At 40.2% G+C, this 72,089-nt stretch overlaps 2 protein-coding genes across 3 annotated transcripts in view; one reads left to right on the top strand and one right to left on the bottom strand.

The window, feature by feature from the left end:
• The window catches only part of SNX3 (sorting nexin 3), an 18,494-nt gene extending 14,888 nt beyond the window's left edge, over positions 1–3,606 (top strand). Inside the window, exons 3-5 of one of the 2 annotated variants that reach the window (XM_069973620.1) lie at positions 1,599–1,723; positions 2,294–2,428; positions 2,531–3,606. In XM_069973620.1, the coding sequence (XP_069829721.1) occupies positions 1,599–1,723; positions 2,294–2,399 (231 nt within the window). In that variant the 3' untranslated portion in view covers positions 2,400–2,428; positions 2,531–3,606. Of the gene's footprint in view, positions 1–1,598; positions 1,724–2,293 lie in introns of both variants that reach the window. The other variant, XM_069973619.1, reaches the window with a different exon arrangement.
• An 8,792-nt stretch (positions 3,607–12,398) lies between these two features.
• NR2E1 (nuclear receptor subfamily 2 group E member 1) lies at positions 12,399–46,836 on the bottom strand. The gene is made up of 10 exons (XM_069974187.1): positions 46,759–46,836; positions 44,942–45,062; positions 36,944–37,089; positions 28,434–28,521; positions 27,766–28,001; positions 24,506–24,652; positions 21,861–21,957; positions 21,341–21,490; positions 18,399–18,504; positions 12,399–12,619 (listed from the first exon to the last, which is right to left on the bottom strand). The coding sequence occupies exons 1-10, from the start codon at positions 46,834–46,836 to the stop codon at positions 12,457–12,459; spliced, it is 1,332 nt and encodes a 443-aa protein (XP_069830288.1). The 3' UTR covers positions 12,399–12,456.
• Positions 46,837–72,089: the final 25,253 nt, after the last annotated feature.

Genomic DNA, 72,089 nt, shown 5'->3' with positions numbered 1-72,089 from the left:
TTTCAGAATCTTCATATGAATTTTATAAATGTTACTGATGAATATAGTTTATGTTCTATCAATCTAAGGCCCTTATTTATTTAAGCCCCCAAAAAATCTTTCTCACATACATTTTGTTTTCTCCATATATCAGTAGTAAAGCACTGGCCCTATTAGATAAAGGTGATCGGGGAGATGTTGTCACTTTTTGGTAGTTTGCTTCTGAGCTGTAAGAGTCCATTGTGTGGGGGGAGATCTGTGCTGTTCTCTTCCTGGATGCTAGATGATTGTAAATGAGCAGCAGTGTAATATGAAGGTACCCTGTGTAATATGGAGAAGCCATAAGTAGTGTAGCTGTAAACTCTGTCCTCAATGTGGCGTGTTTTCCTTCAGTGTGCTATGGCTGCAGTAGGCCGTGTGTTTTCCTTCAGTGTGCTATGGCTGCAGTAGGCCGTGTGTTTTCCTTCAGTGTGCTATGGCTGCAGTAGGCCGTGTGTTTTCCTTCAGTGTGCTATGGCTGCAGTAGGCCGTGTGTTTTTCTTCAGTGTGCTATGGCTGCAGTAGGCCGTGTGTTTTCCTTCAGTGTGCTATGGCTGCAGTAGGCCGTGTGTTTTCCTTCAGTGTGCTATGGCTGAAGCAGGCCGTGTGTTTTCCTTCAGTGTGCTATGGCTGCAGCAGGCCGTGTGTTTTCCTTCAGTGTGCTATGGCTGCAGCAGGCCGTGTGTTTTCCTTCAGTGTGCTATGGCTGCAGCAGGCCGTGGGTTTTCCTTCAGTGTGCTATGGCTGCAGCAGGCCGTGTGTTTTCCTTCAGTGTGCTATGGCTGCAGCAGGCCGTGTGTTTTCCTTCAGTGTGCTATGGCTGCAGCAGGCCGTGTGTTTTCCTTCAGTGTGCTATGGCTGCAGCAGGCCGTGTGTTTTCCTTCAGTGTGCTATGGCTGCAGCAGGCCGTGTGTTTTCCTTCAGTGTGCTATGGCTGCAGCAGGCCGTGTGTTTTCCTTCAGTGTGCTATGGCTGCAGCAGGCCATGTGTTTTCCTTCAGTGTGCTATGGCTGCAGCAGGCTGCGTGTGTTTGAGAGAGAAAGAGGCTGAAATCTAAGGATGTATTCTGGGCAACAGTGAAATGCAGCGGGGACAGGGGGTGATGGGATCATAATAAAGAAGTCCTATTCACATGTCTGCATGCGCCTGCAGCCATTCATTGAGTGAGGCGGGGCACAGCTGCATTCACTGACTGGCTGAGCAGGTGGTTCCTGTCGGGCTGTGATGATTCAGGAGTATGGATGCTGACATAGTAATGGAAACCCATCAAATAAAATTTTGGCCCCAAGAAGAACCATTTGCTGCTGAGTTGAGGACATTTTGACTACTTGACACGTTTTCCTGTGTGTAACTGGATGCTTGTTGTCTCTGACACCTTATGTGGACTGTGTGTGTGTGTATAAAATATAAATATATATATCTTATAATTTATTACAACCTTTCCATCCAGTCGGCTTATACTTAACAGACAGATTAATGACACTAAACCGCAACAACTTGTCAAGATTCACAGGACCTTGCGATACTTCCCTTATCGTTGATTTCTTTCTTTTTTTTTTTTTTTTTCCCCCCCCCTTCAGGTTGTGGTGCCCCCTCTACCTGGCAAAGCTCTTTTGCGACAGCTTCCATTCAGAGGAGATGAAGGAATCTTTGATGACTCTTTCATAGAGGAAAGAAAGCTAGGGCTCGAACAATTTATAAACAAGTAAGTGTGATCCTGTGCGTCTCAAGTGCCAGGAAATGATTCTGTAACGGATAAAAAGACTGTATTGCAGGGGGCACAGTTTAATCCCTGTGCTGAATGAGTTAAAAACAAATCCTCCTTATTGCTGACCTTCTATTTGTTGTATATAGTTAATGTATGCAGATTGCCTGTGAAATTGATGGCGCTGAAACAAATAGTTACAAGCTATACCATAGCTTTCCCTGGTTTAACCATATGCCCTGTTGCTGGAACAATGCCGCTTACAGAGCCTAGGTAATCATTTGCATTGATTGCAGATTGTAGTCTTCTCTTTAGTTGTGAAATGTGCCCAGTGTACCTAATCACATTATTCTTTACATCACTGCTGATTTCATACCAAGCACCATAATATTTTTTTTCACATAATACATGTGATTTTAGGTGTAAAGCCTGCAGAGAAGAGTTGCCCTTGAAATGTTAGAAGTCATCATAGGGATAAAAAGCCATACCTTGTAATCGCTGCTGTATGCCTCATTGACAACTTTTTTTTTTTCTTTTTTTTTTTTTTTTTTTTCTTCTTTTCACTTGCAGAGTTGCCGGCCACCCCTTGGCCCAGAATGAACGCTGCCTTCATATGTTTTTACAAGATGAAATTATAGACCGAAATTACACACCGTCCAAAATAAGACATGCTTGACAACTGGAAGCGAGAGAGATCCTCTGACTGTAAAACATTATTTTATTATACTGTTGGCATGTTACAATCTGCTGTAATAAATGTAACATATTAACCTCTGTATTACTTTACAATGTTACTTTTAATTTCAGCTCTGGAATCGGGTGCAATTTGCCACTAAAGTATACGATTACACACACTAAACCTCAAGGCGCTTGGACAGGAATCCCTCATGTCAGTTGTAATGTCTAAATACAATTTTTTTTTTCTTTTTTTTTTTTTTTTTTTTTTGTGTGTGCTCTAAACCAAATTTAAACAATGCCGTGTTTTACAGCATGTGTTTATAGCACTACAAGAAAGAGTCAGACTGTGACAAGAGGCACGCGTTCATAAAGGCTATGGGTATTGTCAAAGGAGTCATCGTCATGGAATTGTATTCAGTTGTGCTTTAGGTCTTCCAAGAAAAAGGTCCATTTCTGTGGACTATACAGCTTGCCTGACATGAGCCTCTCGCACTAAGAAATGTGAAAGTCCTTATTCTCTTCGATCGTCTAGCGTCGGGGAAACTTACAGCATCTTTGGCAGTCATTTCTCCTGTCCTTTGTGGGTAACGTCTTATAGTTCTCTCATTCTTCTCTTCTAGTGTTTGTTGTTGGTGTTTAGCGTGATCTGGTTTGTCATTTTATTAAGTCATCATATCATACAATTTCTGCCTTTTGCGAGCCGAGGACTTGGAGGAAGTAGCGTTTGTGTTGAGGACCAAGATCACTTTCCATTCATTGCTGATTTGATTGTAATGGATGCTCACTCACTCTAGTTGCCTTTCTTTTTTTTTATCATGAAAGCTGCCTCCACCTTGGCAGCGATGCTTATTATGGGATTAGGGGCACTTTTGTTTTTTAACTGGAAAAAAACAATAATCTATCAGCCGCTATATCTCTCCACACGTTATGTATCATATGTACCTATAAAGAATTAGTTTGGCAGCTAACTAGCACTAACAAAGACTCACTAGAATGTTTCTGCTACATATTATCATGTGCCACTGTGCTGAAACTTGCTATTGTATTCTGTATACCTTTAAATGTGTAATCTTTTACACGCTGATCCTTTTTAAAGCTTGCAAAAAGACTTTATAATAAACGTTACGAAGACATTACTTTATACAAGTATTAAACATCTTTATATGACTTGTCTAAATTTTTGAAATAAACATATGAAAATAAAATCTTTTATTTACATTTTTTTTTTTTCACCTGTGTATTTAGGCAAAAAGTTTGCTTACATATTTTAATTTGCTAGTTATTTCCTGACTCTATTTGTCAAGTTTGGAAGGTGGTGTTTCACTAGATTTCAATAGTTCTACAGATATTCTGTTTTTGTTATATTTTTCTTATTTTTACAGCATATCCAACGCTAAGGCTGCATTCAGACGTTCGTTCTGTGTTCTGCACGCGGAAGTGGGATGCCTGTGACAGAGTCCCCGTCCCCACCCCTGCTGGCTGGCTGCTTCCTTGCAATGTGGCGCATATGCACACAGTTCCCCCTCTCCCTGCATCTGATCACAGATGCTGCCCAGGTGGGGGTGGGGGTGGGGCCTCCGTTACAGGCATTCCACGTTCGTGTTCCGTACGAAACGTGTGAATGCAGCCTAAAGCTTTACATGCACAGAACTAACCAAAGCTAACCATTTACATCAGGTATATGTTGGCTGACTGGGAACAGCTAATTTGTATGGCGGCTTCCAGACTTTACTCTGAACGCAAATGTCAGGCTGATAAGTTGGAATTCAGCTTGCTGATTTGTTCACCGTTAAATATGGTTCACTGGAGAAGTCTAGAAACACCTAACCCATTCACCCCCATCCCCCACACTGAATGTGCTTGGCTGATTGGGCATATATGTATGAGTATAGGGCAGGGAGACAATATCTAAAGTGTAGGGCCAGCTTAAAAGGAATATATTGCCTAGATTTTTTTCTTTTACTGATTAGAGACAGATAATTAAAGGGGAACTTCAGGTAGAGGTTAAAAAAAAAAACTTCTGCAGAAGCATAAAACATTACTTACCCATCTATCCCAGTTTTGAAACTACCAAAAATCCATTTGTTTTGGGGGGGTTTGTTCTGTATTGTGTTTCTGTACTTCCTGGTTGAGCAGTTTCCAGAATACTGTACTGGTTCCAGAATGCAATGCTTTCCCTCAGCTGTTCATTACAGTCCCCCACCCTGCTTATTCCCCGCCCAAAGCTGTTGCAGAACATCTAGGCTGTGTTCACACATTGCAGGTTCATTGTGTTACTGAATTATTTGCAGTGGTCCCACAGACACAGCACACAGTTACAACCTGTAACACCACACAGCACGCTGTATTCTCTACCAAGAACGCCGATATTGGAATAAAGTAAAGAATTTTTTAAATTTATTTTTATGTTCTCTTCATTTCAACACACATATGATTAAGCATCTTTTATCTTTGAAGTTGAGCCCCACAATAAGGAGTTTATCCAATATTATCTTACATGGTATATACTGTTTATGCCTTGTTTTTTTTTCCTCCAGGTGCGATTGGCAGTGCCGACTGATCCTCTCTGCCGTTTACCATAATTTACTTGTGTTACTGCATCATTTTTGTGAATACGCTGCAGTACTGCAATGAAACTCCCAACATGTGTGAACATAGCCCTAATTTTACTGCAGACTTTTGCACAATCAGTACAATTATTGCGGCAGCTGCTTCTGGCTGGTCAGACATGGTGAATCACTCAGGGGATCGGGGGATCCAGCCAAGCCTACTGTGACATCACACCCTTCCCCCTGTCTGCATCATCAGCCTGGGCTCAGCAGACACACACGATATGACACAGAGGCATGGAATATTTGTCTCCTAAGGGGGAGAGCAGAGGGAACAGGAGAAAATGTGAATTGGCACAGAGGCCATTGTTCTTCACTTCCTGGGTTTCTGTCAGCTACCAGTGTGGCAGAACCGCACAGATATGGTAATACATTGTATAGACACATCTATATAACTTTAAGGTTAAATTCACACGGGCGGATCAGCCGGGAGTCTCACGCACGAAATCCGCAGCTAATCCGCAATACATATATTATTCTTATTTCGTGCGGATCCGCCTGTGTGAATTTACCCTTAGTGTTCTTTTAATAGAAAACAAGTTTTTCTTATGTGGAGTTCCCCTTTAACATTTTCTTGTTTGTTTTTTTTGTCTAATCTGTTTCTATTTTCCAATTTATATTTGTTCTTTCCTCATTATTATAAGGGCAGCTATCTTGCCTTAGCTGTTTTTACCAGCATTTAGAGATATGCTTAAAGAGAATCTGTCACAAGCTTTATGTTGCCTTCAATGAGGGCAGCATAAACTAATGACAAAAATGGCAAACAGGGCTTTTGCTGTGCCACTCCACTTTCTTCCAGAGACAGCCCCACCCTTCTCTCAAGTGTGAGTGGGTTTTTCCTACTCAGTTTCATTGAAGTGAATGAAGCTTGATTGCAAACCCCACCTAAACTGGAGTGGTGCCGTCTCTGGAAGAAAGTGTCTGTGTTTTTCTAACACTGGTAACCCCTTTAAATGGGAAGAAAGAAGCTATTTGCCATATGGAGATAAAGGTATAAATACTGCTAGAGATGTATTACATGATAAGGAACCTAGACTCGTTACAGCAGCGGAAAGGTCTAGGGCCAAGTCACTTCCTTCCATATACAAAGGTGACCAAATTTCTTTTGTCCTGTCTTAACAATTGGTCTAAGGTAGTGATGGCTAACCTTGACACTCCAGCTGTTGCAAAAATACAATTCCCATCATACCTGGGCAGCCAAAGCCATATCTTTGGTTGTTTAGGTATGATGGGAATTGTAGTTTTGCAACAGCTGGAGTGTCAAGGTTAGCCATCACTGGCCTAAGGATATTTCCCCTAATATTCTTGATGGTATGTGGTGAGTAGGCTGTTGGTCATTTGCTTTCCTTCTTCTATCAGGATCTTAAAAAACCCTGGCCTCCACTCCTTTGTATGAATACTGGGAGAGCAGATGGAGCTCACTCAGGGCCGGTCTTCGGGTAAATGGCGCACTTTGCGAAACCTTTTTTGCCGTCCCGCAGCGCCTGCACTCTCTTCTCTCCTGCCTGTCCCTGAAATGTGACCTCAGCAGCAGCTTGGAGAAGAGAGAAGAGAGTGTAGACCCTACGAACTGGACATAGGAGCTTAGGGGGAAGGTAGCTGAGCTGTATGTGAGGCTGGTTTTGAAACGGACAAAGCGTCTCTGAAGCCATCTGACACTGTTAGCGGCCACTAACAGATCTACTGACAGTGTCAGATGGATTCAGTCGCAGTCCCAGAGCGGCCCCCCCAGCTGGCCAGGAGTGAAGCGCCCTGTGGAGGGAATTATTACAGAAGAAGTAATGACATCTGGCAGCAAAAAAAAAAAAATTTAAAAAAGAAAACAGCACAAAAGACAAGACATAAAAAAGACTGACTGAGCAGCAATCCTTATAGTCCCTAAAGCAGTTTCCAACTGAGGTGCTGTGAGAATTCGCCAGGGGTGCCGCTCCATTCTAATGGGCTTATTCCCTAGTTATGCCTAGTAGGATGCCCACTCTCTGTAATGTTCACCCCAGCCACTAATGCAGATCCAGTAAGGGGTGAGCGAGTTGAACATCAATTTAAAGTGTCACTGTCGTGAAATTTTTTTTTGCAGAAATCAATAGTCCAGGCGATTTTAAGAAACTTTGTAATTGGGTTTATTATCCGAAAAATGCATTTTTATCATGAAAAAGCAGTTTGAAGCTCTCCCCCCTGTCTTCATTGTTCTCCTATGGAGAGAGCTAAAGAAAAGACCAAAACAGGACAACAAAGAGTTAATCTACAAATCCCTCACCCGTTATCTGTTCTGACCATCACCAGTGACCTGTCTGAGCTCGGATTACAGCTGTCACCCAGCTCCGTGCCTGTAATCCTCTGTTATCTGCTTTCTGCTGCCGGCTAACTCCCTCCTTCCTCCTCCCCCCTCCCCTCTCCCTAGAGCAGACAGGGTACGACTCCTGCAACAAGTCACAATTTTCAGATTTTTCAGAGTGGATGAAAAAGAGGAAGGAGGGGGGGGACCTGGGAAAAGGCTTTTTACATGCAGATAATGGCAGATTTGGCTAATAAACCCAATTACAAAGTTTCTTAAAATCGCCTGGACTATTGATTTCTGCAAAAAAAAAAATACGACAGTGACTCTTTAAACAGATTGGAGTAACGGGAGCGGTCAGCATTCTGCTCCAACATAGAAGATAGCGGCGGTCTGCTGGGGCAGCTCCTATTACATGTAGCAACGGCAGCAGATAGTTGCTTTTAGCATCGGTGGTCTTTCAACATGTTAAAAGACAGCGATCAGCCGACATGCATGATATGGACTGATCACTGTCTTTTAACATGTTGCCTTTTAACATTACATGAAGTGATTATCGGCCGATAATCGCTTTGTGTAATAGGGCTTTTAGGTAAGTATTATGTTTGTTTCTTTTTCTTGAGGCACAGCAGGGGACTTTAATACTATATGGGGGTGCACAGAAGGCAGCATTATTACTATATAGGGGCAAAGCAGAGGCATTATTACTATATTGGAGGGTGCACAGCTGGGACCATAATTTCTATATGAGGGTGAACAGCAGGGGGGCATTATTTCTATATGTAGGTAAACAGCAGGGGGCATTATTACTCTGGGGGGCACAGCAGGGGATCCTACATACAGTGGGCAAAGCATTTGCCTACTTACTGTGCACAACACCAAACAGAATTACTACTGTTTGGGACCTTATTGGGGGGGGGGGGGCTTAAGTTGTTTGTCTGACAAGCTTTGAAGTAATGAATTATAGCTGGAAGAAATCATCATGGTAGTCTGGGCCAGATTGAGAAGCAAATGGAAAGATGTCACCTGTGAATAACGGAATGTGAGCTATATAGGTATCATGCATCCCATCTTTTTCTCCATATTTTGTAGAGTATTATTTGGCAGGGGCTCCCCAAGGTGGAAACACTGCCCTAGAGACTAATCTGATTTTGCTTTTAAATCACATTCGATTTATCACTTTACGTTATTTTCCCATATAAACAGAAAACTACAGCTATGACAACACAGTACAAAGGATTTCACATACAGACAGCATAAATTACTCAAATTCAATATATTTTATTCTCTGTAAAGAAATGAGTACAACTTTAAGCTCACAGTTAAAGGACACTGTACAAGAACCATATTACTTTTCTATGATAGTTGAAGTGCTGATATTTCTTAGTGCTAGACCCTAATCACACACCATAAACCTAACATAAAAGCAACTATTATACTGTATCTAAAGGCAGCGCTCTCCTACATGGTGGGGAAATCCAAATGGTACAGATAACTTATACAATTTCCTTTTCCTTTAATGGCTACGGATATGTAACAATTGTGTCATAAATAATTATTTCTCATTTGTTCAGTAATAAAATGTTCATATGTCCATGGGAATATGACCTCACATGCTAGCGACTAGTTACATTGCATTGGACACGTCAGCTGTTTGGCCTCCCCCATTGTTTGCTAGTATTATAGTATATAGGACGTCTTATTAGATCTGACACAACTATTAGGAGCTTAGACCAACACAGTGATGGAAGTGAAAAACACATAGCTACAGATCAGATTGTCCTTTAAATATCAGTCGGCACTTCAGATGACTCCATACTGGAAAACGTAGCTCCATTGTCATGAATAACACCAGTGTACGCTATTGGCTCTCTTTAAAGTGTAACTGGGATTTCATAAAACTTTTGAAATGTCAAAGAAATATGTCAATTTTTTTTAAAAGGTGAGGGGGGGGGGAGGTCTGGTGCCCCCAATTGTTAAAACTGGTCGGAAGAAGCATACGGCTGAGCTGTTTCACCCCGTTCTTTCACATTCACTGGAAACGGACTCTATAGAAGTTTTATAGAGCTATTTTTTTTAGTGAGTGCAAGACAGTACATTTATACAGTGTCGAGCCATGCACTTCCTCCCACTGGTTCTAACAATCGTGGAGGATCTCAGCAACTGGAACCCCACCAAAGTTGTGCACTTCACCATTTACTAGTAAATATAGCGTAAAAAATTAAATGACTTCAGGTTGTATTATTTATTAGCTACAGATCCTGGGCTATCGACTGTATAAGGCTATGTTCCTGCAAAGATATTCCTGTCATTTTTTCGAGCCCAAAAAAGTGAATGGTCATTTTTTTTTTTCAGCCCTTTTTTTCTTTTAGCTAGTTTTTCAGTCTGTTTTTTAATTCCTTTTTTTTATTTTAGTAATCTTCTGGCTCAAAAAATGGCCGAAAATATTGTGTGTGAACATAGCCTTACAGTACATAAATGCTTACTATACTGCAGACTTCACAGCTGAAATCTCCTAGCAGTATACAAATAGCTTTACTGTCAGTTCATATATTGAGAAGGGTCCTCTTTACACTAGGAGGTGTTTAGTAATTTAACATAAAAGAAAAACTAAATTATAGGAGCTTGGGAATAAGAAAACATTAAGACAACAAAATGTTCTTAAACTGATGCCAGAAAGTTATACAGATTTGTAAATTACTTCTACTTAAAAGTTGTCCAGTACTTATCAGCTGCTGTATGTCCTGCAGGAAGTGGTGTATTCTTTCCAGTCTGACACAGTGCTCTCTGCTGCCACCTCTGTCTGACAGGAACTGTTTAGAGCAGGAGCAAATCCCCATGGAAAACCTCTCCAGCTCTGCACAGTTCCTGACATGGACAGTGGTGGCAGCAGAGAGCACTGTGTCAGACTGGAAAGAATACACCACTTCCTGCAAGACATACAGCAGCTGATAAGTACTGGACAACTTTTAAAAAGAAGTAATTTACAAAACTGTATAACTTTCAGGCATCAGCTGATTTAAAATACATTTTTCCCCTCTGGAGTACCACTTTAAAGGGGTTATCAAGGATCAGGAAAAAACACCACCACACTTGTCCTCAGGTTGTGTGTGGTATTACAATTTGGCTCCATTCACTTTAATGGAAGTGAGCTTTAAAACCACACCCAGACTGAGGACAAGAGTAGTGCTGTTTCTGAAAGAAAGCTGCCATGTTTGTCTAAGACTGGAAAACCCCTTTAAAGTGAATCTGTCAGATACAATTCACTCTCCAAAGTGCTGAAACTGTTAGATATCTGTCAGGTCAAGGAGGCACATAATACCTTTCATATATCCGTCTGTGTTTTCAGAATGTAGAAAGAAAAGTGTCAGAGAGGCTCTCTCAAGTTCCTGATCTTCTAAGGGCCATAACACCTTCTCCCATGCATCATCCCTGACCCTGCTCAGCTTGTTACTAACTGTCAATCAAGCAAGCAGAATCAGGTATAGGAGCGGTAGATAGGAGAAATTCCAGCTTAGAGCAACCAATCACAGCTCAGCTTTTATTTTGCCAGAGCAAATTAATATTTAAAAGCTGAACTGTGATTAGATGTGATGGGCAACACAAAGAATTTTACTGAAAAACTCCCCCTTTATGTTTATTTATAATTTTGTTAATGGTGCCCACAGGTGAACATAGGGCGAGATTTATCCAGCAGTCTTATAGTGGGAATGTTCTTTGTTGCCCATAGCAATCAATCAGCTTTCACATATACTGGTCCTGGTAAGTCTAGGTTCACACTTTATGCTGTCCATTTAACGGAAACATTTTAAAATGTTTAACGTACAGAAATATGTATACGGTAAAAAAAAATATTTTTTTAACAATATAGGTCAATGGAAAACGGGTTCTGATGGAGGGCATACTGCATCCCTTTTTACCATCTGTTTTTTTAAAATAAAACAGATACTTAAGGCCCCGTTCACACTACAAAATTGGCGCTAAGATTCCGTGTGGAAACCCCCCACATGGACTCGGCCCCAAATCCTGCCTTTAAAGGGGTACTCCAGCGGGGGGAGCACTTTTGTGCTGGGATCGGGGAGGAGGTGGCCGAGGGAAAGGTCGTCCACTCACCTCCCCGGTTCCAGCGGCGGAGGTCCGCTCAGCCACTCAGTGAAGGAGGCGGGATCTGAGCTGACTTGAAACGGATCCCGCCTCCTTCGCTGAGTGGCTGAGCGGACCTCAGTCACGTCTCAGGCCCGTGTCAGAACCCCGGAAGCGGCCGGGAACCAGGCACCGGAGCGCCGCGATGCACAAAAGTGCCCCCCCGCTGGAGTACCCATTTAATGTATTTGAATGGTAGGGGCTCAATTCAAGTCAATTCTTTGAGCAGAAAGGCGTGGAGGGCAGAGGCGCGCAAGCCCTCCTGTTTAAAAAGATTGAAGGTAGGATTCTGTAGTGTGAATGGGGCCTTAAATGGCAAAATCATAGTGTGAACCTAGCTTTATGGTGCGTTCACACCTACAGGATCTGCAGCTGATTTTCTGCAGCAGATTTCATTTAAATAACTGAACACAGCATCAAATCTGCTGCAGATCCTGTAGGTGTGAACGCACCCTTAAAAAAATATTGGTTTCTATGGGCAGCAAAGAACATTCCTACTAAAACACTGCTTGATAAATCTCCCCATACACTTTATTTTTATAGCATTCAGTCTTGATAGAATCACAATCTTGTTCAATTTACAGGCCAAACAGTACAGTATTGGAGATTATTGGGAGTCCAGATTGAATGTGTCCAGTGATTGTGATGATTTAGTCCAACATAATGTAGGTGACGTATACATGTATTGTAACACATCCATCAATCCTATTAAACTTGTCCTTACAAATGATTGTGGTAGGGCTGCCTTCCCATTGGTTCCCGTGGATTCTGGATTTCACTATGGAAGGTCAAATATCCTTATGTACATTTTGAGTTACCAGGGCCTTGGCGGGTACTTGTGGGTCATCCCCTGGATTTATAGGCAAAACACTGACTACATCATGTAGCAGATTATAGGTTCACAGCATGCACATCAATATGATGGCTATTTTTGACAAAAAGTTCTGCACAATGATTGTGTCCTTTATCATTAGTAATGCATCTGCCTGTAGCCAGCCTTCTGTGTAAGTGTAGGTTGATCTTCCAGGTTAGATATCACTGGATTTATACATATCTGATAGAAGCCGTGTGATAGGAACATTGCCAATAGTTTTCTTGAAAAAAACTTCTTCTATTGTCGATGGGCTTATAGACCGTAAAGCTGGTAGAAGCAGCAGAAGTTTCCCGAACCGACAGGGCTGTGTAGGGTATCTGTGAAATACATATATGAGAACTGATTAACTGGTTGAAAAAAATATATATTATAGGTATACTTCATATACATGTTAATAACTGGAATTGGAAAATACCATTTTGTCTTAAAGAAATGTTCTTCACATGTAAAGATATCCTGACTCTGATGAAACTAAAGGCCCTATTACACCAAGTGATTACCAACAGCATTTGGCAGATTATTGGCCGTTACAGCCGATAATCACTTGGTGCAATAGTTCCTGTAAAAATCAGCCGACATGCATGATGTCAGCTGATCCACGCTTTTCAACGTGTTGAAGAGAATTAAAACGATAGCGATGGCCTTCTGAAGCGGTGGTAGCAGACCGCTGCTATCTCCTATGGCTCTCCGGATGATCTAAAGATTGTGCCCCAACCAACTCCCCCCCCCCCCCCCCCCCCCCCCTCCACTGCTCTTACCAACTCGCTGTCAGCTTGTGTAATAGCACCGGTAGCGAGCGAGGAACAAGGAGCAAGTGGGCGCTGATCTTACAGGTCGGCGCTCGCTCGCTCCTCACCATCGGCCCGTGTAATAGAGCCTTAAGAACGGACCTTGACTAGTGTTGAGTGAACACTTAAATTCACGTTACTTGAGTTGAGCATTTTGCAATGCCTGAGTGCCCGATTTGAGTATCAAACCCCCATTGATTAATGGGATACTTTTGACCAGGTGCGGAGGGTGCCCGGTTAACTTATTAAATTTTTTCATTCTAATTGTGATATATTTTGCCCCTTAAAGAGATATTTAAATGAAATATACAAAAAGTTGAACAAAAAAATGTAATAGGTTTCTGCAAGATACATTAACACTCCAGCAGTATGCTGAACAATGAAGAAATGGATACAGCCAGACTACCTAGGGCTGCTTCTTCAGCCACCGGTGAACAAATTGCGCACCATTAGCTTTGACCCAGAGTGTCCACAGTGTCATTTTCTGATATTACCGTATTTTTCACTTTGTAAGACGCATTTTTTTCCTCTCAAAGTGGGAGGAAAAAGTAAGTGCATCTTATAAAGTGAAGGTGAGTTCCAGCACGGGAGAGAAAGGTGTGTGTGTGTGTGGGGGGGGGGGGGCGGTCGCGCGTTATGCTCGCCGCTGTCTCTCCCCTGTCTGTGTCTGCCTGTTGCCTGGTGGAGGGGTGGACTCTGTGCTGACGGCTCCGGGTGAGCGCTACTGCATAGGACGGGGCGGCTATGGACCGGACCTGAGCGCTTGGGGACTATGAGGACAGATGCAGCTGGAAAGACGGACGTCCAATGCACACAATGTATTGAATAACGGACGATTTCACCGCGGACGTCAGAATAATGTTCATGGCAATTATTTTCGGACATCTTTTGCAAACAGCGGACTTTATTAGTTCACACACAGTTTTTCTTTTGTCACCGTTCTTTCTCCATTTTTACAATTAAATTTACTTTTCAATTAAGCCACACCCAAAGGCCAATTAGTAACCAAAACTAGAATAATGTACCAACACCCGTCATTGCACTAAGGGGAGGCCAGACAGCTAAATGACGTTCGGTATTTTAGACTCAATTTTAAATGGAGCTGAAAAAAACGTTGTGTGAACATGGCCTTGTAGAGTATAGTTTACTTTTTGTATCTTCACACGCAGCTTTTTTGTTGCATTTTTCTGGCTTCCAAAAAAACACCAGAAAAACCGACAACGATGCTCTCAGAGTTTTTTTTTCTTCCGGCTTTTGTAGTTTTTTCTGGTGTTGTTGATTTAAGGTGTGAATTTTTATTTTATTTCACTTTTCTATTCCATTAAACTCTATGGGAGTGAAATGGCACAGTTGCAGAGAAAACACCACACCGTCACCATGCTGCCTTTTGGAAAAACTGCCACACAGCAAAAAAAAAATTCTATTGAATCACATCAAACTAAAATCTTAAGTCCAAAGCACTCCTATTAGACCATGCTACTCAAAAAAGAAAAAAGAAGAGGGGTGCAAAGTTACCAGCTCCATGTCCCAGCAGCCACAACAGTCCAATCCATGCAATGTAACAGCATCCCAGGAGGTGGTGTAAAAATACCAATAGTCTTTATTCAACCATGGCACAAAACAGTTACAAGCAACGTTTCAAACATGAAAATCCAACTGACGGAGATAGATGTGCCGTTACATAATAATGGAATCAGGTCCAGTGGTCAGAAAAACTATAAAGTTATCACCGGCGTACAGGGACCACTTAGGGACTAACTAATACTTAACTTTTAATAATTAATTAAAAAACATGGTCCACACAAACAAACATAAACACCCAATAGTGTACTCCATATACAGTGTAGTTTCCTGAAGGGCACTAGGAAATAAGGAAGTTGTTAGTCCCACACATACAGGGGGTACTGATAGATTAGGACTGTAGGCCGGATACTATGAAAAAGGAGATAGAGTTAGAGACGGAAGGAGGGAAAAGAAGAGGGGTAATGGTGTACCCTGCTCTAAACTCAGATAACCTCTTGCCCTGCCTTTTGGGGAACCCACCTCCTTAATAGGGTGGCCCCAACCACGATGACAGTCCCTCTCCTATTACACGTGCCCAGGAGGAAACAAAGAGGAAAAAACAGAAGACAGAAAAGAGTGCATAAACGTGCCAACTCAAACCACCTAAAAAGAAATATAACAGCAAGAGATATATTTATATACAGGTACAGCACATATTTCATAAACTGTACTTGTTCCGACGCATTTCAACCGTCCCAATTGTGGATGGATTCATCAGGGAACACACATAGCACTCCAGAGGATGTGCTTAAACAGATTCCTGCTGTAAAGATGTCCTCTCATCACAAAGAATTCTTGTGGACCTCTTTCAAAATGGTAAAGCACAATAGTACAATAAATCGCTCATAATAGGTGCGGTGACAAAGATCAGGTAGACCACCCCAGATAAATAGATATTCAACTTGATAAAGCAGACTAGTTATACTTAGCTAAGCAGATGCTGGGTAGAGTAGTAGTGCCGATAGACATGATGGTTACCACGAGGATCCATGATCCCCCCACGAAGCAATGTTTCAACCAACAGAAACGGATAAGCTTGAAGAAAACCTGTCAGTTGAAACGTTGCTTGTAACTTTGTTTTGTACCATGGAGGAGTAAAGACTATTGGTATTTTTACACCACCTCCTGGGATGCTTCTACATTGCATGGATTGAACATTTGGCCGTGGGTGTTTTTGCTCGTACGCCATTACTTTTTTGTTTTTACTTTTTTTCCATTTTTGTGAAAATTTAAGGCTGTGTGAAACCAATCTTAAAGTAAGTATAATGTTTTTAGACCAACTCAGCTGTTTTCCATAGGAGACTTTGCAACAAAATCCAATTGAATTGGTCCAGATTTGCTGCTGCAGTTTTCCCTGCATTTTCTGCAAATTTTCGGAATTCTTCAGAATTTTTCTGCAGCAGATTTGGAATGTGTAAATGTATCATTATTTAAAAATAATGTGCAAGGGTACACCTTAAAGCGTAACTGTCATGTTTTTTTTTATTGCAGAAATCAGTAGTATAAGCGATTTTAAGAAACTCTGTAATAGGTTTCATCAGCCAAAAAAGCCTCCTTCTGTACTCAAGAAGCAATCTCCCAGCCTCCCCCCCTAATATCTTATCTGTGCATTATCAGGCAAACACGTCTTCATTACAGAGAAGCCAGTGAAGACGGGTTCTGCTCTCTCCATTGTAAGCCTATGAAGGGGGAGGGGCTGAGGGAGATGAGGGAGCAGGAAGAGGTGACATGAAGGTCAGCTGTTTGTAGACTCTCTGGGCACCTAAACCGCTAAATTCAGGTGTCAGAAAGGTCAGTGCTTATCTATGAACTTACTGAGAGAAGATTGCAGGGTGTTGTTTTGTGCAGAAATCCTCCGTGCTCAGTCACTCCTAACAGCCCCTCCCCTCTCCATAGCCACATAATGGACACAGAAATCCTGCTTCATTTGATGTGAGGGGGGAGGCTGGGAGATTGCTTTTTCAGTACAGAAGGAAACTCTTTTAGTACATAAAACCTATTACAGAGTTTCTTAAAATCGCTTGTACTGTTGATATTTAATGTTTTCAGAAAAATGACCCTGAAATGACAGTTACGCTTTAAAGCATGCCTTTCTATTAAAAAGAGTTACTTACTTTTCAGTAAAAGTGTGGATCATGTTCGCTGAGCAGACTGGCCCATATTGATGGTACACAGCCTGGGCTTTCTGTCTACCTTTGACCTGCATATAGCATATACTCAGTGGCGGTCTTTGGCACCAAGCACACCAAGCGATCACTTGGGGCCCCCAACATCCAGGGGGGCCCCCACGCCCCGCTCTTGTGCTCAAGACCACTGGACAGGGCTGCTGCCCCGCTCGCTGCTGCCATTTGAACTGTAACTATGAGCACTCGTAATGAGCGCTCATAGTTACATGCAGCAGCACTGACAGGGCAGGAGACATTGGCTCCCTTCCTGTCAGTCACTCTTGTGGCCGCAGGAAGGGTTTTCCCTGCGGTCACAAGTGGCAGCTTTGTCCTTGGGGTGCCGGCGCTCCAGTGACATCACTGGAGCAGCGGCGCCAGCACAAGGGGAGTGCGGTCTCTTGTGATCGCAGGGAAAACCCTTCCTGCGGCCACAAGAGTGAAGAGAAGAGGAGACGCCCGGACCCAGGTGAGTATAAGTGTTTGTTTTATTGTGTTATATACTGTATGGGAGGGGGAGCACACAGGGGTCTGTTTAACTAGGGGTCTATATAAATGGGGGGAGCACACAGGGGGGCTATATAACAGGGGGAGCACACAGGGGGGCTATAGACTACTGGGGCTTCACAAAGGGGTCTACATACTATTGGGGGCAGCACACAGGGGGTCTATATACAACTTGGGGCAGCAGAATGGGGTCTATATACAACTTGGAGAGCACACAGGGGTCTATATCCAAGTGGGGGAGCACACGGGGGCTATATACTACTGGTGGGGCACACAGGGGGTCTATATACTACTGGGGGAACATACAGGGGGTCTATATACTACTTGTCAGGCACACAGGTGGTCTATATATAACTGGGGGAGCACACAGGGGTCTGTATACTACTGGGGCAGCACACAAGGGGTCTATTTAATACTGGTGGGGCACACAGGGGGTCTATATACTACTGGGGGAACCACACAAGGGGTTTATATACTACTGGAGGAGCACACAGGGGTCTATATCCAAGTGGGGGGGGAACACAGGAGGTCTGTATCCAAGTGGGGGAGCACACAGGGGGGCTAAATACCCCTGAGGGAGCACACAGGGGGTCTATATACTAGTGGGGGAGCACACAGGGGGTCTATATACAACTGGGGCAGCACACAGGAGGTCTATATACTTCTGGGGGAGCACACGGGGGGGCTATATATAACTGGGGGAACACACAGGGGTCTATATACTACTGGGGGAAGCAAACAAGGGGTATATACTATTGGGGGAAGGACACAAGGGGTATATACTACTGGGGACAACACACAGCGGTCTATTGTTTTGGAACGCGTGTCGAGGGGGGGCCCCAGACACAACTTCGCTTGGGGCCCCAGAAATGCCAAGACCGCCCCTGCATATACTAAGCCCTGCCTCCATTTTCTGCATTCTGTATTGATCAAGCTGTTGCTAGATATGGATTTCCATTAAGAATAGGCAGTGGACAGCCGATTGCAGGGAAGGAAAACACCAAGTAGTGTTTTTTTTCTTCGTTTTTGACATAATGGGAAATAGTTTGAACTGACTGTGAATATTATTTAGTCACCTGGTATGTATGTAACTGTTGAGCGTGAGCTGAGCTTCATCTTGCAACGCTGCAATGGCTGCTGCATTCCGGAAACTTCTCAGTTCAGAGCCACTATGTGTAGGGACTGAAAGAAAAAAAAATCTATTATTATAAAATGGTAAAAAAACCTTAATACTATATTGTTACTATAACAAGTTATTTAAATTTATATTCATACAGTTATCACAAGGTCATGACATCATTTTATGCATTAAAGGGGAAGTATGGCAGAGGGTAAAAAATTACGGTCAGGGGTTGGGGGGGAAATAAAAAAGACACTGATTTTCTCCCAGGTTCCGGGTATGTCACGACCCAAGTTCTACATCACAGACTGGTGGGATTTAGCCCGTTCATCCAATCAGTGACTGCAACGGTGTCCCGCCCCAGGCACTAACTGGCTGAGCTGGGCATCCATCAGCCGGGACGTGACAGCCAGTGGGGAGCTCAGAAGACAAGCGGTGGGGTGCAGGAGCGGGTCGCGGCTCTGCACGGGCATCGGGACAGGTGACGATAACTTATTTTTTATTTTCCACCCACCCCCTGCCTGTAATGATTTTTTACTTCCCTGCCGGACTTCTCCTTTAAGCTACTATGCACCTTGAAAGTTTTACTAGATGTATGGACACTATGCAAACCTAATGTATTAGGCCTAGTGCGGGTCTGAGAGGTAATGTGTGAAACAGACATTCTCTCTTTTAAACAGGTCTTAAAGGGGTATTTCCATCCTATTGCGTTTTCTCTTCTCCCAAGAACAGGGACATGGTCCTTAGAATGAGCGATGAGTGATATGGGGCACAGTGGCCCCATAGAGAATAAATGGAGTAATGGCCATGGCATTCATTCTGTAGTCAGCTATATTCCTGTTCTCAGGGTCAATGGGGATTGCAGTGGTCAAACCCCAACAGATCAAATTGTTATCCCGTGTTCTGTGGATAGGGGAAAATATAATGGGGCAGGAAGACCCTTTTAGGGCCAGTTTCAGGCAACTATAATACACTGGCTTCAACACCTGCACCTCCATACAGTTTTACTGAATTAAACTGACATCACCTTAGGGTTCTATGGGGAGCTGCATTTGGTTTGGCACAACCTTCATTGTGGGGATTTGGGATTTGTAGGTAAAAACTGTGGGGGATATTTGTCAAACCGGTGTAAAGTAGAATTGTCTTAGTTGCGCCCAGCAACCAATCACCTTCCACCTTTCATTTGTCAAAGAATCTATAAGGAATGAAAGGTGGAATCTGATTGGTTGCTAGGGGCAATTAAGACAAATCTACTTTACACCAGTTTGATGAGTCTCCTCCTGTATGTCCATATAGTACTCTTGACCTTTCTTTTTTATTTGTGTAGATTATGTTAAGGTAAAAATGTAATTTTAAGCTACTGAATCCTGATAAACAATCTATAATGTGGCCCTCCAGACAGGCAAGGAATACATTATCTTTCGCATGGCAGAGGGGCCTTTGGTTCCCTAGGTCCTAGGTGTAGATATAACCTTGCCTATGTCAAATGTTTTGAATATATCATTGGTTTCCATTTTGAAAGTGGAACTTGGATGCAGCCCTAAGGCTGGCAGGAAAACATGGATACAACCTATGACTCTATAGGATGACATGCAACTTCTGCAGCCACGGGGAATCAAATACTGAGTGCTTGGGAACGTTGCAGAACCGGATTGATTTGACAGGTCCCCTCAACACTACCTGTCATCATAAAAATACTATTCAATCTACTGGAATGATGCTATATAGCAGGAGGAGCCGAGTAGAATGTCTAGTTTCATGTTCTCTTTAACTTTAAAACAATATAAAATAAAATTTATGGCTTATAAATTGCAAACCATATGTAAGCAACATCTAGTTTGTACCTACATTATCCAGCATATAACTAATTCTATAAAATTAACATTATACTTTAGGCTATGTTCACACAACGTCAAAAATAGAAAAAAAGGAGTCCTTTTTTTTATATATAAAAAAACGCCTGTTATTGCCACGATTTAACTGACTGCAATGGCAACGCTTTGAAGTCAATGGGAAGACGCACGTCCATTGCACACAATGCATTAAATAACGTGCGTTTTTACCGCGGATGTCAAAATAATGAACATGATCATTATTTTCGGACGTCTTTTGCCAACAGCGGACGTTTTTTATTAGTATTTCACACACAGTTTTTCTTTTGTCACCGTTTTTTCTCAGTTTTTACTATTAAATTCAATGGACTTTTCAATTAAGCCGCACCCAAAGGGCAATTAGTAACCAAACTAGACTAATGTACAAAGACCAGTCATTGCAATAAGGGGAGGCCAGACAGCTAAATGACGTCCGTTATTTTAGACTCAAAATAACAGACGTCTTTTTAAACGGAGCTGAAAAACGTGTGAACATAACCTTTCTCCGTTTTTACTATTAAATTCAATAGACTTTTTAATTAAGCCACAGCCAGAGGCCAATTAGTAATCCCAAACTAAAATAATGTACAAACACCAGTCATTGCACTAAGGGGAGGCCAGACAGCTAAATGACGTTCATTATTTTAGACTGTAAATAATGGACGGCATTTTTAAATGGAGCTGAAAAAACATTGGGGGTGATTTATCAAACATGGTGTAAAGTAAAACTGGCTCAGTTGCCCCTAGCAACCAATCAAATTCCACCTTTCATTCCTCAGACTCTTTGGAAAATGAAAGGTGGAATCTGATTGGTTGCTAGGGGCAACAGAGCCAGTTTCACTTTACACCATGTTTGATAAATCTCCCCCATTGTGTGAACATAGCCTTAAACATATGGCTTCCATATCACTCGAGTATTGAGTATAAAAAGTTGGGAATAGGATACATTACAAATAATTAATGGTGCTATTGTAGGTTGTACTTTTAGGCATCTTGTGCCGTCATATTCAAACCATTAGCCACCTACCTGCCTTAAAAGTGACAATGCATTTGAGACAAGCAAACTCAGTGGCGTCTAGCCGCAGCTGTCGAAATCTCGCCACCACTTCCTGCAACGCCTGGATTTCGGCTATGATTTTATTCAACTTCTGGGAATCGGTGTTATCGTTGTTCATTCCTGAAACCGAAACATATCGAAATATATATATATAGTTATCAATTTCTAATCCCCGGCGAATCTCTTCTTCCCACTTAACACGTATCTGTCAGCCTGCTAGAAACTATTTCCGTGTCGATTTTTATGAAAATGATAATAAAGTACTCCTTTAGGATGATAACAAACACAGTGATTAGCATTTCAATGATGATACAAGCAGTTATGAATACAACAAGACAACATTATTTGCATTTAAATATAGATTTATAAATGACAGGTATGGTCTATTGTTCGTAGGGGATTTGTTATTCTTCACATGTTGTTCATACTCCCGGCAATGTATTTTAATGTTAATTTCCACAACAAAGTCATTAAATTGAGCAGTCCTTACCAGATACAGCCAGTAGCGTGCTTGCATCAACCGGGATGGCCCATTGTGCTATTCCCAGAACAAATAGCTCTCTCCACGCATCTTCCAGGAGCATCAGCTGCCACACAATATGTGAATGATAGGTTTAGAAGTACATCAGCCACGCATACCGCTCTTATTTCAGGATCCCTTCGCTAAAGAACTCTTTATAGCTGAATATTTTACCTCAATTATGTTTTTGTTAATAATACTAAGAATACACTACGCTGCGGAGAGATCAGACAAGACTAAAGCTATAAGAGTTCCCCTCCAAACTAAACTGCCTCTAAAGTACAACATTTTTTTTTTTTATTCAATCATGATGGAAAGGAAAACACTGACTATATAGAGCTTTTTTACATGGGATAATATGTAAAGTGTTAAAATATTAAAAGTACGGGATTGGGGGGTTGTAATATTTAGGAAATAACTAAATAGATAAAAAGGAAATTTAAAAAAAATTTAATTAAAAATACATTTTTACCAGTAAATACAGTAAAGTTGCAGAGATGGTGTATCAATAAAACGTCATGGAGCTCCAAGGGCTATGTTCCCAAAATCGAAATAAAAGCAAAATGGCTATATATGCATCTCTGTGTTATGTTATGTTGCAGTGGAAAGATTTACCCTTCTTCCCTCTATGGCTATGCTCCCACATTTTTCTCTTTTTCTTTTTTTTAGGCAAAATAACGTCTGTTGTTTGATAATGACGGCTGACAATGATCATTATTGTAATATAACGTCTGTTATTTTCAAAACAATGGTCGCTATGTTTGAATTAAAAACATTGTAGGAACATTTTTACTTTTACTTATTTAGGCAATGTTCCCACATAGTATTTCCAACAGTCTTTTTTCAACAGTTTACCTAAAAGAAAAAAAAAACTAATGTGCGTTGTAAAGAATATTTATAAACCTGGACTTAGACAGCTGATCCTGCTCCCACAATGTCTTTTTTTGGCCACTTGAGTCTAAATAACATCCATTATTTCATATCGATGACTATTATTGTAGAAACCACAACCATCTTTATAAAATAACGGCCATCATTTGGACTCAAAAAGGAAAAAAAAAACATTATGGGTGCATAGCCTTAAAGTGAATGTACTGATGGTAAGTTCTACACATGGATAGAACGGCGCTAAGGCGTGGAAACCGTTGCCGCGGTCCTTTTTTTGAACCGCTGGCCAGTTCCTGTGTATGGCGCCGTTCCATTCACAGTACCGGGCCGGGGGTGAAGCACTGGAGGTGGGCCAGCCCTCCCTCAGTGGGAGGAAACCACCCACCTCCATTGATTCTAAGGTTCATTGTCCGTTAAGTCCAGGTTCACACATATTGTTAACAATTATTATTATTACTTTTTTTTAAGGTAATCTGTAATAAACTGTAAACAAGTAATAGAAAGGAGAAGGATATTTTTTTCCTCTGCAACATAATGTTTGAATCTGGCCTGTGAGCAGAGATGCATGTAACGCCATTTTGCTTTTCTTTTGATTTAAGTCACCCTGAAGTTTTATGCTTCATTGTAATTCACATTTGGGGATTTATTATAATTTTTTTTTTTTATTTAAATTAATTTTTGTTTTCTTTAGGTCAACGTGTATCCTAGAGAAATATATCTAGAGCAAAGCACAGTTAACAAATGCTGCTTACACGAGTGATGAAAATGATTATTTCTATGATAATAAGCTAAATATCCTAGCCATAGGGTATATTTACACTCGCTATAGCTACATGTTTTTATTGGTTTTCTGCATTCAATAAACCTTTTGTTATACGATTCTAATTTAGCTTAATATGTGCGAATAAGGCTGGGTTCACACTGCGTTTTTGCAATCCGTTTAACCCCCTCCCGCCGCTGCACTGTTAATTAATGTTGCTGCAGCCTATGCCCGATGCTGCAGCGACGTTAACTAATGCTGTAGGATGACACAGGCACAGGAGCTACACCTGTGTCATCAGTGGCGGGTCCCAGCTAACAGTGATAGCCGGGGACCCGCCGCAACTCTCAGCAACGAAGCCGCGCTCCGGTGCTGAGAGTTAACCCTATAGATACTGCGGTCAGCACGACCGCAGCATTTATAGGGCTCCAGAGAGAGAATTCTCCCTCTACAGAGGGAGAATTCTCTCTCTGGTGTCCATCGGGCTCTGCAAAGTAATCGCAGACCCCCGATGGCAGCCATGGAAACCAGAAGCCTCCGGCTTCCGGTTTCCTGGCTACGGAAGCTATGGGGGGGGCCGGAAGGGAAGGCTGGGCACGCGCCCGTAGACTCTGCCCCTTCCACTCTCTCCCCTGTCGCTGATACAAGATAGTAACAGTGGCAGGGGACAGCGGAGAGGGGGCAGACATAGGGGACATCAGCTTATGGGATCATTATGATCCCATAAGCTGATGCCAAATCATGACCTGGGCATTGAGGCATCAATGGCCCCAGGTCGTGAAAAGGTTAATGTATACATTTTATTAAAACCACGTTTTTGCGTAAGTTAAAAGTAACCATTTTAATACGAATACGTTAGACGAACTGCAAAAACGCAGTGTGAACCCAGCCTCATGGTGAAAATATATAAATAAATAAGGAAAATAATACACAAATAAAGAGCAAATAAGATTAAATTGGCTCTTACCTGATCTTGTAAAGACAATGTGGAAAAAGCAGGCACACTCTTTGCCCATTTAATGCTCATGAACAGAAGCCGAGCTGCAGATTCACATACTGATTCTGTGGCCACTTCATAGAGGTACAGGGGAGCTCCATTTACTTCATGAGGATACTAGAAAAAATTGGATTGTTTTTAGCCTGATTATATATTGATAGCATTGCTTGGCATAACAACTTAAAAAATAAATAAATAAATAATAAAAAAAAAATATATATATATATATATATATATATATATATATATATATTATATTATATATATATGAAAAAATACAAAAACTTCAGACCAACTGTATGTAGGGTGGTTTACTGTAGTTGACTTGAATTGAAAATAACAGTTCCTACTAGTTCCTACATTTGTCAGATATATTGGGGGAATTTACTATTCCTCCAATCCTAACACCTCATTTTTGTTCTCTAAAGGGCCAAAGTTTGTAGGGCCAAAGTTTGGAGGCTTATATCTGGGGCACAAGCAACATATCAGAGGTGTAAATGACTTTGCATTTTGCACGTAGACTGCTGTTTACTGACCAATGTGCACTAAGATAGATTACAAAAATGCATATAACACAAAAATACATATATACATATAAATACATATAAATGACATAAAGAATTGCCTTGCACAATGCAGTTGGCACATTGGACACTCAGCAAACAGTAGTAAATTCTCCCCATTATGTATCAGAAGCGGATATCTGTAACCAGTGTTGACCCCGTAAATTGCTAACACCCCTCAATAGGTGCAGAGGATATACAGTTACAGTAAATATATCTATTGTTGGCAATCATACTTCTCAGATAACTAAGAAAATTAAGCATTAAACACTAATGTGACTTATGTTAATAGGATGGCAAGTGTCCACTAGACAGGAAAGTGTCCTGGCTTCTTGGCAATAAGTCAAGTTATATATAGTTATATAATAAATTATTGCTTGCCTTGGATTACAAACATAATTCGTTTCGGGACCATGCTTGTAATCCAAATCACTCTTAAACCAAAGCAAATTTTCCCATAAGAAATCATTGAAATCCAGACAATTGGTTCCACACCCCAAAAATAGTGATTTTATTCTGAATGACATGTAACACTAATGAAACAAACATTGAGAAACAGGTGAATATGTGATAAGTTACTGTACAGTATAGCAATCAGCATGTGGAGTATAGTGTGTAGTAAGGGCATAATAATGAAAAAACAGCAGCAGTTTGTAGATACAGGATGGAACTGCAGATCCCCAAAATGAGAAGCAGGGCTGTCAGACCGCTGTCAGAGGTCTGTGTGGTCACATGACAGGAATGGGGAAGTGGGTGTGTTTAGCATGGAACAATCAGGAAGTGAGAATCACAGAGCTGTGCAGGAGGACAGTGACGGAGACTTTTCTGTACAGCAGTGTGTATAGCTGAGTGTAAGTGCAGGCACATTATAGCAGCAGTGTGAATGGCTGAGTGTGAGTGCAGGTACATTATAGCAGGCATGGAGAGGATGGAAAACACAAGCACTGACAGAGACTGCAGGTAGCATGAAGACATTGCCTCCGCAGTCCTGTCCCCTGATGCAAGCCCCAGCCTGAAGTGGATCTGCTATGATTTAGAAGGTGAGGGAGACTTCCTGGGTCAGAGTACAGAGCTGTAGACCCCGCTATGCAGGCCATGCCCCTCCCCCACTCCCCCTTCCACCCAGTACAGGGAGCTCTTAAACCAAAGTAATGCTCTTAAACCAAGTTACAATTTTGAAAAACGGTGAGCTCTTCTTGCAAAACGCTCTCAATCCAAGTTACTCTTAAATGAAGGTACCACTGTATATATCATGTCAGTGCCTGACTGTCAAGATGTCAACATGAACCATCTGGACAGCAGCCATGGGCGATCAGACAGGTGAGTATGATTTTCTTTTGATGTTCTATGTGAAACATAGATTGTTGGCAGAAAAAGACCACTGGGTCCATCTAGTCGGCCCTTTTAGTATTTCCTTTCTTTTATCTTAGGATAGATCTATGTTTATCCCAGGCAGGTTTACATTCTGTTATTGTAGATTTACCAACCACATCTGCTGGGTGTTCCAAGCATCTACTACTCTTTCAGTAAAGTAATATTTTTTCACTTTGCTTCTAAACTTTTCCCCAAGCAACCTCAGATTATATCACCTTGTTCTTGTTAGTGAGACTGACTTCTGATGGGACCTAAATTACAGTACCATGTAGCATCTACATTGCCAATGAATGGAGCCACCTGCTTTCAGCCCTGTTCATTTTGTGTATGTTGGAGCAATGGCTTTGCTGAACAGCTGATCATAGGGGGAAGGGGGACAGGGTGTGTTTCAGCACCTGAGGGTAGGAACATATTATTTGACACCTTTTTCTATAGATTTTGTCCAAAATAGTATGGCATGGAAAAAGTGAATCAAGAAGTGTGAATTGGCAAAGTCTAAATTGTTATTGTCACTTTAGTGCAAAGAGCCAAGTCTAGCATTAGAAGGGCACTGCAGAAAAAAAATTCAAATCAACAGGGGCCAGAAATTTCAAATTTATAGCTATTAAAAATGTCAAGTCTTCCAGTACTTATCAGCTGCTGTATGTCCCGCAGTAAGTGGTGTATTCTTTCTAGTCTTGAGAGCACAAGGTTTTCTATGGGGATTTGAAGCTACTGCTCTGGACAGTTCCTGACATGAACAGAGGTGGCAGCAGAGAGCACTGTGTCAGCGTGGAAAGAATACACCACTTCCTGCAGGACATACAGCAGCTGATAAGTACTGGAAGGCTGGAGATTTTTTTTTTATTGAATTAAATTGTAAATCTTGATTTGAAAGATTTATTTTTTCCGCTGGAGTACCCCTTTATGGTGTCTGATGCCAACAAAACATGAACGCTGCCAGAGAACAGTATGTTACCAAAGTGCACTTTACATATTCCGCAGTGATAACTGTTAAAAGATTTCAATACACCTGACTGAAACATAAAATCATAAAAGAAAGCCTGATAGCAGCAGGGTCACCATGTGGTTACACTACAAAAGTATCACGCATATTCTAAAAAAGACGCGGTATGAGGATATCATTATATATTAAAATCCAAGTCACTGAAAAAAAAACAACAAAAGTAATTCTACAAAATTTACTAGAAATAGAAAAAGTTTACGCTATTGGGAATCACAATAAAGGTTTGGATATACTGAGCACAATAACAAACGTGGAGGTGTAACAGAATTCTATGATATAAAGCTTACCTTTGGGGTTGGTTGAGCCAGTCCGATTAAGGTCTGCCTTTCGGGGGTGGTTGATACAGCCGCTAACTCTAGGTTATGAGGCTCCAGTTGACTAACAGTGGTAAAAAAGGTAGGTGTCGGCAAAGCTGCCGATGGGAAGTGAGGAGTGGTTCCATTGACGTCCTTATGTCCTCTGAAATACAGAGCCACTTGCTTCCTTATGGTGGACGTTCTTGGTCCTCTTTCATGTTGAACAGCTGAAATTGAATCCGGTAATCATTTTAGTACTAATCAAACTCATTTGGTAAATTGATGCAAAGAGCGGGCTCTTAGATACTTCAGTTCATTAAAAGGTTAAAATCATGAAAATCTTCCCTCATACTGTGTCCTTGAGAGAACATTTCTTCCTTATGATTTCCTTTTTTTCTAAATAACGACATTAATCTATATTTCACCAGAGCTATGTCAATCATTTTAATGTAGGCTTCTCTTCTTAAGCATAATGCTTTTGATTTTGCTTATGTAAAAAGATACCAGTGACTGTCTCGCTGATTGCTAAGAAAATCTTATAATTGGATTTTTTTTTTCTTTTTGTAATATGAGCGACAATAGATGATTGTATATTTAGGCCAGAAATGATCACGTTTCCTATTAATGGGAACCAGACATTTAGCGAGGATTTTAATTACCATCTTTATTCATGTTGACTTCCAAACACTTCTTCAGGCGACATGCTCGACATTGATTTCTATGTGTCTTGTCCACTGGACACCCGCCCTGTATGGAAAAAAAAAAGATTATGTTTTTGTATTGTGGAATACTGCAGCTTTTCACAGCTTTGACAAACGCATAGGTTAACATTTCGGTCATGATATGTGTATAGCCTTTATGCCCAGAATAATTTTTTACACAATTAGATATTATTAAATCCGGGTAAAGAAATGTAACCTCTTAGTACCCTCCATCTAAGGGAATCTGTAAAGTTTGATAAGAAACTAAGGGCTTGTTACCACATCCTGTATTTTAAGGAAGAGAAAGCCCTGTATTGGAGCGTTTCCCTGCCCGGCATGATATTGATACAGTGGGGAAACTGTCGCACGGCTCTATCACTACAGTGAAATAGAGAATCAAACAGTTTCCCTGCTCCCGGCATGATGTATCAATATCATGCCGGGAGTGGGGAAACTGTTGAGCGGCTCTATCATTACAGTGAAATGGAGATTCAAACAGTTTCCCCACTCCTGGCATGATATCGATACATCATGGCCGGCAAGGAAACACTCTACTACATCACTTACCCACCTCTACTACATCACTTACTCACCTGTAGCATCTGTAAAATAAAGGATATTGAGCCCTAAGTGGGTACTATAATTATTCCTGCTCTAAGGTAAAAGACTGGCCATAGGCTGTATCCATTTTTCCCAAGACTCCCTAGGGCAGAATCCAACTTCTTCAGCCACCGATAGTCAAATGCGAAAGGTTGCACTCCAGTATGCTAAAGTTGCACTCATCTCTAACACTTATGATAAAACCTTTTACCCTGGAGCAGGAATAATTGCAGTACCAACTTAGTTTTTCACCAAGCTTTGCAGGTTGCCTTAAATGGGAAGTGAGGATGGTACAGTATACATACCCTAGGGGGTTCAAACAGTAGCTCTGGGATAAAAAAAAAAAAAAAAAAAACATTGGGAGAAAAAAATCAAAGACCAGAAATGTATCTAGAAAATCCCAAAAGTATCCAGAAATCTTGGTCCCCATGGAGTAATGTGCCTTTTACATTAGCCGATTTGATTTCTTTACATGGCACAAGAAATCAAGAGGAGAGGCTGCACAAATGATCTATGTATCTGTGCTATCAGTTTGCAGATCACACAGCAGTACATACTTACCTAGTTTGCTGCTGCTATGATCCGAAGATGCAGCGACTGGTTGGGAGAGCGGAAGAAGAGGATGCCGGATCACAGTAGCAGCGCACTAGGTAAGTATGTATTACTGCATGATTTGCAAACTGACATCACGGATAGATCTAAATCCCTGCTGTCAGTTTCCATTTATCATTATCAGCCTCTTATTTCCTGTTTACACAGGAAGATTTGCGGCCAAAAAACTTTCAAGCATGTTTCCCCCATTTCTTGCAACGCTGCTGGTCGATAATTATTGTCCCGGGTAAAAGGCCTTTCATCACATCAGCTGTTACAACCTGCATAAGGAAGCCCACTCTCCTCCTTTGCTGTCCAGCCTTCTGCTGCCTCTGCTGTGCGAGAGAGGACTAATCTGGGGTCTATATACCGGGGGTAGGGGGTGGTTCTTGCCTCGAGTCTGTATGCAGTTTTTGGGGTTCATTATAAGGAAGGATCCAGACTTGAATATCTATGTCTATCCCTTTCCAATTCTCATGGGGGTTATTTGTACTTTTTCCTCCTTTGACTTGAAGTGTATGGGCACACTAAGGAATTCTTACAGATAACTTGCAGCGGATTCCACCGCTTTTCCCTGCGAGCTCCCACTTTACTCTCTACCCGTCCCATAGGCTCCATTCTATGGTCAAGCAGATTCCGCCAACCAACCAAAGAATGGAGCCGTTCATTACTAAAAGGAGAAGTCTGGCCAAAGGCTATTTCAAAGTATGTTATTGCCCAACAAAAGATATACAAATACCAATACACACTTATTACGAGAAATGCACATATAGGGGGAGATTTATCAAACATGGTGTAAAGTGAAACTGGCTCAGTTGCCCCTAGCAACCAGATTCCACCTTTCATTTTCCAAAGAGTCTGTGAGGAATGAAAGGTGGAATGTGATTGGTTGCTAGGGGCAACTGAGCCAGTTTCACTTTACACCATGTTTGATAAATCTCTCCCATTGACTGTTTTATAATCCACATTACAGACTATTTTTTCAGGCTATGTTCCCACAACATATTTTTTTGGGGCCATTATGTCATAATAACTCTTGCCTGCTGTGGGTCTCGATCGCGCCTTGCTTTATTTATTACGTTTATAGCCTATTGCTTGTCCATATGAGGTTCCAGATGGGATTCTATTATTTATTGGGTGTATTTCACCCGTTGAGTGGCTCATGCACATATTATCTTTGGAATCCTACTGATCCAGACAGATATTTATGGGAGTGTCTTAGCACATTTATTTAATTCACGTTTTTTGTTTTTTGCCTTTATTGGGCAATCTTATGTTGTGGTTACACGTGTAGGTACATTGGTTATGGTAGGATTATGCTTAAATTTTCACTTGTTTATCATACGTCGTTTAATATGTAAAAATTGAGGTGGTACACATTTCTTTATGTTTTCACTTAATAATAATAATACTTTAACAAAAATATTTTCTAATTTTTATATTTTATATTTCATTCTTTATTTTCTTTTTATTTAATCATTTATTTTCTTCCTTTTTTATATAATAAAAAATAGTACAATAATACAAAAATAAAAATATATAATTTTTTTTTTTGGGTTGAGTTTTTGATATTACACATTTTACTGTCCACATGATCGGACGTTTACTTGATCATGTCACCTTCTCTTATAATTATGTAATTGGTTATAATCATACCGGATTTAGTTATTAACATGATTTTAACATTTAAATTATTTGTGTTTAAGAGTAACTGCTATATTTATGGATTGGTTTAATTATGTGATATGGTGTGGGTCCTCTTCCAGCGGCGGTGTTTTATCACGTGATTGGGCTGGGCAATATGCGTTCCAGCGGCCATGATCCATCACGTGATTGGGTGGGATCTTGTGAGTCAGACATGGTGCGTTCCAGCGGCCATGTTGTCTAATGTTCACATGATCTTGTATGCGCCGGCCAGTAGACCTTTTTTCATCACATGACCGCATTGATTTTAATCATGTGATTGATATCATCTGTTGAGCCCTGTTATAGCGGGACTGCATTGTAATCATGTTTAAGATCATATACGTGTATCTTAATTAGACATGTGTGAACTACGCCTAGGTCTGGATTAAGTTCCATCTAGGCACTATGCACACGGGCTTCTGTGTGTGTCACGTGATGATGTGCGTTCCAGCAGCCATGTTCTTGTAAGCACACGATTATTAGCATGGCATTTCCGCTTCCTTTAGCGTGTTTTTGCGCGCGGTCTGACGGCCGTCGGGGCTCACAGCAGGTATTCATTAATTTACTTCTACACATGTATAAATATCTGACACAACAATGTGTTCCTATGCTTACTCCTGATGAAGTTATGGGGACATAACGGAACACGTGAGGTATAGGTGTTTGTATACCAGGGTGGACTAATTATACATATTGATTGTTGACTGTTTAATAATTGGGTTAACATATATTGTATTTATCTTTTCATTTCATTATATATATATCATTTTTCTTGCTTTATACTATGGCTTAATTTTGAATAACAATATATGGTTTTCCTTGGTTATGTTTTGGTTATTAGGTCCATTAGTCCTTCCAATATTGTGTGACCTGGTATTACTCTTGTAGCCCAGAATATTGTGAGGGCACATACGGTTTTTGTATGGCGCTTGTATTTTGTTGCCATTCTTTTAATTGATTTTAACAGTTTTTTTTTTTGTTGTGTGAATTTTGTACAAATAAAGTATTTTTCTATTGCTATCTCTATTTCTGGTTGTGTGACTTTATATAGCTGTGTCGCTGTTCTCTTCTTTGGTTTATCAATGTCATAATAACTGTCATTATTGAACAAATGTCAGATCATTATGAAATAACAGCCGTTATTTGGTCTCAAATGGCCAAAAAAAGACGTTGTGGGAGCATAGCCTTACAGAAGGGGTACTAATACTAAGCACGATTCTTCATGCACATTGGCGAATTATGGTTTCATGCGACTTTTAATTTGTACGGAACCGTAACACGGCTCTTATACACCTTGGGGACACCATATTTTACACTATATTGGAACATTTCTGTAATATGGCATTGAAAGGAGCACTTTATGGCTGTTACCGAAACATCCTTTTAAATAGCGGCCATTATTTGGCTTTAAGTGGCCAATAAAGGCATTGTGGGGACATAGATTATTGCAGCAAACAAGGGGCCTCAACTGGCTACCGTACAGCAATGTGCACAATTTTTAAGTTGTTCTTTTCTAATCATAAGTAATGATAGCTATATATTAATGACATATATATATATATATCTGACTTACTACTTAAAGTGTCACTGTCGTGAATTTTTTTTTTGCAGAAATCAATAGTCCAGGCAATTTTAAGAAACTTTGTAATTAGGTTTATTAGCCAAAAAATGCATTTTTATCATGAAAAGGCAGTTTGAAGCTCTCCCCCCTGTCTTCATTGTTCTCCTATGGAGAGAGCTAAAGAAAAGACCAAAACAGGACAACAAAGAGTTAATCTACAAATACCTCACCGTTAGGCTGCATTCACACGTTCCGGGAAGTTGTCCGTGCTCACGGATCCGTGCGCACGGACAATTTTACAGCCCATTGCTTTCTATGGGGCTATTCAGATGTTCCGTGATTTCACGGATCCGTGATCCGTTCCGTTAAAAAATAGGACATGTCATTACTCGGAACGGATGCACGGAAAGGATTCCCCATAGAAATCAATGAGATCCGTGTTTTTCACGGATGTACACAGATGTGACATCCGTGTTCATCCGTGAAAAACACGGATGTGATGTAATCAATGTCATTTAAAATGCTGTAAGACAGATCCGTGAAAAAAACGGACACGGATGCAAAACGGATGCAAAACGGACTGTTTTGCACGGATCATGGAGGTTGCTGCCGGACCACAATCACGGACTGGGAAAATCACTGAACGTGTGAATGCAGCCTTAATCTCCTGGGACAGTCACCAGTGACCTGTCTGAGCTCGGATTACAGCTGTCACCCAGCTCTGTGCCTGTAATCCTCTGTTATCTGCTTTCTGCTGCCGGCTAACTCCCTCCTTCCTCCTCCCCCCTCCCCTCTCCCTAGAGCAGACAGGGGACGACTCCTGCAACAAGTCACAATTTTCAGATTTTTTTGCAGTGGATGGAAAAGAGGAAGGAGGGGGGACCTGGGAAAAGGCTTTTTACATGCAGATAATGACATATTTGGCTAATAAACCCAATTACAAAGTTTCTTAAAATCGCCTGGACTATTGATTTCTGCAAAAAAAAAAAAAAAATATGACAGTGACTCTTTAATGAAGTCTTCAATTTCTTGCAAAAATGGTGATGTCACGACCCACTGTATAAGCACCATTGGTGCGGGCTAGGCTACTGCTAGGGCTATGGAAGTGTGCCGGGAGCCCAGGGGGAAGAAGCAGTAGCTGTTGACCACAGTCTTACCATCCATAGCCCTCGAAGGAGCTGCCACACAGCCCAGTCGCACCTCTTGCAAGAAACTGAAGACTTCATGCAGTAGTAAGTGGAGGGAAAAGAGCACTATGGGGGAGATTTATCAAACATGGTGTAAAGTGAAACTGGCTCAGTTGCCCCTAGCAACCAATTAGATTCCACCTTACATTTTCCAAAGAGTCTGTGAGGAATGTAAAGTAGAATCTGATTGGTTGCTAGGGGCGACTGAGCCAGTTTCACTTTACACCATGTTTGATAAATCTCCCCCTATGTGCTCAAACTCTATGCTAAGGGCTTACTATATCTGTAATACTAGATGGTTTAGAATTTATATAGAATAGCTGTTGCATGCACGATTCTTTTAGTTATATGTGTGAGGATTATGTATTGGCTTTTTATGTGCACCAGTTTCATGAATATGGTATGTTTCCTGAAATGTATATATAAACCTATAATTTATACAACAAAATGCTTGAATAACTTATTATGATACTCATAGTGTCAATTCATTATGCATATTATATAGCCACTTGTGAAAGAAGAATGGTTGACAATCATATCATGCCGCTTTTCTATCACTATTATATTCAGTGTGGCTGAAACATGAGTAATCCATATCAGATTTACAGCAAAGCAAAAAGCACAGCTCACGGTTCATGTATCACATAGCTTATAACATACAGCCAAGAACGGGTATAATAGGGTCACTTCTTAACGTCTCTTGAGATATTCAAAAGGCAAGAACGCTTCTTATTCCCTTTCTCTTCCTTGGCGTTAGTTTTATGTCTTCCATTATTTATTATTTTTCACTGGGGAAACTACAATCCACTCCATATGGGCTTTTTGCATGCTGCAATAAACAGTATTATTATTATTATTATTATTATTATTATTATTATTATTATTATTATTATTATTATTATTTTTTGCATGCCATGGGAAAGTGGCCTAGGTAAAACAAGTAGGTGATATCAAGATTTTCTACCTAAAAATAAAAACAGAATAAAACAAAAGTTTTAAAAAAAAAAGTTTTCTTTTTCTACATGATGAAATGCATTGCCAGAGAGCTTTGGTTTATGGTTAGCTTTTAAGCATATTTTATTGAGCTCCTTTTACTTATTTTTTTTATAGAATGGAGGTTCAAATCTGAAGATGTTATCTATATTGTGTGGGAATGGATGTGATGGGAGCATTCAGAAATAATTGATGGTTTAAAGGGGTACTCCAGCGAAAATCTTTTTCTTTCAAATCAACTGGTTTCAGAAAGTTATATAGATTTGTAATTTACTTCTATTTAAAAACCTCAAGTCTTCCCATACCTATCATCTTCTGCATATCCTGCAGGAAATGTTTTCTTTCCAGTCTGACACAGTTCTCTCTGCTGCCACCTCTGTCCGAGACAGGAACTGTCCAGATCAGCAGCAAATTCCCAAAGAAAACCTCCCCTACTCTGGACAGTTCCTGTCTCGGACAGAAGACTGAAATTAAGTTTTTGGTTTTTTTAAAGGAGTAAAATGATTATTTTCATATTAACTTGTGTCAGAAAGTTATACATATGTGTCAATTAATTCTATGAAAAAATCTCCATTCTATTATATTGAGGTATAAAAATAGGTCTGTCTGGGGAACCTTTTTATTTAATTTCCTATAACCTTGAAATATAAACATTTCTGTTGCTTTCTTTCCTTTTACTATATATATAAAGATCTCCACTGCTCTTTTAATATTGTTATATGGGTTTAATATTTCCTTACTGATGTATTAATTCAATTGTACATTAAATTATTCCTATATACTGATTAATCTCCTCTGTGTTAGGAGAAATTCTCTCCCTATATTATATTCCACCTCCCCTTTTCCCTTTCCTTTTAATATTATTTTTTTAAAATCTTCAATAAACTTACCAAGTAAAAATATAAACTCAGTTCTTCCAGTACTTATCAGCTGCTGTATGCCCTGGAGGAAGTGGTGTATTCTTTCCAGTCTGACACAGTGCTCTCTACTGCCACCTCTGTCCATGTCAGGAACCGTCCAGAGCAGGAAAGGTTTTCTATGGTGATTTTCTTTCTAACATGGACAGAGGTGGTAGCAGAGAGCACTGTGTCAGACTGCAAAGACACAACTTCCTGCAGGACATACAGCAGCTGATAAGTACTGGAAGAATTGTGATTTTCTTTTTAATAAAAGTAATTTCCAAATCTATATATAACTTTATAACGCCAGATGATTTAATTATTTTTCCCCCTTTAAATTGAGCCCCCTACATTAAGGAGCAATATACTGTATTAAGGATACAACATTGTATCACAGTTTGGGGCCCACTGGAGGCTTCTCTGGTAACCTGGTGGGCCAGTCTGACCCTTCCCCCCTCCTCCTGAATACATCAATAGCCATAACTATTATTTTAATAGGGAAATCTGTCACGTTGCCCAATAGTCATCCTAATGTGGAGGTTCACTTTAACTGAAAGGTGTTACAATCCATTGCAGCCAATCAGATCAATCTGTAATCTTCAGGTCATATTATTAAAAAAAAAAAAAAAAAAAACTGAGCCGGATATCAATTTCAACTTCTTTCTCGCATTGTTTCCCACTTATACGTATCGAGTTTGCCTTACAACATTCCATCTCCGAGCTATTATTACTGTAAAGAATATTCACACCTGTATTCACTCACTAATGAAAGAGCAAGCACTTGCATAAGCATTTATCTCAGAAAGCTGATGAATCCGTGACACTCAAGGACTCCTTTACAATACATTGCTCTTGGGTTGTAGTTACAACAATGCAATGGGGTTTATTATAGGTTCATCACTATTATTATCCAGTGCAATCACATAAGTATAAAAACACCTCAATACTAACCTGATTCCCAGATTTGCATACATACGTCCTGTTCCTCCGAATGCTTCTCTTGAAGAATCCTGAGCACCCGTCGCAAGCGTAAACTCCATAATGTTTGCCGGAACTGCGATCACCACATACTTTACAAGGAATATCCAAGATCCGACCTGTAATGAAAGTAAATCCTATCATTAACTGCCAGGGTCACCACCATTTAAAGTGTCCCTGTCGTTAAAACGTTCAAAATCTAAATCAACAGTAGATGTGATATAAAGCAAGTTTGCAATATACATTCATTATTTTTTGTTGTTGTTATCATGCTGTAAAACAAAGCTGTACTTACCAGAAATCCAGGTCCAGTCTCCTGAAGGCAGATTTTTAGACTTGTGCTGGTTGAAAAAACAAAACAAACTAAATACAGGAATTTTGGCCAGTACAGAGAGTCACGGCTCAATGTGTCCATCAGTCACATGACTGCCTTCTCTCTGTGAGCGCTCAGATCACCTGGGATACACAGGACTTCCTGTTTTCTGACTCTTTAAGGACAAAAAGAGTCAGAAAACAGGAAGTGCCGTGTTTTCCATGATAACTAAAAAAAAAAAATAATGTAAAGTGCAAACTTGCTTCATATCACATCTACTTTTGGTTTAGATTTTGAAAGTTATAATGACAGATACACTTTAGGGTTATACATTACCATCTTATTCCTCATAGTATGGCTAGGTTCACACTGCGTTTTCAGCATCCGTTTAACGCATCCGTTTTTTGCAAAAAACGCGTGAAAAACGGATTGTAAAAAACGGATTCATTTGTGTGCATCCGTTTTTCCATTGACTTCCATTATAAAAAAAAACGGATCCGTTTTTTTTTGGCGGACCAAAACGGACCAAAAAAACGTTGCTGACCCTATTTTTCTGGACGTTAAAAAAAACGGATGCTGAAAACGCAGTGGGAACCTAGCCTAAGCTACCCATGTCTACCAGTGGGTTTGTACAGATGTATAGTAGTATGGTAGTATAACGTGTATTCTCTAATAACATCCCCATGGGTCTGACTGGTGGTGGATGATGTAGAATCTAGCTATACGGCATGGCAAGGGTTGATTTAGATGGAAGTATATATTGTTTAGAAAATTATGGTTTACTTGAAACATCTTAACACCATTGTAACGGCATGGTACATATGCAAATAAGGAACACTTGAGCTGTTTTGGAGAAAACATGTCTGGCTAAACATTAGGCAAATTTGTAAGCATGCAAACTAAGGAGTAATAGGAGTACATGAAAGAAGAGATAAATGTAATGTACGTAACGGAAACAGTAGGGAGTAGGAATGAAAGTAAAAATTAGGAGCCGACAGGTCACAAGCGTCAGTGAATAATCACATGTTGCTTTTCATTATGATGTATAGGAGTGAAGGTTCCTCAGTGGATCTAGATTATTAGGTTATGCGATTGTTTAAGGTGATGTTGTCACCCAACCCCCTCCCACCACCACCTCCTTACTCTCACTATGTTTTAGAGGTGGACAGTGTCAAGTAGGCGGGGCTTCACGGCAGTTGGGATCTATATCCCCTCTGGGAAGCTGGGGCCCACCTGTTATAAAGCCCCGCCTAGTTGACACTGTCCACCGATTAAATGAATCGATTTTAGAGCAAAAAGAAGAGACAAACAAGTTTTATACAGGTATATGTCAAATGTGCAGCATCTAAGCTTGTGGATGGTGCGCAGAACTGCACATAGAGTAAGGGGGGGGGGACAGTATCACTTTATAGAAAGCCTAAATCTTTACTGATATAGGGTATGTTCACACGTCAAAAATAACGAAAAGGCGGACGATTTTGATATTTAAAAAAAAACGTCTGTTTTTGCCGCGATTTAACTGACTGCTATGGCAATGCATTGAAGTCAATGGGAAGACGGACGTCCAATGCACACAATGTATTGAATAAAGGACGTTTATACCGCGGACGTCAAAATAATGAACATGATCATTATTTTCGGACGTCTTTTGCAAACAGCGGATGTTTTTTATTAGTTGTTTACACACAGTTTTACTTTTGTCAACGTTCTTTTTCTGTTTTTACTATTAAATTCAATGGACTTTCAATTAGGCCACACCCAAAGGCCAATTAGTAACCCCAAACTAGAATAATGTACAAACATCAGTCATTGCAGGCCAGACAGCTAAATGACGTCCGTTATTTTAGACTCAAAATAATGGACGTCATTTTAAACGGAGCTGAAAAAACATTGTGTGAACATAGCCATACACTGTAAAAAATATTTCTAAACAGTGAAATGATATGGTCTTGTTGGATGCACCAACAGGGTCCTAAAAGGAGAATCCTGATTTGGGGGGATTTTTAGCAGAGTGCCAGGGAGGGTATCCAGTCCTCCAGTCCTCCAGTCCCTGACCACTTCATGGTTCGAGAGGGGACCTGGGACATGACATGCCAGTCCCGCTCAGACAGTCAGCGTCTCTAGTGGGGCCCAGGCATTAGCGCTGGAGCGGGGGGAGGTGAGTGTATGTTATTTCTTTCATCTTCCACAACCCTGGCATTCTGCCAAAAATCCCCCCAGTCCGAAATTCTCCTTTAAGTGATGTGATCCTCTCACTGCACTTCCTTGATTTTTCACATGACTGCATGTTGCATTATGAATATCCTCATAGGTAATGGCAATGGTATTGCATACATTCATTTATTGGTTGCATGACTTTGAGTTAGAGAGATAATCTGCAGCTTTAGCATAGCCCCCCCCCCCCTCAGGATCAGGCTGATCATCGCTGATCGTCCGGGCAGCCCATAGGATATAGCAGCGTCTGCTGCCGATGCTCCTATTCAACGGAGTGACGGCAGCAGATCGCTGCTATATCAGTCGCTTGTTTTTCAACATGTTGAAAAACAAGCGACTGCAACGATCAGCCGACATGAACAATATCGGCCGAATACGGACGATAATCGTTCCGTGGAATAGGGCCTTTAGGTAGATGTACAATTAGTTTTTGTTGAGTCAGTGACAAGCTAGTCTAGACGTCACCACTAGAGATGAGTGTGACTCCAAACGGATCGTTCGGCTAAAGAAGTTGGATGCAACCCTAGGGAGTCCTGGAAAACATGGATACAGCCATAGGCTTGAGTTGTGCTCATGTCTATCTCTTATGTACAACAGGATACAACATACATACATCTTTGGTTAAAAAGTATTTAGTTCAAAGTCTGTTGAGTTTTGATCAGTTACTCAGGCGGAAAAACGTTATATCGTTCGAATTTAAATGATAATCTCCCTGTGTCATTGCAGGCAACGATCTAAAAATAGTTCAGGTGTCGATCATTGATTTAGATCTGACCCTAAAACCATCGTTAATCTTTGATTAACTCCACATTCGTTCACCAATCATTCAGTGTAATTCCAAACCGTTCCTTCATTTGCTGGGATCAGATGGAATAAACGGTCATAGTAACGATTGTTGTAACGATCACAACTAACATCTGTCTTTCCGTGTAATAAGGTGAATGATTTCAGGTTAACGGTAAACAATCTTGCTTGCGATAGTTTATCGTTAATCGTTAATTCTGTGAATATTCGTAGATGCGTTCGTATCTGTATACAGCGACCGATTAACAATGATTTTGAGGTCAGCTCAAAAGATGGGATCAACGATACGCGAACAAATTGTCGTTCGTAGTTTAATCTTTTATGCCAGAAGATTATCACTTAAATTCGAATGATTTAACAATTTTTTGCACGATAATCGGGCTGTAGAAAAGTCCCTTAAGAGTCAATCATTGCTCTGTGCAACTATGTCTCCTACCTGCTGCTCTGGTTGTACTACTTGGTGCTTCCTGTACTCTTACATATCAGCTGTTGCAATCGGAGACCTTTCAATTATACAATATTTTCAATTTTACAATAGAAAAACAGAACTTAAAGAGTATGTACCATCAGGTACATTCTCTTTAATCTGACCCAGGGATAGAACGGCGCCATCACGGGGAAGTCGTGCCGTTTTCTGAACCGCGGCCTGGTTCCCGTGTACAGCACCGTTCTATCCTCGGGTACCGGGTCGGGGCTGAAGCACTGGAGGTAGGCCGGTGCGCCCCCCAGTGGGAGTGAATTCTCTCCCCTCTATGACGCGGCTTCATTATAATCAATAGAGCTGCGTCATAGAGGGGTGATTGATTCTGCCCTCCGGGGGCGGGCCACCCTGCCTCCAGTGCTTCAGCCCCGGTTCGGTATCCGAGGATAGAACGGCGCCGTACACGGGAAACGGGCTGTGGTTGAGAAAACGGACCACGGCACCGGCTTCCCCGTAACGGCGCTGTTCTATCCCTGGGTCAGATTGAAGAGGATGTAGCTGATGGTACATCCTCTTTAATATTTGGTACAGAAACCTTTGTTTGCAATTACAGAGGTCAAATATTTCCAGTAGTTCTTGACCAAGGTTGCAGACACTGCAGCAGGGATTGTGTCCCACTTCTCCATACAGATCTTTTGTAGGTCTGTCAGGTTTCTTGGCAGTCACTGGAAAACATTTGAGTTTCAGCTCCCTTCATATATTTTGTGATGATTTTCATAATCATCCTCACCCCACGAGACAAGAAGATGCTTGGAACCCCAGACCGAGGAAGATTGACAGTTATTGAGTTTTTCTTCCATTTTCTAATAATTGGACCAACTGTTGTTGCCTTCTCACCAAGCTGCTTTCCTATTGTCCTATTGCCCATCCCATTATTGTCCTGGTGTTCAATTTTGTCCCTGGTGTCCTTAGACAGCTCTTTGGTCTGGGCCATGGTTGGAGTGTGATTGGTTGATTGTGTGGACAGATTTTTTTTTTTTTATACAGGTAACAAGATCAATACAGGTAATGAGTGCAGAGTAAGAGGACTTCTTAAAGAAAAATAAACAGGTCTATGAAAGCCAGAATTCTTGCTATCACAATGGGATTTTCTCAGGTTTTTTTCATAGCATCTGTCTTTCAGAGGTGAAGTTTACCTACGTTATTAATTACACGCCTCTCCATTCTTTGGAGGTGGGAAAAGTTGTTAAATTGGCAGTGTATCAAATACTCATTTTCCCCACTGTATATACATATATATGTTAAAGGGGTTCTCCAGTATCACAAAACTGTTTCTAATTAACATTATCAACCCGAGTCATGTAACTTACTGATATAATGTTATGACTAATAATACTGGCTTCAGCATGTTTTTGCTTGATTTTCCCCGAACAGGACATTGAAAATGAAAGAACAACACAATGTGGTATCAGCAGCTCCCCAGCTCCTCCTTCTCTCCATAGACAACATGTGGAAACATGGCTGGATCTTTTCTTTGAGCCCTTGGGTAATGTCATTACCCCAAGCTAACCCCTACAGCCTACATCGCCACCTCTGACCAGCTCCTACAGCCTATATCGCCACCCCTGACCAGCTCCTACAGCCTATATCGCCACCCCTGACCAGCTCCTACAGCCTATATCGCCACCCCTGACCAGCTCCTACGGCCTACATCATAATCTTCCTGCCAAATGCACATATATCCTTATTATTGACTAGTGTTTGCAGCATGCTACCTTGTGCTCAACAGTGCCACAGAGCAGACAGGCAATATAGCAGCTTTTGTAGATTTTCTGTGTGGGAGTGCTGTGGGAGGGAAGTGAACAGAGTGGAAGGGCTGTGATAAACAGATAAAGGAAAGAACTGCATTCTTGGAATATTAGTACTGCTTAACCAGGAAGCTCAATAGTAATGTGACAAAGATATCCACAAAACAAGCAGATTTTTGATAGTTTCAGAACTGACTGTTAAGTAATGCTAAATGTTACTGCATTTCTTTTTTCTTTTAATTAAATTTTTTTTACTATCTCTTTAAAGAGGTACTCCGACATTTTTTTTCTTTCAAATTAACCGGTTTAAGAAAGTTATACAGACTTGTAATTTACTTCTGTGTAAAAATCTCTTCCAGTACTTATCAGCTGATGTATGTCCTGCAGGAAGTGGTGTATTCTTTCTAGTCTGACACAGTTCTACCACCTCCATCTGTCACAGGAACTGTCCAGAATAGTAGCAAACTCCTATAGAAAACCTGTCCTTCTCTGGGCAGTTCCTGACATGGACAGAGGGGGCAGCAGAGAACACTGTGTCAGACTGGAAAAAAAATAAACCATTTCCTTCAGGACATACAGCAGCTGATAGTACTGGAAGACCTGAGATTTTTAAATAGAAGTAAATTACAAATCTGTAAAACTTTTTGAAACCATTTAATTTGAAAGAATTTTTTTTTTTCGACTGAGTATCTTTTAAGCCTGCTCCATATGTGGTCGGTGTCGGCTGCATATGAGAACTGACACTATGCTGCCGTTTTTAGGATTGTACATTAAAATAAACCAATAGTGGCTTCAGCATGTAATTGGTTAGAGAGAAGGAATTGATTTCCTCTGTCACTACATTGTGGTCAACTAAGTAATAAAGAGAAATAATTTGTATTAACACATCTGTAACTATTCTAATAAAACATTATGTCACTTTTCCTTCAAGGTGAGTAAACATTTGTTGGCCAAAATAAAAACCACACTAGTGAAATCTGTGGTATAGCCTCAACCGTACTGAACAGACATAGGGAAAACATAAACTAAACAAAAAAAGTCCCCAAAATTTGCAGAAACGTCCCAGCCCCCCCCCCCCCCCCCCCCCCCAATGCAATGCGGTTAAAGTAAGACCATTAAAGTGGCTCTGCTATAACAATACCATAGTAAAAAAATAAGCAGATCTGGCTTGTGAAAGCCCTGGCACCTAGATAAGTTGCAGCCAACCATATACGAAATATAGCCACAGCAATGTGAATATATAAGTATATATTAATATGGACACCCGACTATGGACGGAGATCTCAAGGAGTTCCCTTCCCCCAACTTTATGGCTGGAAATCCAATGTATTTTGCATAGATTTTATGGTTGTAGCTATATATATATATATATATATATATATATATATATATATAATTTTTTTCTCCTCCCCCCAAAAGGCAAGAATTGTGCACCATTGGGAATATTCAACATTTGTGCTTGATATGGCTATGTTCACACAACACCTTTTTATGCAACATAATGGCAACAAATAACGTCCATTTTCTAAAATAACGTCCGTTATTTTACAATGATCGCCGTTCATAATGTTCAGGAACATTACTTACGGAAGTTATTTTGCCTAAAAAAAAGACATTGTGTGAACACAGCCAAAAAGGCTTTGATAAAATCATGCAGATAATCATGCAGATAGTCTGCACAGACCCCAAAGCCTTCCCAGCATTCATTACATTGATTCTAATTATTCACACACCTTGAACCGACGCATATAATGTAGAAATGAGAAAGTTTATATTAGTGTGGATATGGATAGATGGCATTTTTTAAACCAAGGTAACAAAGTAAAACTAGGTAAAACTCTGTGAGTTTGGGAAATTACATAGAGTTAAAGATGTCCGACCCTGCTGACAGCTTCAGATAGGCTACACTTGGCGTGAGATTTCCCCATTCTAACTATTAATATCACATAGGTGCAGTAAGTTGCATGGAGCTCACTGTATTCCTGTGGTCTACATACAGCCCAAGTGTGTAAATTGGAAAAATTTGCTGCGAAAAGTGTAGCTTCATCCTTACAGATGGGCATGTTGACCTCATTGGAATATTGTTTTAACTCTTTCCCTTTGTGCAAAGAGAACATTGCCAGTAATATGGACCACCCATGCTGACATAGCCTTGGTGTCATCTTGTCTCGGCAGAAGCCATGTACTGTACGGTATTCATTTTAATCATTGAGTGATCTGGTATGTACAAATTCTGTGTGACAATCCTTTCGTAGCACAACGAATGCAGCTGGGTCATACCAGATAGAATCATTGTACGGTGCATAAAAACGACGACAAAACTTCAAAATCTGTGATTCTAATTTTTGACTGATGTTGTGCAAAGAATAATTAGGTCGTAATGTGAATCTGGTCCACTTCACTCAACAAACCACTTATAAGACGGCACAGGGAATCGAGTCTATCTTCTGGCAAAGGAACAGAGATGTCAGAGATTGAACATTGGGGGAGATTTATCAAACATGGTGTAAAGTGAAACTGGCTCAGTTGCCCCTAGCAACCAATCAGATTCCACCTTTTATTTTCCAAAGAGTCTGTGAGGAATGAAAAGTGGAATCTGATTGGTTGCCGGGAGCGACTGAGCCTGTTTCACTTTACACCATGTTTGATAAATCTCCCGCATGGTCTTTATGTGGCGGGTCGTAATCAATTATGGCCGTTATTACATACTGTGTGTACTGCCTGGCGACACTTGATTCATTGTGAGACAGTATTAAATCACTACCCCTAAATCCTTCTCTTCTGAATTTTTTGCTAACACAGAAGTGTCAATATGATACTCTAAGTGGATTACATAGGTATCCATTATTATCAACAAGCTTGAGGACCCTGCAGTCAGCTGTCTGAAGGCTAATCTGCTTTGGAGGCTTACAGTACTGGAGTTCCCCTTTTGGACATGTTCACACACTGTATTTTGGAATTTAACAACAGCCGTTGTTGCAGGTTGCAACAACGGCCGTTGTTTAATAACATTGATCAATTACATTACAGTGTACAGAATCACGGCCGTAGTCTATACACACTGTATACACAACAGCTGTGGTTCTTTGTGGCCGTTTAAAAATAACTGACAGGTCTATTTTGTGTGGCCGCTATCTAGTGAACAGCGGCCATACAAGATAGCCTGGGCACACAATGTAAGGTATGGCTCCCACCTTGTGGGCTATGGCAAATTGGAGCATGGGCACACCCAAATGTGCCTCCATTCCAGTTAAATTAAAGTGATGTTCATTTGGCCGATACTGCAGTATCGGCCGGGTGACACATATAAGACAACGGCCGACGTTTGACATGCTATGTCAAACAATGGCCGATGTCAATACACTGTGTGAACATGACCTTAAAGTGAATCTATCAGCTGCAATTCATGTTCCAAACTGCTGACACTGTTAGGCTATGTTCACACCAGGTTTTTTCCAGCTCCATTTAAAATGACGTCCGTTATTTTGAGTCTAAAATAACGGACGTTTTTAAAAGCCTGGCATCCCCTTAGTGCAATGACAGGTGTTTGCACATTATTTTAGTTTGGGGTTACTAATTGCCCTTTGGTTGTGGCTTAATTGAAAAATCCATTGAATTTAATAGTAAAAACGGGGAAAGAACGGTGACAAAAGAAGAACTGTGTGTAAACAAATAATAAAAAACGAAAATAATGTTCATGTTCATTATTTTGACGCCCGTGGCAAAAACGTCCGTTTTTCAATGCATTGTGTGCATTGGATGTCCGTCTTCCCATTGACTACAATGCAATGGCATTGCAGTCAGTTAAATTGCGGCAAAAACGGACGTTTTTTTAAATAGCGAAATCGGGCATTTTTTCTCCATTTTTGATGTTGTGTGAACATAGCCATAAACTGTTATTAGGTCAAGGAGATACATAGGGGGAGATTTATCAAAAATGGTGTAAAATGAAACTGGCTCAGTTGCCCCTAGCAACCAATCAGATTCCACCTTTCATTTTCTATAGAGTCTGTGAGGAATGAAAGGTGGAATCTGATTGGTTGTTAGGGGCAACTGAGCCAGTTTCACTTTACACCATGTTTGATAAATCTCTGTACATGCTTCCAGAATGTATTTTTTTTTCCTGTGCAAAGTGTCAGGCTTTCCCAAGCTCCTGAAATGCTGCAAGGTGGACTGTCTCTTTGATCCCCCTCCCATTCTGGTTGTGGGTCGGCTAAGTCTCCTTTACTCTAAGTTCCCCTGTAGCTAGGTCTTTAAAAGTATACCTCCCTCCTTCTTCCTGTAGTTCTTCCCCTATATTGTACATACCCACCCTCTGCTGTAAGGCCCCCCATACTGTATTTCCCATCCTGTCCCCTCTGTAGTTGTTTCCTCATACTGTATACACCCCCCCCTTGCAGGTAGTCCCCATACTGTATACATCTACCCACCCCCCTCCCCCTCTGTAGTTGCACCTACTTACCCCTCCTGCCTCCCCTGCAGCTTGTTGTTGAGCAGGTGGGGGCGGAGCATAACAAGTCTGGCACTGATTGGCTGATGCTCAGCACCCTATGTCAGGGGTCTGGTCAGCTGACTTTAACTTGAGCTTATTTTTGGAGTAGGGCTTATTTCTTTGTGGATTTGTTATTTTCTGCTGACAAATTCACTTTAAAGAACTAATTCTGTGTAGTGTGAGGGATAAAGGAGAAAGGGGGGACATGATCAAACCTCAATCAAAATGTGCCCTAGTATCACCAATAGAGATGGTGAAACCATAAAGAAACACAGCTTGTATGCAGAACAGCACTCGCCTCTCAGCTGATGGCACTGGATTCTTATCATGTCCCTAAAGTGGTACTCCGGCCATTGGAAAACCTTATATAGTGTTATGTATAGTTATATTATAGTCTCTTTGGGTCCCCCGCTGAATGGGCTCATCTCAGCAATAACAGCCCGCTCAGCCAATCACTAAGGGTCCATTTAGATTAATCGATTTTTCGTTTTCTCTTATTAACGTAAACGATAGCAAATGAGCAATTTTGTGAAGGACCTGAAATCGGCCATAAAACCATAGTCGTTAGTTATTACAACGATTAAGGGTAGCGATTAACCGTATTGATTAACAGTATCGCAATTAATTTTATGCTGCGGGTCTGCAGCAAATCCACAGTAGATCCGATCTGAATAACTGAACACAGCATTAAATCTGCTGCGGATCCTGTAGTATGAATCCACCCTAAGTATTAGTGATTTTATGGTCGGCTCAAAACATGCGATTAACAACACACAAACAAATTTTCATTAGTTGTTTGTTGGTTGCCTGCATACACATGGAAAATTATCGCCTACGTTAAAGCACTATAACAGTTTTTCTTAACTTTATAAATTTATAAATTAACTTTCTGTGTAATAGGGCACTAAGACAGGACATTGCCACGGCCGGTGATTGGCTGAGCGAGCTGTCGCTGAAGAAATGAGTCAGTGTTAAGACTGGCCATATCTGGCTGATAATTGGCCATTGAGGCCAATAATCGCCTGGTGTAATAGCTAGTATAAAAAAGGCAATGATCAACTGACATGCACAATGGCATCTGATTCTTGTCTTTCAAGTTGAAAAAAAATTACAATAACGACGGTCTGCTGGCTGTCACTCTGTGTAATAGGAGCGGTGGCAGCAAGCCGCCACTATCTTCTAAGGGCTCCCCTGTATAATCTTAAGATCATCCGGGCAGCCTCCCTGTGGCTCCCCCCCCCCCCCCCCCTCATCCTACTCTTACCTGCTTGCTGTGTGTCTAATAACATTGTCAGCGAGCGGGGAACAAGGAGCAAGACAACACTGATCTCACAGGTCAGTGCTTGCTTACTGCTCCAGGTTGGCCTGTGTAATAGAGGCTTTAGATATGGAAGTGGGAGCATTCAGTGGGGGGGACCCAAAGACACCATGAAGGACACCAGGGGAGTGTAGTGAGGCTAGCATCATATATATATAAATATATATATATATATATATATATACATTCTTACATATATAAAGGTTTTCCATGGCTGAACTACCGATTTAATGTTTTGTTCATACCTTTCTATAGATGTATGCCCAAAGTATATATGCATTAACTCCAAGACTAAGGGCCCTATTCCACGGGACGATTATCGTTCGAATTATCGTTACATCGCTCGGATCTAAACAATAATTGTTCGGTTGAACGATGAACGACAAATCGTTGATCGCTTAATAAGACCTGGACCTATTTTTATCGTTGCTCGTTCGCAAGGAATAACGACGTTCGGGCGTTCGCAGTAGCGACGAACGCAATAGCGACGACAAAACGACCGCAAGAATGATCATAAGTAACGATTATCCTTCCATCTAAACGGGTGAACGATTTCAGGCCGTTCGCAATAGCGGGAGTTTGAAATCGTTTATTGTTAACGATTATGTGAACCGTCCCGTTTTGTGCCCCTTAAACAAATCTGTCAAAGAAACAGTTGTCAAACTGGCAATATAAGCTAACACTGCTGCTTGGTGATAGTATAATATTCCGATCTAGGCATACACTGGTATACTGGGGGACGAATGATTTAAAGCCAAGCGGATGAGATTTGGAAAAAAATATATATATATTTGTAGAAACTGACAGCAGAGTTTGAGAATTTTTAGGTCAGAAATTAATTTAGGATTTTTACTGTTTATTTCACTTTAGAAGTCCAAATCCACTGAGAATCTGCAGCATTGTGTAAAGTCCATTACTGCAGAGTTGTGGGTTTTGTCGGCAGCAAATATGCCACAGGTGACCCAATATTTAAGATTTTGATAAATTCTGTAGGAAACTGTAATACCGGATAGTTTTCAGGACCTCTTCCCTTTGTTCCAGGACAGGTAAGTGACCAGTTGAACCTTCTAGGGGAAGTTGCTTCCATCTGCTGATCTCCCCTGCAGCGACTACTACAGGTAAACTGTGGAATTACATTTCCCATATAATATTGGACAGGTTTGGTCTGTTAAGCTGCTGCTGTTCTGGATCACTCAGGGGGTCTACAATAGGAGAACCTATGATGTCCACTAGAGCATATGATAAGAGCTATTCTGCACTGGAAGTCATTTCATTGTATTTCTATAAGAAATAAGGGTTGTCTTGGGGTGTCTGGTGTGCTGCAATGCTGTACCAACTCCTCCATTGACCATAGATATAAAGTGTATGGTAAAAGCAGCAATAGGGGAAGACCCATAAGTCCAAAACTGCAGATTACCAGGCTCTACACGTTTTATGAATGATGCCACCCTTTGTTTAACAGTTTATGAAAATACCCATGTATATACCAATATATGCAAATACCCATGTATATACCCATATATGTAAATACTAATGTATATACCAATATATGCAAATACCCATGTATATACCCATATATGTAAATACTCATGTATATACCAATATATGCAAATACCCATGTATATACCCATATATGTAAATACCCATGTATATACCCATATATGTAAATACTCATGTATATACCCATATATGTAAATACTCATGTATACACCAATATAGGTAAATACCCATGTATATACCCATATATGCAAATACCTATGTATATACCTATATACGTAAATACTAATGTATATACCAATATATGCAAATCCCCATGTATATACCCATATATGTAAATCCCCATGTATATACCCATATATGTAAATCCCCATGTATATACCAATATATGCAAATCCCCATGTATATACCCATATATGTAAATACCCATGTACTGTATATACCCATATATGCAAATACCTATGTATATACCCATATATGTAAATACTAATGTATATACCAATATATGCAAATACCCATGTATATACCCATATATGTAAATACCCATGTATATACCCATATATGTAAATACCCATGTATATACCCATATATGTAAATACTCATGTATATACCCATATATGTAAATACTCATGTATACACCCATATAGGTAAATACCCATGTATATACCCATATATGCAAATACCTATGTATATACCTATATATGTAAATACTAATGTATATACCAATATATGCAAATCCCCATGTATATACCCATATATGCAAATCCCCATGTATATACCCATATATGTAAATACTCATGTCTCACTTACATTGGACTTTAGACTGCGTGTATTTATGCAGACAGTGTATACAGTACACTTTAGGAAACATAAATATACATATTAAAAAAGGCAGATATCACCTGTGCCATTGTGATTTTTATGTATTATTACAGTGCCAACAATTTTATTAACTTTCTGCAATTGACAAATTGCCATTTTGTATATATGTACCAACAGACAGATTACATTAGATAGATAGATAGATTGTTTATGCAATTAGATTACATTAGATAGATAGATAGATAGAGTTGTTTATACTGGACTTTTACTGTTTTTGTGCTCTTTATGCTGTATTTTTACTGTTTCTGTGCTCTTTATACTGTACTTACATTGTTTTGTGCTCTGTATACTGTATTTTTACTGTTTCTGTGCTCTTTATACTGTACTTGTACTGTTTTTGTGCTCTTTATCCTGTATTTTTACTGTTTTGTGCTCTTTATCCTGTATTTTTACTGTTTTGTGCCCTTTATACTCTACTTTCACTGTTTTTGTGCTCTTTATACTGTATTTGTACTGTTTTGTGCCCTTTATACTGTACTTACACTGTTTTTGTGCTCTTTATACTGTATTTTTACTGTTTCTGTGCCAATATACTGTACTTTCACTGTTTTTGCGCTCTTTATACTGTACTTTCACTGTTTTTGTGCTCTTTATACTGTACTTTCACTGTTTTTGTGCTCTTTATACTGTACTTGTACTGTTTTTGTGCTCTTTATACTGTATTTTTACTATTTCTGTGCTCTTTATACTGTACTTACACTGTTCCACTTCCCATAACCTGATCCGTATTTGCAATGTTCCTAGTTTCTGGGCAGACCTTTGCATTTACTCTAATATTCGTTGCAATCCCAGCACACTTAAGGACATTATATGCAGAACATATAGTATTCATTATATTGATAGAAAGCGGCCACCAGTCTTGGGATTCCAGAGAATTCATTCCCTACAGTTGAGTGTGAAGTTGGATGAACACTAGAAGATTGGTGCTGTCATTGATGCTATGTCATTTAAATAATTACCTTATGATATGGTTAATAAGAGAAATATCACCAGGAAGAATATTTCTTCTAGATAAAAAAAATAACAAAAAAAAAAAAAACGTATGAACAACACGTTCTTAAAACTTTATGGTTGATCACATGTGCAATAGTACATCTGACATAAAAGTTATATAAAAATACATTTGCTTCTTCCACTTATAATATTTGTGGCAAAATGATCATTATTTTAGATATTATGTTTCATTCCAGGAAATAACAAATAAATAAGAAATAACATTCAGCCAGTCCCTAAGGTTCAGCACAAAACGAATATACTGCTTTCCTGTGACTAATGGGAGACATACTGTATCCTGAAACGATTTATCGATTTGTATCAAGTAGATGGAATCAAGGACACTTGTTGCCTTATTTATCAGAAGAGCTGAAGAAGTTGGATGCAGCTACTGGAGCTATAGACTGCAGAGGAATAACAGGAGATAAGTGATAACAAACGAAGTTCGGGTGGCCTCCTATATACCGGATCTACCTGTTATACAGAAACTACCACTTCAATAAAAAAAAAATGTATTATCTATCTATCTATCTATCTATCTATCTATCTATCTATCTATCTCCTATCTATCTATCTATCTATCTATCTATCTATCTCCTATCTATCTATCTATCTCCTATCTATCTATCTATCTATCTATCTATCTATCTATCTATCTCCTATCTATCTATTATCTATCTTCTTTCTATCTATCTATCTATCTATCTATCTATCTATCTATCTATCTATTATCTATCTAATCTATCTATTATCTATCTAGTATCTATCTATTATCTATCATCTATTATCTATCATCTATTTATCTATCTATCTATTTATTACCTATCATCTATTTATCTATCTCTCTATTATCTATCTCCTATCTATCTATCTATCTATCTATCTATCTATCTATCTATCTCCTATCTATCTCTCTATCTCCTATCTATCTATCTATCTATCTCCTATCTATCTCCTATCTATCTATCTATCTATCTATCTATCTATCTATCTATCTATCTCCTATCTATCTCTCTATCTCCTATCTATCTAATATCTCTCTATTATCTATCTCCTATCTATCTATCTATCTATCTATCTATCTATCTATCTAGCATTATGTCAGTCTATCAAGTTACATTTATTAAGCACAGCAATAGACTAGCGCAGCCATTGGGCATAATACTCATTATAATAGTAGATATGTTTTTTGTAAATGGGTTGTACATCGTTTTCGAGCCTTATTAGTGTGCAGCTAACCTGCCAAATACTAATTCCTCCTTCATACCACGAATTACCATGTATTAATAATAATAAGGCTTCATCTACTCAGTCATGTACAACTTTAGTTACTTTTATGCTCCAATATTTGCACTGAATTCTAGCTTTTTTTTTTTCTTTTTTTTTAAAGAGTGGGCACAGAAACTAAATGACAAAAAAAAAGTAAACAAAATAAGAGGACCCCAACTGTATAGATACACGGACACGTTATAGATACACGGACACGTTATAGATACACGGACACGTTATGGATACACGGACACGTTATGGATACACGGACACGTTATATGTATATATAAGGACACGTTACTGTATATGTATATATAAGGACACGTTATGGATACATGGACACGTTATATGTATATATAAGGACACGTTACTGTATATGTATATATAAGGACACGTTATGGATACATGGACACGTTATATGTATATATAAGGACACGTTACTGTATATGTATATATAAGGACACGTTATGGATACATGGACACGTTATATGTATATATAAGGACACGTTATATGTATATATAAGGACACGTTATGGATACATGGACACGTTATATGTATATATAAGGACACGTTATATGTATATATAAGGACACGTTATGGATACACGGACAGGTTAGAGGGAATACAATGCCAACTCCTCATCTTCTTAAAGGGGCAGCCTGGGGTGGAGAGCAGATCCAGCAGGGGTAAGACAATGCCCAGGGGACAACAAGAGAGACATTAAATAAAGTGTTAACTTAATGATTCCCCCATTGAATGTGGTTTGACTGCCTCCAGCCAGCACAAGCTGCCACATCTCCTCCTAAATGAAACCCGACAGCTGCTATATACAACAGGGCCAGGGAGAAGAGGGATTAAGCCTGGGTGGGAGTGAGAGGGGGGCTGTGAAGTTACTTTCCTACAATTAATAATAGTCATAATTCCATGGGTTATGCCAGGGGCAGGTGGCACAGGAGGGTCTGCAGGTATGCTGAGCCCTCCACCCTGGCAGCACACACACACACTGGATTGTCCTCTTTATATTCATGTGTAATTACAAGGTCCTTTTGCTACCTACCTATTGATTCACCAGTGACCCGTCAAAAAGAGTAGCATGGGAATTCTGGTATCACACAATGCCAACAGGGAGAGCCCTCACCCCCCTCCTGCAGGCTTAGCCCCCACTGCTACAGACTCCACCTCTGAACCCCACACTCACATTACAACATGACTGCTGCTTGTACTGGATGGGACCTGCTCATTACATCACCCAGCTAGCAGGGGTATACAAAAACACTGGCTATAAGACCACTACTATCCTAGTACACAAGTGCAGAATAGCCCATCCCATTCTATAGTAATAGTCCTCTTCTTCCTACTACTAGTAGTGTTAGTGCTCTGTGAGCTCTGTGACCCCAGGTCATTCATTAGGCTGAGGGGAGGCCTGGGTTTGGGCAGCATCTCTTCCTCCAGGCACCATGGTCTTGACAGTACAACGAGAGAAAACAGATTTTTATTGAACTGGGAAACCGTTCTGAACATCCCACAGCAGGGGAGCTGGGGGACTTATTGTGTCTTATAATTGCTTAAAGATATATGGCAGCTTAGATTACTGTAATTACCATCAGAGGCTGCTGAAAGAAGTTAGTCTGGGTCTAAGGGACTGCAGCTTGGCTTCTACTTACCACCCAGGCAGAGATCAGTTCACATAGCTATACACTGCAGCCAGCAAGCAAGCCTGGACTATAGGACGCCCCAATTACACAGTGCACCTGGGCAGCAGCCTGTCATTACTCCTAACGGGAGGGGAGCAGCACTGAGGGGAACACATAGCTAGGCTCTATCTATCTATCTATCTATCTATCTATCTATCTATCTATTATCTATCATCTATCTATCTATTATCTATCTATCTATCTATTATTTATCAATATCCTATCTATCTATCTATCTATCTATCTATCTATCTATCTCCTATCTATCTATCTATCTATCTATCTATCTATCTCCTATCTATCTATCTATCTCCTATCTATCTATCTATCTATCTATCTATCTATCTATCTCCTATCTATCTATCTATCTATCTATCTATCTATCATCTATCTATTATCTATCTATCTATCTATCTATTATTTATCTATATCCTATCTATCTATCTATCTATCTATCTCCTATCTATCTATCTATCTATCTATCTATCTATCTATCTATCTATCTATCTATCTCCTATCTATCTATCTATCTATCTATCTCCTATCTATCTATCTCCTATCTATCTATCTATCTATCTATCTATCTATCTATCTATCTATCTATCTATCTAACTATCTATCTATCTATTATCTATCATCTATCTATTATCTATCTATCTATCTATCTATCTATCTATTATTTATCTATATCCTACCTATTATTTATCTATTATATATATATATATATATATATATATATTTATTTATTTATATATTTATCTATATCCTATCTATCTATCTATCTATCTATCTATCTTCTATCTATCTATCTATCTATTATCTATCTATCTATCTCCTATCTATCTATCTATCTATCTATCTATTATCTATCTATCTCCTATCTATCTATCTATCTATCTATCTATCTATCTATCTATCTATCTATTTATTTATCATCTATATCTATCTCCTATCTATCTATCTATCTATCTATCTATCTATCTATCTATCTATCTTCTATCTATCTATCTATCTATCTATCTATTATCTATCTATCTATCTCCTATCTATCTATCTATCTATTTATTTATCATCTATATCTATCTCCTATCTATCTATCTATCTATCTATCTATCTATCTATCTATCTATCTATCTATCTATCTATCTATCTTCTATCTATCTATCTATCTATTATCTATCTATCTATCTTCTATCTATCTATCTATCTATCTAGCTATCTATCTATCTATGTTTATGAAGTTGTCCCCTTATCTAGGACCTTTCCTTCTGGTCCCATTTTGAAACTTTTGGACTTTTTTTTTTTTTTTTAATCTATATATGTAACATTTATTTTATCTATATATTATCTATCTATCTATTGTCTTTCTAATATTTCTATATTTACTTTATTGCATGATTGTCTGTCTGTCTTTCTTTCTTTTTTATAAGACATTTCTTTATGCTTTGGACATCCAAGCCACGATTATTTTATCCAAAGAGTAATGCATGACCCAACTACACACACACACACACACACACACACACACACACACACACACACACACACACACACACACACACACACACACACACACACACACACACACCTGTATACATCTCCTATCTTTCTAAATCCCAGAAAGTGATCAGACAGAAAACAGAATAGTCTATAAAGTGTCTTCCTTCATTATCTAAGTATCCTTCTTCCTCCTCCACCCCAACCATTCCATCTCTGGCCCAATGACTTTTCGCCCACTTCTCCAGAAGAAAGTGTCTTTCTCCCCAGTAATAACCTGTGCTGCTGGGGATTAGCTGCAGCCACTTTCCCTATACACAGGCAGGCGGCTATGGAGCCTGGACTCAGGATTAGAGGTAATGTGACTGTAGACTAGTTCCCTGCTCTGCCATCCGTCCTGTAGAATAATCGGCCATTCTGGGGGCAACAGACTGAGCGCAAATCCGCTTTCCCTTCATTCTGCAGCGCCTGGAAACCTCCTCCTGTCCTGCTACAAGAACTTGGCTCCAAAGTCTAAAGAAAGCTAGAAATGTCTAGAAGAACTGCAACACGAGGCAGTACATACTAATATATATATATATATATATATATATATATATATATATATATATATATATATATATCCTCCTGTCCTGCTGCTGCTGCACAAACAGCAAGAACTTGGCTCCAAAGTCTAAAGAAAACTACAAAAGTCTAGAAGAACTGCACCACGAGGTAAAGGCAGTACATCCTATACTATATATATATATATATATATATATATATATATATATATATATATATATATATATATTCTTTTCCTGCTGCACAAACTGCTAGATCTTAGCTCCAAAGTCTAAAGAAAACTTGTGCATTAGAGGAACTGCACTACGAGGTAAAGGCAGTACATCCTAATATATATATATATATATATATATATATATATATATACTGATGTAATACAAAGCAGACTGTGTTACCCACTTGTTGATCCTGCAGGCTTGCTCATATTGGCAGCAGAAGGTCCAGCAGCCTTGAGGTAAGGTCCACAGCCAGGTGCCCTCCAGAGCTCAGTGCTCTCCCCTCCAGGACAATCCAAGCATCCTCCTCCTCCTCCTCCTCCTGTAAGGGTCTGCTGTACTTAACGAATTGTAATCAAAAGTCTCAAAGAAGGGGAAAAAAAGCAATGTCTTATCTTCTGTTCTTGACTCTATGAGATATCTCCAATGGCAATGAGTGACTGCTGAGTGTTAGGGCTGCTCTCCCTGCTCAGGGATCTCTGCATGAATTCATTCCCAGGGTGGCAGACTGGTGTGAGGGGGCTCCCAGCTGAGAGGGGTCTGCAGGAGCTCAGGGACTGTGACACTAGGCAGTGCCTGGCTCTGGAGAGGGATTGAGAAGTTGAATGCACTGAGTGACTTTGTGCTGCAGACCTTAGAATAATCTGAGGACAGGAGCAAGTGACAGGACACTGGGGAGGAGGAGGGGAGTGCGCCCTGTGCCCACTTAGCGTTGCCCTGCTCTTCCTTCCCCAGTCCTGGAGGAGCCTGACGTCAGCACTGGGGAGGGGGGAGGGTGACATGAATGCTATGTACCTCCCAGACAGAACCCTCCATGCTCCTGCTATATGCTGCATGAGAGGCACCCAGTGCAGGTAGAGGATGGCCTCCTGCTGTGCATTGGACTGCTCAGGCTGGGCACCATCTCAGGTACTGTGTGTGTTTCCCTGTCCTCCCTATAACAGTGTGTGTGAACTCTACCAGAAATGTTATTTATTTATTTATTTTCACTTTATTACATCCAGACACAGACTGATGTTTGTCACTGTTTTGCACATGTAGATTTTTGCTCCAGTGAATGATGCGCTAATCTTAGGGGAGTGAGAGGCTTCTGTACAGTGCACTGAGGCAGTAGTGACTGTAGTGACAGTAGTGTGTAAGTGTGACAGTAGTGTGTAAGTGTGACAGTAGTGTGTAAGTGTGACAGTAGTGACAGTAGTGTGTAAGTGTGACAGTAGTGACAGTAGTGTGTAAGTGTAACAGTAGTGACAGTAGTGTGTAGGTGTGACAGTAGTGACAGTAGTGTGTAGGTGTGACAGTAGTGACAGTAGTGTGTAAGTGTGGCCCCGCCCACCTGTTGTATCCTGCTCCACATCTCTGCACTCACACACTGCAGCGCTGGAGAAACTTGTGTACAAACTTTCTGTGGTGTCTAGTGCCCGATCATTTATAGCAACATGTGTGTGTGTCTCTCTCTCTCTATCTCCTATCTATCTATCTATCTATCTATCTATCTATCTCTCTCTCTCTCTCTCTCTCTCTCTCTCTCTATCTATCTATCTATCTCCTATCTATCTATCTATCTATCTATCTATCTCCTATCTATCTATCTATCTATCTATCTATCTATCTATCTATCTCCTATCTATCTATCTATCTATCTATCTATCTATCTATCTATCTATCTATCTATCTCCTATCTATCTATCTCCTATCTATCTATCTATCTATCTATCTCTCTCTCTCTCTCTCTCTCTCTCTCTCTCTCTCTATCTATCATCTATCTATCTATCTATCTATCTATCTATCTATCTATCTCTATCTATCTATCTATCTATCTATCTATCTATCTCCTATCTATCTATCTATCTATCTATCTATCTCCTATCTATCTATCTATCTATCTATCTATCTATTATCTATCTATCTATCTATCCATCTCCCCATAGATACCTCCATAGACAACTTCACTCGTTCCCCTAAACCAGATATATGCAGTAGTAGTAATAATAATAATAATAATAATAATAATAATAATAATAATAATAATAATAATAATAATAATAATAATAATATCATAATATAGTAATCAACTTAATAAAATAAAGACCTACTGAAACATGATTTGTTAGAAATAAATTTCAAGCAAGTAGACCACCTAGAGGGAGTTCTTTATTTCTGGGTCAGTAGGCCCCTCAATAAGCACACTGCTCTTCTATCTAATAGATATGGTGCTATGTACAGCGCTGAGTACATGGAGTAGACTTCATTATGGAGCTGCTGAATGTGATGATTAGATGTAACTGAATTCTCCTCCAATGCTTATTACCTGCAGTTCTGGGTGAATAAATCGGTGTTATAAAGCAAATCTCATCTGAGAAACTTTTCAGTAAAATGCTTCTTTCTTATAATTCGATTGACAGACAGATTTGGAAGCAGCCAGTTATAACCTCCACATTATCCTATATACAGTGTATACATAAGTGTATATTCTTATTATGCACACACGTCATGTATATGCTATGTATACACATCTCTGAGTGTGTGTGTGTGTGTGTGTATATATATATATATATATATATATATATATATATATATATATATATATATATTTCTCACACTGTTTACTAATGTGCAAAGTAAGACCATAAATAATCAGAACATATAATAAAGCAATCATACATAGGTGTCTTGTCGGCTGGTGTGAGTTTATTACATTACTTATTACATATATTTACACTTACTTTTTTTTTTTTTTTTATTAATATCTTCAAATGCCTTGGAATTTGCAAGAATAAAGACAATTATAATAAAGTCAGGTATATAATTAATCTATTGACTTTCTTCCATTCCAAAAAATATAATAAAAATAAATAAAAAAAAATAACAATAAATGAATAAAAAGAATAAAATAATAATAAAGAAAAAATAATAATAAAAACAAAAAACAATCAAACAGTTAAACACCTGTAGCTTCATTTCTGTAGGTAATGGCATTAGAAGTTCTGCCTGTTGCCTAGAATTGCCAGATGTATAAGCCCTGATTTCTTCTGATACAATGAATAGAGGACTTGAGTGACTTGTACTACACATCTGCTAATGTCACTTCTCTATCTTCCTCTGCCAATTAGAAGCTGCCATTCATATGCAGACAAGTCTATTAGCTCTGCTATTATTCTCCCCTTATTTAGCTGGAAAGCTCAGGGACCAGTGGGTACTAACATGGCGCACACCCTGATCTCTGAACGGGACCCTAATATTATAAGAAACCAAGGAACAGCCGGGCAAAGCATGTAGTCCAGCCTATCCTTCCCAGCAGCTTATACATAGCAAGCTGAGGAATGCGCCTAGATGAATCCAAATGTCGCATAATGATCGGGACCCGGATATAGGCAGTGTATAAGGCACGCTTAATATATTATACATTGGGCACAGTATATTTTATAAATCTTATATATTTAAAACAATTATTCTGTAATACAGTGTATGTTAAATAAATAATACTGTGCTGGTATATAATATATACTGACTATAGGGGATACTGGATAAACAGTAAAAGTGCACTGACAGCGCATATTAGTTGTATATTAACATGGCTCCCATGTAGAAGTCACATTCATTATATAAATGTATAATATGTAATGTATTATATATATATATATATATATATATATATATATATTGTATATAGAATATACTGACATTGTTCTGATATATTATGTACATTGAATATGCAGTATTATTCTAATTATATATATATATATATATATATATATATATATATATATATATATATATACACACACACACACAAACTTACCAGTTCTTAAAAGATGTTTACATATTAGCACCGTATTGATATATAGTGTGTATTTAATACACAGAACTGTATGGAGAATATATATATATATATATATATATATATATATATATATATATATATATAGAGCAAGGAAGAGTGCTGTGGGAGTGCTCCCCTTCCTTCCACCAGTGTATGGCTGTTCGGGATCCCATTATCTCCAGCATGGAGCACCACCCTATGCTATCACTGCCATGTGCTGACTGGGACAAGTTAATTGCTTATGTGTTGGATGCTAATAGGATTAATCCACTATTCTATTATAGAAGCAGCAATAAAACATTATAATTATTATTATTAATATAGTGAGGCACAAACCTTCTCTGGGTACTATACACACACACAGTCCTGTAACCACAGGCTATTCTGTATGTACAGTATAGCCTTAGTTCTACTGTACAGAACAACACAAACCTCGGGAGGCATCCTGTGTTATTGTTAGTCAGTTAGTCATTGAATTCATTCAAGTTTACACAGTACATGATAACTTATAGGACTGAACTTCTATAATGACGTAGACATACAAACAGAAATACCAAAATTACATGAAATAAAATGCTTAGTTTGCACCTACATAACATAAATAAATAAATATATATATATATATATATATATATATATATATATATATATATATATCAGTATATGGCTATGTTTACACAACGTTTTTTTTCAGCTCCGTTTAAAATGACGTCCGTTATTTTGAGTCTAAAATAACGGAATTTTTTCGAAGCCTGGCATCCCCTTAGTGCAATGATGGGTGTTTGCACATTATCTTAGTTTGGGATTACTAATTGTTGCGGACATCCTAAGCACACATTGCATTGAAAAACTGACGTTTTTGCCGCGGACGTCAAAATAATGAACATGAACACTATTTCCGGATGTTTTTTGCAAACAGCGGACGTTTTTTATTAGTTATTCACACACAGTTCTTCTTTTGTCACTGTTCTTTCTCCGTTTTTACTATTAAATTCAATGGATTTTTCAATTAAGCCACAACCAAAGGCCAATTAGTAACCCCAAACTAAGATAATGTGCAAACACCAGTCATTGCACTAAGGGGAGGCCAGGCTTCGAAAAACGTCCGTCATCTTAAACGGAGCTGAAAAAACGTTGTGTGAACATAGCCTTATACTGTATAGAGATCAATTATCACTATCAAATCCAATCATGAAATCAGTGTTAGGCTATATTCACACAACGTTTTTTCAGCTCCATTTAAAACGACATCCATCATTTTGAGTCTACAATAACGGACGTCATTTAGCTGTCTAGCCTCCCCTTAGTGCAATGACTGGTGTTTGTACATTATTCTAGTTTGGATTACTAATTGGTCTTTGGGTGCGGCTTAATTGAAAAGTCTATTGAATTTAATAGTAAAAACGGAGATAGAACGGTGAAAAAAGAAAAACTGTGTGTGAACAACTAATAAAAAACGTCCGCTGTTTGCAAAAGACGTCCGAAAATAATTATCATGATCATTATTTTGACGTCCGTGGCGATAACATCCGTTATTCAATACATTGTGTGTATTGGACGTCCGTCTTTCCATTGACTTCAATGCATTGCATAGCAGTCACTTAAATCATGGCAATAACGGGAGTCTTTTTAAATAGTAAAAGCGGCCACCTTTTCTCTATTTTTGACCTTGTGTGAACATAGCCTAAGGTTGCAATGTAAGTAAAATTCTGACATCTCTATGTTATAACACACAATAAGATTTGAACCAAGCAAAAGTGTTGGACATGCACAACCCAGTGTAAATGATGGGTGCTAAATGGTAAGCATATAAACCAATATAACTATATCAAAGAAACTGCTATGCCAAATACAAAAACCATAGCACACCAAAAAATATAATAAATAAGAGTACTTTATTATGACAGGTACAATATTATATATTAATGATCCCACAAACTAAAAACAATTAAAATATCAATCCCACAGGGGGGTACCCGGTATAGTACCACCCACAATGACACCCCAGTTTAAGTATATCACACACCCTGTATGGATAAAGTGCACGTGCAATATGTTGGTGTTCTATAACATGGTGTCAATAATCCACAATAACAATATATAAATACACTAGAAAAAGGTGTAACCTAATAAATAAGAGAGGCCAAGAGCAATATCACCTAATGTATAAGAAGTCATGTGCCAAGACAGTGAAATCAAAATCAGACCAAAATAATAGGATACCACCATAAGTAACAAACAACAGGGTGGTGATGGGGTGTCAACAAAGAGAGGGGGTCACGCGTGGGGCTCTCTTTGTTGACACCCCATCACCACCCTGTTGTTTGTTACTTATGGTGGTATCCTATTATTTTGGTCTGATTTTGATTTCACTGTCTTGGCACATGACTTCTTATACATTAGGTGATATTGCTCTTGGCCTCTCTTATTTATTAGGTTACACCTTTTTCTAGTGTATTTATATATTGTTATTGTGGATTATTGACACCATGTTATAGAACACCAACATATTGCACGTGCACTTTATCCATACAGGGTGTGTGATATACTTAAACTGGGGTGTCATTGTGGGTGGTACTATACCGGGTACCCCCCTGTGGGATTGATATTTTAATTGTTTTTAGTTTGTGGGACCATTAATATATAATATTGTACCTGTCATAATAAAGTACTCTTATTTATTATATTTTTTGGTGTGCTATGGTTTTTGTATTTGGCATAGCAGTTTCTTTGATATAGACACAATAAGATTTCACATACATAATCTATAGCTATGGCACACTTGAATGAAATGGCATTTTTAACAATGAATAGTACTGTGTATATATTATCACAGATTAGAAACATAGAAACATAGAAGACTGTCAGCAGAAAAAGACCACTAGGTCCATCTAGTCTGCCCTTTTAGTATTTTCCTTCTTATTATCTTAGGATAGATATATGTCTATCCCAGGCAGGTTTACATTCTGTTATTGTAGATTTACCAACCACCTCTGCTGGAAGTTTGTTCCAACCATCTACTACTCTTTCAGTAAAGTAATATTTTCTCACATTGCTTTTGACTTTTCCTCCAACTAACCTCTCACTGTTCAGTTTTTTTTCTAAAAACACTTCCCTCCTGAACCTTATTCAGTCCTTTTACATACTTAAAGGTTTCGATACATACATATGGTTTCGAATTGACACATGCAGCCAATTCTAATGTTAATAGATATATGTTGGACTGATGTAAGTGATGACAACTGTACATCACAGCTAAATGGATGGGTCCCACTGCAAGCAGATAATGTTTCAACAGCTATATTCTATTGGTATGTTTTTTTTTTTGTTTTTTTTTAAAGTTTACGGAAGAATCAACAATCACAGGGAAGCAAGATACAAGAAGAGGAAGGAGGTGTGAGTTGGAATGGAGAAAAGTAAAAGGCAATGTAAACAGTTGTCCATAGTGAAGACTAGACAGGACTGTAACGAAAAGGTCGCATCCTTCTTGGAAACATGAAAGATGTGACTTTTTGTTGGCCCCCATTCTCATATATGCAGCGGTCCGGCTTCAGATGGCACAGTTCATAATATCTGTGCTTCAATCAGGAGGCTGGTTTGACGGATATGCTAAACGTGAGAATGTTACTTGTCAGTATAATGACAGATGGCTATCGTTGATTTTTCTGGGGGGGACTCATTTTTGCAACTGATACATGGGCAACTAGCATGCGGCCTAAGCTTCACCATGGACCACTGTTGGCATTATCTCTTTTGATTTCTACACTGCAGTTTACTTTCGTTTTTTTTTTCTTTTACCTTGCTTCCTTGTGATTGTTGAAGCTTTTGTAAACTTTTGGAAAAGGTTCCAAAAGTAGAATTCAAGGTTCCAAAAGTAAAATTCCAAAAAGGTTTTTATTGTAAAAACATATCAAATGGCATGCATAATGCATAAAAAAGGACCAGGAGCCAAGAGGCTCAAAATAAAATTATACCAGAAATATAACTACACAGTATATTAATTTGGACAAGTGTTGCAAAGAAATGGGAAAATTACCAGGACGAATCTCCGAGGATAGCAATCAGTTGAGACCAATACTGGCCGCTATGCTGGGCCCGTCTTATTACTTAATAAAACATCTATACATAGATGGTTGACTAGAGTATGTTATTGTATACAAAATATAGGGGAAAAAAGAAGAGGAGGAGAAGAAGAAAAGATGAGGTGAAAGAAGTTGGAAGGAATGGGTAACTGTGATCCAGATGGGTTGAAACAAAGAGCACTTGAAGTAAAAGGTGAAGATCTTTAATTGAGTTCCTGGATGTCGTGGAGAGCGACAAGTGACCTGGAAGAGATTGATAGTGGAAGGATGCGTAGGGGTTAAAGAAATAGCAGGATAGAGATCTAGCTACTAAGACTGCCTGAGTGTGATGGTCCTGTACCTAAGGGACAAGAGCCAAGAGAGCCAAGTGGATGTGTGGTGTCCAGTAAGGGTGTTGCTTCTATTTACACCCTTCGTAAAAGTCTGTACTTTTGTGTGGTCTTATTGCAGCTACAGTGTTATTAGAGATGACCACTAGATGTCGCTGTATTGTGTAACTAAAGTATGGAAGCTGCACGGCTGAAGTGTCTCAAGGGTTATTTGTATGCGTATGTACCAGATTCTGTTAACCAGTAGGATCTCTTCTTTCTTCTGTCTTATCACTTCTCTTCTATCCCCTCTTCTGTTGCACTATTTCTATCCAACCATAGCGCACCTTACACGCTGGTTAGGAAGTTAGTCCCTTGGGTGAAGGAGGAGTCTTAGCTGAGCTTTGGTGGAGAAAGGACACAGCTCATTTAACTCTCCACCGTGGTTTTACCTGGGCCCTGGCCCTCTGCCAGGTCCCCTTTATAGTGGCAGTTCTTAGTCAGTACCCCGCATGGGTAGGATACGGGACAGAGTCCGCTTGCAAACCTCTTTCTTGAAGCATCAAACAAGCTGTGTGATGCCCTGTTAAACCCTTCACGAGAGGACTAGCCATCAGATAACCTCAACCCACGCCGAGGTCTAGAAGTAACTACAGTGCAGGACAGTATCTGCAAAAGAGCCAAAGAGCTAGGACCTGATCCGGGTGGAGCTAAGTTACGTTAAGTCTATGAACTCCATCTCGCAGCGTGGGTGTACTTAGGAAATCCTAACCATTCCGCTCATCCCAGGTAACAGGGTCTGGGGCCTGTATCACCCATTGGTACGGTTACGCCAAAGCTATTGGGCATCAGGTGGTGTGAAGACTATAGGAAAGGTCAAAACACAGGCACAGGTTGTTTCTTCTTCTTCTTCTACAAGTATTCTTCTCTACACTCCAACATCCCGGCAGAACACATTACTTATTGGGTTGAGACTCTCATGGCACTCTCCTATCCACTACGCTACCTCAGTAAAAAGTACAAAACCATAAGTTCCGTCTGTATCTCGGCCATCTAACACAGTAGTGGCGTCACACTTCCACCTAGCAAGTGACCGGCGGCCCCACCACTACAACATCATCATCCAGGGATCACCACAGATGTATATTTGAAAACCTCTTTGGTAGAAGTGGCAAGCAGTTTTTTCATGTGTTGGATATCGGTGACTTCTGTGAACCACTCCACCAAAGATGGGAGGTCCTTCCATCTCCAGTGTTCGGGAAGTATTGTTTTGGCTGCCTGTAATAAGTGGCGAGTCAGAGATTTTTTTGTATTTCTAATGGGCCATTGGAAACATGAATAATAGGGTTGCCTTGGGAGTGTTGGGGATGAGCACTCCTGTTTTCTAGTAGGGTTTTAGTTGTGGGCAACCCCACCAAATATGTGTCATGGTACCCTTTGCGCTGCTAAATCTCCGACACACGTGATACTATCTATGAAAAGAAACAGGAACTCTATACCACCAGGATAGAATTTTGAAACTGGTTCCTTGTGCCTTTGTGGAGACTGCCGTTTTATGGGTAAAGAAAAAGCATTGTGCCTACCAGATCTCGGAAAACTGTTTGCCAAGCTCCAGCTCCTTTTTCTGCAAAAGGTGAGAAGAGCCTCTGATCTAGGTGAAATTAGCAGTCCCTAGATAGTAGAAATTAAGTGAGGGGATGTAAAAAAAAATCTTTTAAAGGACATGGACCAGAGTTTTAGGCAAATGGGAGACTTTTTTTTTCAATCTCATAACCACTGGCATAGCTACCATGGAGACAGACCAAGCAGATCCTATGGAAGTGCCTGGGCCCCCCTTGGCAGATTGTGGTCTGCCTCCATAGTATGATGGCTCATAATAGCGCAGCACCACATCACCCCATAAACATACCCAGACAGGAGAGCACTGAGCACACAGGCTTCTCCCCCTCTACTTTTGTTCTCACAGAGCACAGTTCCACTGCATAGCACTTTGGGGTCAGTACGTGGTATTGCTTGATCAGCTAATCAGCGGCTAGAACGGTATCTAACTTAGCTGCTGATTGGCTAAATGGACAATACCACATGCCAACCCTGAATCCAGGAAGTGTTGTGCCACAGGATCAGGTTCCATAAAAAAGCTGAGGTTAATAATTAATATTGTTTTTGGTTAAATTAGCGTATATTGCCTGAATGAAGTCAAATAAATGTGTAAAATAAATTAATAGGGCCCATTGCTGTTCACAACAGCATATGTCAGCATCCTGTTCTTGGCAGTTTGAGTCTACAATCCTAATTCATTCATTTTGTACTCGAATTGTAGCAAGTTTCTAATTTTAGATTAGTGTGGCCTTCCTGAAATACATGTCAAGTATGTATGTTTAGGAGTTTGCTGTCTGTTTGTGTGGTATCCCACCACGAGTGTTCCTTTTTTCTTCTTTGCACCCCTCAAAAAAGCTTCTCACTAGGGATGGTCATAACCGAGTTCGGTTCAAGTTCGTACGAACCCGAACCCTCGGTAATGATTCCCGCTGTCTGCCCGCTCCGTGGAGCGGGCGGATCCAGCGGGAGGACCGCCTGGAAAACTGGGATACAGCCATAGCCATAGGCTGTCTCCCAGTTTTCGGGGCGTTACTCCCGCTGAATCCGGACAGCGGGAATCTGCTGCCGAGCATTCAGGCTCATACGAACCTCGGCAGGTTCGGACCATCCCTACTTCTCACTTTAGGTTAAGTGGTGATGAAGGTGTTCTACAGTTTCACCACCAGATGTTAGTATTTTGTGTTTCTATGAGTTGGACAGCTGAAGGTCCTCATTAGAGATGAGCGGACCATCAGACTTTTGGTCCAAAAGCATCAGCGCTCTCTCATCATGCCTTTGATCCCGGCCGCATACTTGCGCTCCCACGAATATGCAGCCAGGATATTAAAGGGAATTCAACAGGGATTCCCTGGAATATCCTGGCCGCATATTCCCGTGAGCGCAAGTATGCGTCCGGGATCAAAGGCATGGCGAGAGAGCGCCGATGCTGTCGGACCAAAAGTCGGAGCAGTTTGCTCATCTCTAGTACTAATGGGTAGAGATAATCGAACATCGGAAAATCTTAGGTTCTATCAAATTCAAACCTTGTCAAACCTTCCGCATTTGATTCCCGATGCCTTCGTGGTCCGTGGGGAAGGAGGAGAAAGCCCAGGTACCGCCTGGAATTCCGGGATTCAGCCTTTTGCCTAGGCTGAATCCCGGAATTCCAGGCGGTACCCGGGCTGTCTCCTCCTTTGGTAAAATAGATAAATCTTTGCATAGGCTTTAGTGCTTTGCTTGGAAGAAGAGAGCTAGTTGTAGCGGTGCTTGTGAAGTTGATAGTGGAGTAGAGTAGAGAAAAAGAGTTTGTAGAGGGAGTCCTAACCCAATGTAGCAATGTACTCTGACAGAACTCTGGAAAAATACTTGTAGAGTGAGAAGTTACTTGTACCTGTGTATAGACTTTGGTCTTACCACCTTGTGCCCTACAGTGTTGACCCATCTTAATAGGGTAATACAAGCCCCAGTTGTAGTTATCTGGGTGAAGCTAAGCTACCGGGGGTGTCCCAATTACCTGCACAGCAAGATAGGATACGTAGACCTTACTTGGTAAACAACCAGTTCTTCCAGTATTTCTGCTATATCTACTATGCAGTGCTAAACACTACAAGGGAGAAGAATCTAGGGACATCCTGACCCACACTGTGAACCAGTCTAAAAAGTGCGGTACAGTATCCTGAGACACAAGAGGAACTAGCCTGAATAGGGCAAAGCTACTGAATAGGACAAAGCTACTGAATAGGACAAAGGTCTATGTATCCTATCTTGCAGTGTAGGTAACTGGGACACCCCCGGTAGCTTAGCTTTCCCCAGATAACTACGACTGGGGCTTGTATCACCCTATTAAGATGGGTCACTCAACACTGTACACAACAGTACAGTACACACAGAGTACATTGCTACATTGGGTTAGGGCTCCCTTAACAAACTCTTCTCCTCTACTCTGCTCTCAACTTCACAAGCACCGCTACAACTACCTCTCTTCTTCTCTACTTCTTCAAGCACCTCCTCAAGCACAAACAAGCCAAGAACTAAAGCCTATGCGAAGATTTATCTATTTTACCAAGTGTTTTGTACTACTGAAAGACTGCACAGTAAAGCTGTTTTATTTTTATATTACTGCGACTCTATCATCTTTTAAACGCACCAGCACCCATACACACTAGCCGCACACCTTGTGTTATTTTACCCCTTTCTGTGGGTGGTGGTACCGATAGTTCGGGTGGTTCAATTGTCACTCAGGACTACCTTGACAAGAGCCCAAGGGACCCACTACAACCTGGCAGTTCAGCGACCATTTGGGGATTACACCCAGCCACAACATAAAGCAGGTACCACCATCATACCTGTGTGCTGGACTAGCACTGGCATCATTACACACCTCTGGCTGAGCTGTCACAACTACTAGTCATAACATCATCCAGTGGAGTGCACAAGCCTGGAGAACAGAAATGGCTGCACATCGCACCCATGGCTGATACTAAATTATCCGGTGGAGTACTACTACTAAAGTGAGTAAAGTTATGTATGCTTTCCTTGCTGTCTACAGCTTGTGTGAGCTCCTGCCCTCCAGGTATGCCATCTATCATATCCACATGTTGAATGTCTGTGTATAACTTACCACCCCTGATCTCTAACACTGGCTACTGCTTTCATTTATGAGGCTCAAGAGCCCAGTCCAGATCCCCATTGGACCGGCGCTCTGATCCTCAAGGTTCCGGACAAACAGAGGCAAGTGTCAATCAAACAACACTGTAGAGCTGCAGCGATCAAGGCTAGCAGTGAGCAGTGTAACTCCTGCATTGCCAGGAGTGTCTCCTCATCTAGTCCTATATGGATTTTTGTAGACAGGCCCATATACCATGCCATAAGTCAGCATAACACGCCTAGCCCTTTGGGCATGCTGTTATACGCTGTCTCTGGCAGCTCCCATAGAGAATAACTGGAGCGGCAGCATGCATGGATGCCGTTGTTTATGTACATAATGACATCTCCACTGCCACCAATGATACGCAGCAAGCACAGGATTCCTTTGAAGGTCAGAAAATCCTCACATGTACAGGATCTGCTGAAGAGATCAGTGTAACTAAATGGCTGAACACAGGGTCAAACCTACTGCAGATCCTGTATATGTGAATGTACACTTACAGTACGATTGTGATCTGTTACCCATAGCAACCAATCAGAGCTCAGCTTTCATTTTACTAAGGCTCATGAATATTTGAAAGCTGCGCTGTGATTGGTTGCTATGGGCAACAATAGACGCTCTTACTGTAGGACATCTTGATAAATCTCCCCCATTGTCCTTTCATTAGCAATGCTATATAGATATTCTAATGAGGTGATGTCACAGACAAGTGATGTCACTGGTGATGTCACAGAGAGAAGTCTCTAGGTAAATGAATGTTCACTGGAATCCTTTTAGTTGTTCGCTGCCTCTTCTAGAGTCACAATGTCCAGCGCCTTCTCCTATTTGACTACAGTCAAGTACTTCATAACCTCCATTACTGCAGAACTATCTCCAGGGATGATTCTGGGGTCTCTGCCGCCTGAGGCAAACCTCAGGCGACCGCCCCGGGTGATGGCTGGCATCGCCCCCCTCCCCCTCGCTGTGGTGAGTGAGTGGGGTGATCGGGTCCCAGCGCGTCCCCCACCGACCCCAGGCACTCACCACAGCCTGGAGGTCCGTGACAGCTCCAGGGTGACGTCGCGGGACCTGACGGGATGTGGAGAGCGCGGGCGACGGGACAGGTGAGCGGACGCTGTCATTTTTGTTAAGTGATACTTAACAAAAATGACAGCAGGGGGGAGATAATGCCGCCCCCCTGCCGGACCGCAAAATCTGCCGCCTGAGGCGGAAGGCTCATCATGGCAGAAGCGGGCCTGACTATCTCCATCTGACAGCCGCAAAGACCAGGAACTTGTGGTCTCCAGTGAGTCCTGGCGACTACGTATAGCGGTTGCTTTATTCTATTTCTCTTACTCTTTAGCGGTCCTCTACAGGAGAGGCCATGTCCAAAGAGGAAGAAGAAAGATGTCGACAACAAAGTTCACAATATGGACATAAATCCTATGAGAAGTGGCTACAGGGATAATGCAGGAGAGGCCATTCTATTTGAAGCCCTTAGATAGAAGGAAGGACCTCCTCCCTGGATCCAACAACAGAGCCACAACAACAAGATGGAGCTACCCACAATCCTCTGAATGAGATCCACGAACAAAACAACATGGTGAAATCTTGGCCTTACAAAACTGCTCACTATATGGATGATCCTGGGACCCCCATAAGAGAAAGGATCACCCTTCCACCCAACAAAAAGCCAGCAAAAACAAAGTGTATCAAAGTCTATATATGTGATATGTGGAACAGGCATTTCGACAAGATACCTATGGATAAAAGTTTAGGTTTCTATGAAAAGCTTTAAGAGCTGGGATAACGCCTTCCACCTGCTGGTAACATCATGGAGGAGCCCGAGCAGATATCAAGCTGTGGGATACCATGTTTTATACTTTATATTATAATTAAATATTAAAAACAACAAAAACTTCTCATATGAGTTATTGCAACTTCCTCTTTATTGGTGAATTATATGTAACTATAATGATGATGTAATGGGATTTATAAAGTGTTGATCATTTTGTGATGTTTTCACAAACATCAATGCAGTTCCTTATAACCAGGGGCGTAGCTAGGATTTATTGGGCTCCATATGAATGAATCCTGTATGAGCCCTCCTCCCTCCAGACAACCGCTGTCAGCGCATCACAAAGAAGAGGGGGCAACTGGAACAGGGGCACTGGGGGTACTCGGGCTGACTAGGGCAAAAGGGTAGCTGGGGGTGACTGGGG

This window comes from Dendropsophus ebraccatus, chromosome 6, assembly GCF_027789765.1.
Source record: "Dendropsophus ebraccatus isolate aDenEbr1 chromosome 6, aDenEbr1.pat, whole genome shotgun sequence".
NCBI classification, from domain to species: domain Eukaryota; kingdom Metazoa; phylum Chordata; class Amphibia; order Anura; family Hylidae; genus Dendropsophus; species Dendropsophus ebraccatus.
The sequence above is the reverse complement of the archived record's forward strand: the minus strand, read 5'-3'. Positions and strand labels throughout refer to the sequence as shown.

Coding starts and splice junctions, on each gene's coding strand:
- NR2E1 (XM_069974187.1), bottom strand. CDS start 46,836: ATGTACAATATAGGGGAAGAACTACAGGAAGAAGGAGGGAGGTATACT. Junction 37,090..44,941: donor CCTGTGCCGTCTTATAAGTG/GTTTGTTGAGTG, acceptor CTTTCATTACAG/GTCGGATCTTGGATATTCCT. Junction 18,505..21,340: donor CATTGTCACTTTTAAGGCAG/GTAGGTGGCTAA, acceptor TTTTTCTTTCAG/TCCCTACACATAGTGGCTCT.